This window comes from Trichomycterus rosablanca, chromosome 17 (genome assembly GCF_030014385.1).
Source record: "Trichomycterus rosablanca isolate fTriRos1 chromosome 17, fTriRos1.hap1, whole genome shotgun sequence".
In the NCBI taxonomy this organism is placed as follows: Eukaryota; Metazoa; Chordata; class Actinopteri; order Siluriformes; family Trichomycteridae; genus Trichomycterus; species Trichomycterus rosablanca.
In genome coordinates this window covers 29,488,244-29,554,814 of record NC_086004.1, presented here as the reverse complement: position 1 = coordinate 29,554,814, position 66,571 = coordinate 29,488,244, and the positions used below count along the sequence as shown (strand labels likewise).

At 42.0% G+C, this 66,571-nt stretch overlaps 2 protein-coding genes and 1 long non-coding RNA gene across 4 annotated transcripts; 2 read left to right on the top strand and 1 right to left on the bottom strand.

The window, feature by feature from the left end:
- The first annotated feature begins 10,555 nt into the window (after nucleotides 1–10,555).
- Nucleotides 10,556–16,068, top strand: slc35c1 (solute carrier family 35 member C1). 2 transcript variants are annotated; one of them, XM_063012848.1, is made up of 3 exons: nucleotides 10,556–10,603; nucleotides 12,915–13,426; nucleotides 14,763–16,068. In XM_063012848.1, exons 2-3 carry the CDS (start codon nucleotides 12,946–12,948, stop codon nucleotides 15,329–15,331), a joined length of 1,050 nt encoding a protein of 349 aa, XP_062868918.1. In that variant the 5' UTR covers nucleotides 10,556–10,603; nucleotides 12,915–12,945; the 3' UTR covers nucleotides 15,332–16,068. The 2 variants fall into 2 exon arrangements, with proteins under 2 accessions (XP_062868918.1, XP_062868917.1); XM_063012847.1 differs by lacking the exon at nucleotides 10,556–10,603 and having other exon boundaries at nucleotides 12,637–13,426.
- A 2,600-nt stretch (nucleotides 16,069–18,668) lies between these two features.
- Nucleotides 18,669–30,115, bottom strand: LOC134331958 (uncharacterized). The gene is made up of 6 exons (XR_010015187.1): nucleotides 28,702–30,115; nucleotides 24,974–25,099; nucleotides 24,021–24,084; nucleotides 23,678–23,789; nucleotides 21,670–21,734; nucleotides 18,669–19,268 (listed from the first exon to the last, which is right to left on the bottom strand). It is a non-coding gene; the product is annotated as an uncharacterized LOC134331958 (long non-coding RNA).
- Nucleotides 22,173–39,723, top strand: mapk8ip1b (mitogen-activated protein kinase 8 interacting protein 1b). Its single transcript, XM_063013535.1, has 12 exons — nucleotides 22,173–22,337; nucleotides 25,057–25,168; nucleotides 28,751–29,035; nucleotides 31,580–31,661; nucleotides 32,364–33,242; nucleotides 34,159–34,234; nucleotides 34,877–35,055; nucleotides 35,136–35,239; nucleotides 35,948–36,064; nucleotides 36,947–37,017; nucleotides 37,103–37,201; nucleotides 37,332–39,723. Exons 1-12 carry the CDS (start codon nucleotides 22,279–22,281, stop codon nucleotides 37,402–37,404), a joined length of 2,136 nt encoding a protein of 711 aa, XP_062869605.1. The 5' UTR covers nucleotides 22,173–22,278; the 3' UTR covers nucleotides 37,405–39,723.
- Nucleotides 39,724–66,571: the final 26,848 nt, after the last annotated feature.

The window sequence follows — 66,571 nt, the reverse complement described above, 5'->3', positions numbered from 1 at the left end:
GCGTGGGTTTCCTCTGGGAGCTCCGGTTTAATCCCACAGTCCAAAAACATGCGGTCAGGTTAACTGTAGACACTTTGTGTGTATGTGTGTGTGTGTGTGTGTGTGTGTCTGCCCTGCGATGGACTGGTGAGTGAGTGAGTTTCAAAATAATACAAATTCTAATAATCATCATCATAATACCTATTATTATTATTATTGATATTACAATTATTATTTATTATTATTAGGAAATAATTTCTTTTTCTCTTGTTAATTGTATATAAAATATCTTGTTAAAGCTAAAAAAAAGGCTTTTATTTTCAGGCTGATGATTTCCAAATTTACATCCACAAAGTAAAATCATGTCCATTAGTTTGTTTGTTTTATTGTTTTTATAAACCTTTTATAAACCTTTTTTGTGCACCAAGCTGAACTATTAATCTCACACTGCAGAGCTCACGTGAGCACCGTGAACTTGTGGAATCAGAAGGTGTATAATAAAAACTATTCACTGTCGTTCACCGTGGGTATTTCTGTGTTCCACCCTCAGCTGGTATGTATGAAACAAAGCTTTCAATAAAAGTGTTTTTATACAGCTAACAATAACAGCAGGAGAGTTTCCCGTAACACGCTCACGTGTTTTCTTTATTTGTGATCACTTTTATTGTTTGAATTTTTTTGTAATAGGGTTTGTTTTTATAATGCTTTAGTATTTTTTTCTATGCCACTGTCACCACAGGTGAAAAATAATAGATGTTTATAATAGACGTTGACATGTTATGAAATGGCTGGAGATCATTTTTAGAGCATTTTCAATATTCTAGCTGTTCAGAGACTTGGACCCATAAAATTTCATCAGCATCAGTGATTTATTTCATTTTCATCCAAAGTGATTATGGACACCTGAGCTTGACCTTTTAGGAAATCCCATATCAACACCGTGGACAATAATATGTACTCAGCTCCACTTTCATGGCTGTTGAAGCCTCTACTTTTCTGGGAAAGCTTGAAGTGTGTCTCTGGGAATTTGTACTGATGTTGGGTAAGAAGGTCTGTCTTGAAATTGGTCTTCCAATTCGTCCCAGTAATGATCAGTTGGGAATCGGTGGGATTGAGGTGCAGGCCAGTGAAATTTCTCCACACCAGACTAATCAAATCATTAGCACAGTCCTGCTGAAACACATACGAGCCTTCCCTAAACTGTTACTACAAAGTTATCATTGATTTTAAACACCTCAACAGCGGGTGTGACTAAAACACCTGATTTACAGAATCAAGATTTAAAGGATGGCTCAATATTTTTAGTCATTTAGTGTAAGAGGGTTTTGTTACAGTGTGAATGAGGCTTTAAATTCCCAAAATTTATTCCTACCTTTATTTTAAATCTTGCAATAAATGTAGAACAGATAAAGATAAAGAAGCAACGTTAATTTGAGCTCATCGTCTTAAATTTAAGAGTAAACGCTGTAATAAAGATGCATTTCCGTCACAGTGACAGTTTCATCTGTCTCCAAAATTAGTGATCAATTATCTAGAACCAGAACCCAAATTCCAGTCGGCTGTTTGAACCCGAAACAGTTTCATACATGTGGAATAAAAAAGCTCTCTGTTTTGATTGTTAAGTTTCAGTTTAGTTTCCTGGGTACTGGGTGCCCCGTGCAGAAAAACAGGCTCCAAACTGAGATTGCTCAAGCACTATTAAAACACACACACACACACACACACACGTGTGCACCAAGTTATGTACAGGTACTATAGGGTAGGTTTTTTTTATAGGGCAACTTATTTTCAAGCGACCCACATTTTGTCCATGATTTCGTTGTGAAGTTCACACTATACGACTTTTAAGGTGTTCAGATCACTAGAGTTCACACTACACGACTTTTAAGGTGTTCAGATCACTAGAGTTCACACTATTCGACTTTTAAGGTGTTCAGATCACTAGAGTTCACACTACACGACTTTTAAGGTGTTCAGATCACTAGAGTTCACACTATACGACTTTTAAGGTGTTCAGATCACTAGAGTTCACACTACACGACTTTTAAGGTGTTCAGATCACTAGAGTTCACACTATACGACTTTTAAGGTGTTCAGATCACTAGAGTTCACACTATACGACTTTTAAGGTGTTAAGATCACTAGAGTTCACACTACACGACTTTTAAGGTGTTCAGATCACTAGAGTTCACACTACACGACTTTTAAGGTGTTCAGATCACTGTACAGTTCACACTATTTTTTTTTTCGAAATTATGGGCAAAATGTGGGTCGCTTGAAAAAAGAAAAGCCCTATAAAAGCCCTACCCTATAGTACTTGTACATAACTTTTATTGGTGTGTGTGTGTGTGTGTGTGTGTGTGTGTGTGTGTGTGTGTGTGTTTAATAGTGCTTGAGCAATCTCAGTTTGGAGCCTGTTTTTCTGCACGGGGCACCCAGTACCCAGGAAACTAAACTGAAACCTAACAATCAAAACAGAGAGCTTTTTTATTCCACATGTATGAAACTGTTTCGGGTTCAAACAGCCGACTGGAATTTGGGTTCTGGTTCTAGATAATTAATCAGTAATTTTGGAGACAGATGAAACTGTCACTGTGACAGAAAAGCATCTTTATTACAGCGTTTACTCTTAAATTTAAGACGATGAGCTCAAATTAACGTTGCTTCTTTATCTTTATCTGTTCTACATTTATTGCAAGATTTAAAATAAAGGTAGGAATAAATTTTGAGGATTTAAAGCCTCATTCACACTGTAACAAAACCCTCTTACACTAAATGACTAAAAATATTGAGGCATCCTTTAAATCTTGATTCTGTAAATCAGGTGTTTCAGTCACACTGAGGTGTTTAAAATCAATGATAACTTTGTAGTAACAGTTTAGGGAAGGCTCGTATGTGTTTCAGCAGGACTGTGCTCATCCCACTGATTCCCAACTTTTTACTGCTGGGATGAATTGGAAGACCAATTTTAGAGACCCATTTTTTTCGGCTGGCATCCAACTATAGCTATAGGGTACTACCCAAAAACGGCATGTTTGAACCAGTCAGTGCTTTTGAATACAAGACATTTTGATTTTAAAAAAAACACCACGCCAGCTACCCAGTCCACCGGTGTGTGACCAACTAAGGTTCTCAGAAAAACAGAATAAATTAGAGACGCACTCTGTAAAAACCTGAGTGCAGCCATAAAAGCAGCAGCCACTTTATTAACTGACCCATCCCTCGTCCACTTTGGATCCATCAGTGTGGGTCAAAAAGTTCCTTTGGAAAGAAGATCAAAGAAAGCTGGCACATGAGCCGGCAAAAACAAAAACGCAGTGCGTCAGAAAAGGTGTCATGAAAGCATGAACACCGTACATCACATAACAGCATGGCAAGTGGGCATAATTCTGTAACCCACATCTCCTGCCGATATCTAAAATTACACTTACAAAGTCTTTTGTATGAAACGGAAACTTAAACTGGTGGTACATTTACACAGGAGTACCGGCCTGCACACATTTCTCCAGGGCCTTAGCGACAACTCATCCAGGAAATTACTTCTTATTGTTTTAGTAAAACAAAAATAACAAATAACAGTGGGCTTGGTAGAATCTTATGTAACACTGTAATATATCAGCTAAATTAAAGTGAACGTGCCAACTTGGCTTTAGCGGTATGGAGGAACCTGCTTTAATTTTGGCACCCATTCAGACAGATCTGAGCGTACGCGGTACCTGCGCTGCGAGCGTCTACAGTCGTGTAGTTCATCCAGTTTTTCCTGCACGGTGCACGAAGCTCATGAAATAAAAGCCACAATAGAAAACTAATAACAGAGTGCATTCAAAACAGAAACTCAACCACAGCGACGTTCCAAAACATTGAGTTTTATTTACGCCACTCGCTTGGCACGGTGGTTTATTACGCTAGCCCACCATCGCTGAGATTCGAACCCTCAGTTACCCACACAGGACGTCCCCATGAAACACACCGCAATCCAGACCAGGATAAAGTGCATGATGAAAATAACCCAAAATATGTATTATTTACCAGTGTGGGTGCATTAAAATCTTCCTACTAGTACAACTGAGGTTGAAATATCACGAGAACACAATAAAGCAGTTTTTACTGCTCACAAATAAAAACATGCCAGACTCCCATGCTAAGTTGCTGCAGCGGGAAAAAACTAAGCCAAAACATAGAGCTTAGCATCATTAGCATCATTACCGCGCTCATTAATATATTAATTTATAAAAGAAAAGCTCCGATTATTTTTTTAATAGCTCGATGAAACTAATAATTAAATTATTATAAAATAAATAAATAAAATAAAAATGAAGTAAAATAATATAAATAATATTATATTATTATATAAATAATATTATAATATATTTAATATGTTATATATAATATTATTTTATATTATATTATTATCATTTAAAATAATAATACTACAATAATTAAATGGTTCTAATAATACAATTTTTATTTCAACCAAATGATAAAAGTCTACAAATAAAGCACTTAATTATTTTTACAATTGTAAATAAATACAATCCAGGGTTAGGGGCCTTGCTCAGTAGCAATTTGACAGTGGTGGGGCTTGAACTGGCAACCTTCTCATTATTTACATTTACAGCATCTAGTGGACGCTTTTATCCAAAGTGATTTACAGCACTGTGACAGTATTTTGTCTAAGCAATTCAGGGTTAAGGGCCTTGCTCAGGGGCCCAACAGTGGCAAACTGGCAGTGGTGGGGCTTGAACCAGCGACTTTTGATTACTAGTCCTGTACCTTAACCGCTAGACTACAACTGCCATTATTAACTTAACCACTGACCCAAATCATGAGCTTTTGGGACACCCATTCCAAGATTTGTGGCTATAAAAGCTGCTGCTTTTCTAGAAGTTTCCAGAAGTTTTCCAGAAGATTTGAAAGCCGCCGCTCGAAAGAACGTCGCGCCACCCGAACGCTGCATTCTGTTAATGCTAACATGTTGTTGACATGTTGATCTTTCTGCTATGTGATCACTTTCAATGTGACTCACAAATTTAATTATAGTTATAAGAAGCTGTTTATAGTATCAGGATTGTTTCTGTAAAGAGTTTGGACAGTGTTCTATTTTTATAAAGAATTTGGACGGTACATGTTCTATTTTTATAAAGAATTTGGACGGTACATGTACTACCTTTATAAAGAGTTTGGACGGTACATGTTCTATTTTTATAAAGAGTTTGGACGGTACATGTTCTATTTTTATAAAGAGTTTGGACGGTACATGTTCTACCTTTATAAAGAGTTTGGACGGTACATGTTCAACCTTTATAAAGAGTTTGGACAGCCTATACGGTACATTAAGTTCTGTTCATGAAATGTTTGGACAGTACGTCCAGTACACGTGGTTCTGTTCATAAAAACTACATGTGATGGTTTTAATGAAGTAAAAATTATGAATTTAAACACACTCACACAGAGACGATCATGTCTGTATGTAGATACCTGACCGGCCAACAGCACCTCTGGAAATTCGAACCCTGGGTGCCAGCGGTGGCGAGCTGGCACGACTTACTGCTGCGCCATCCGAGCGCCCCTAGTAGGGGTAATATTAATAATGACTTTTTTAATCAATTATTAAAAGTAATAAACTGCAAGACCATTTACATTTTCTGTCTAAGCAATTTAGGGGCACGGTGGCCCGGTGGGTAGCACAGTCGCCTCACAGCAAGAAGGTCCTGGGTTCGATCCCCAGGCGGGGCAGTCCGGGTCCTTTCTGTGTGGAGTTTGCATGTTCTCCCCGTGGCTCTGGTTTCCTTCCACAGTCCAAAAACATGCAGTCAGGTTAATTAGAGACACTGAATTGCCCTGTAGGTGAATGTGTGGGTGGGTGTGCCCTGCGATGGACTGGCGCCCTGTCCAGGGTGTTACTGTGTGCCTTGCGCCCATTGAAAAGCTGGGATAGGCTCCAGCACCCCCCCCCCCCCCCTGCCCCCCGCCACCCTAATTGGATAAGCGGTTAAGAAAGTGAGCGAAACTATCAGAATGCAAGTAGATTACCTGAATATTAAATAAAAAAAATACATTACATAAAATACAACACCCTCACACACAAAACAACCTGAACCTGACACCTAGTTTCAGATAAAAAAAACGTGGTCACATGATGTTAAAGCAATCCATGAAAGCAAGTGTGTAAATGTGTGGGTGTGGGTGTGGTGAGATTAGATGTGTAGGTGTGATTGTATCAGCGCCGCAGGTAAAGGAGGCACCACCTGGCATTTAACAGCTTTCACACAAACACATACATGTACGGTTTCTTCACACGTGACGCTTCCACACACAAATGCCACCGTGTGTTATTTACAGAATCTGTCGCGCTCACGCCCTGTTTAATCAGATTTAAAGCAATTCTTACCTGAAGCTTGTAATCCTGATTCATACTGAGTACAATCGCACTACAAAGGTTTATTGTGTTCATCGTGCTCGGAAACGTCACGTTTTCATCCTGATGATGATAGCATGTGATGCACACTGTATAACGTGCAATAATGCGTGTTTTAATAATAGAAAAACAGAAAGAAAAGAAAGATAAAGAAAAAGTTTAAAAAATCTGACGTGTTCAGACAGGCTTTGGGGTGACCGAGGGTGAGTTCGCATCAAATAAACAATAACATATTGTTACTAGGCCTTTTCAATAGGTTACGTGTTTATTTTTACCTCATGGAACACAGTTCTGGCTGTACACAGTCAAGCAAGCTTTAGGCTAAAGGGAACATTCACATGATACACAGCAAAAAAAGATTTTTTAAGTTCATTCTGATTGGGGGTGGCACGGTGGCTCGGTGGGTAGCACTGTCGCCTCAAGGCAAGAAGGTCCTGGGTTCGATCCCCAGGTGAGGCGGTTCGGGTCCTTTCTGTGTGAAGTTTGCATGTTCTCCTGTGCTGATAAATCTTGTGGTATGAGTAACTACTGTTTCTGTCATGAATGTAACCACAGTGTGTAAAACATGACGTTAAAATCCTAATAAATAAAATAAAAATAAACATTCTGTTTGAAGTTTGACCCGGTGTGCCTCTGAACCTTTTAAAGCTCATCCAATGATACAAACTGTTTCATGTGAGGTGGTAAAAGCGACTCCGGATGTACAAACATGGAGGAGACGTTAATTCTCACAGTTGCTCAGCACCCGGGGCTATAACACTTATTCGCCCGTACTTCGGTGGATCGGTGCGTGAGGCGGAGAGTCGCGCACTGATCTCCACGTTTCTCCACTTCTATACAGGCGCCTCGGGCTACTAACCAGTGTCCTTACACGGCGCGGAAGACCCCGCCCACTTTTTAATCCTGTCTTTTTCCACCCAGCAGACTAGTGGATGATTTTGTCTGCTGCAGGCACTGTCGAACCGTGCCCGCTGGTGGCGCCCAGCCAACCGGTAGCAGAGCTGCGATTCGAACCTGGAAAGTTCAAAATCCAAGCACTGATGTGCTGGCAGAATATCCTGCTGCTTATCTGGACGAGGCTTAGAGACTGAAATAACCTTGACTGTAGTTCATAACTGATTGCCTCAGTTCTGTGGTCGGACGTGTGTTTGAAGTAGAGAAGCTGAAGCATTCAAATAGCTTTGAGGCTCTATGTTCGCCCCTGAGTACAAAGCGAGCTCTGTGAAGAGCTCCAGATACCTACACAAAACCCTGGTGAACACTCAACCCAACTCAACACTACTGTGAAACGGCCTTCTCTTCTCATATCACTGCTGGACCTCACTGACTCTGCTGACGGAACAAACACAAATTCCCACAGATACTCTTCCAGAAGAGTGAATGATATTGATATTAAGCTGCATTTAGTTTAAGTGCAAATGGTTTTGAAATGGGACTTCCATCACGCTCATTGGCAGGTGTCCCAATACTTTTGTCAATTTTTTATGAAAATATGGCAAAAAAAATCTAAAGCCAGATTGAAAGCGAGTGGGTTTGAAAAAAAAAAACGTCCAGTTCTTTAGTGTCCACAAACTTTTGCTCATATTCTGCCACTCTCAGACACCTGCTGTATTGTCCCAGTCTGCAGTGAAGATGAAATTACAATTATAAGCTATAGTGCCAGTATGACCAGTTTAGTGGGTGTGGAGTTGGTATAACACGAGTAATCCTCGGTATAAACTCTCATTGTGTTGATAGATTTTTATTTTATTTTTATTTTTTTTACCATACTGTTCATACCATGTACGTGACACATCCGTGTTTGGTTCCTCACGTGTAAACGTGTCGGTTACGTATGCTGATTCTAATCCCTATTAGACTGCCTAAATTATGCACATTTCTACATTGTTTCTACACTCACTGTCCATTTTATCAGCTCCACTTACCATATAGAAGCACTTTGTACTTCTACAATTACTGACTGTAGTCCATCTGTATCTCTGCATGCTTTGTTACCTCCTTTCATGCTGTTCTTCAATGGTTAGGACTCCTATATATATATATAATAGATATAGATATACAGTATATAGATATATAAAATATATATCCAGCCGACAGCGCCCCGTGGGCAGCATTCTGTGCCCACTAATGAAGGTCTAGAAGATGACCGACTCAAACAGCAGCAACAGATGAGCGATCGTCTCTGACTTTACATCTACAAGGTGGACCGATTAGGTAAGAGTGTCTAATAGAGTGGACAGTGAGTGGACACGGTGTTTAAAAACACAACAGCACAACAACACACACTAACACACTATCTGGAGTCAGAAAAAGCAAACAATAACAACAAAGTGAAACAGGCTGCTGTCAGATCACGTGACAATAATACCATTGCATGATTAATTTTCTTACTGGTAAGGCTGTGGGCGTGATTAGTTACTGTATTGGTTAAAATTCTTAATTGTTATTTTATTTTATTTCTTCCTGATTGATTCCTGGAAATAACAGTTACACCTTAATTCAGGTATGATCTCAATCCTGAACTACTGCATACTGTAGTATTGCACCTGAGGAAGGCCGATAGCTCACCATCTGGAGCTCCTGTGCACACAATGAGTCAAACCACGTCTTCACAGAGCTAGCTTTGTACTCAGGGGCGAACATAGAGCCTCAAAGCATGATACTACCGCCACTGTGCTTTACAGCTGGTACAGTGTTTTTGGTTTTGAATGCTTCAGCTTCTCTACTTCAAACACACGTCCGACCACAGAACTGAGGCGATCAGCAAGTTTAATATCAAACACACACCGTTCTGGACAATTTAGTATCTCCAGTTCACCTCACTTGCATGTTTTTGGACTTTGGGAGGAAACCGGAGCACCCGGAGGAAACCCACAAACACGGAGAGAACATGCAAACTCCACACAGGAAGGACCCGGACCGCCCCACCTGGGGATCGAACCCAGTACCTTCTTGCTGTGAGGCGACAGTGCTACCCACCTAGCCACCGTGTCACCCTATCAACCATCTGACGCAACTGGATGTGTCTGAGGGAGGGAGGGATGGAGGCTCGCTGTTGAAAGAGGCAACTGGCAACTAAGGTCATGTATGAGGGGGTGAGATAGTCTGTTGCTGTCCTCCATCAGATTAGGGGTGGCACAATCAAGCAGGCTAGACTGCGCATTGTTTAAAAGTCTTTTCATGATGATTCTAAAACAGTGTGAACATTTTTACACACACGTACTAACACAGGAATCTTGTCAACAACATGATGGTGCTGCATTCAGTCGAAATTGCTTGGCAAAGTCTAGAAGATACGCCTTACTGTGGGGTTTCTACTGAAGGAAGCAATTAAATGACAGTAAATTAAATGATAGATTGACAGATATATATCAAACTAAAAAAATAAGAGAATTTTGGTAGGTAGGTTTGGAAATGACACACCTGAATCTAGATGTCCCCACAAATTACTGAACGCTAAATTAAAAGTAATGAAATTATCTGACCATGACTGTATTTGTTAGTTGTCTTGTTAAAAAGTAGCTGCTTATTTATTTACATTTTTGGCATTTAGCGGACACTTCTATCCAAAGCAACTTGCAGTATACAGTCTAAGCAATTCAGGGTTAAGTGCTTTGCTCAGGGGCCCAACAGTGGCCACCTGTCAGGGGTGGGGTTTGAACGATCTATCTATCTATCTATCTATCTATCTATCTATCTATCTATCTATCTATCTATCTATCTATCTATCTATCTATAATAATCTGCCTGTCTGTCTGTCTGTCTGTCTATTTATGTCTGTCTGTCTAGCTAGTATCTCTATATGAATACATTTTCTACACCTCACCATGCTTCTTTACTTATCTTACATGACAGTACAATACAATAATCTATATAAATTGTTGTTCTATTTATGCATTTTCACCCGTTTCTTCCTATTCATGTCTAGCAGTATCTTTTCTACTGCTGCAGACCTCGACCCTGATCAAGAAGCTCTTTCTTCTTATTTTGTTGTGGGGTTTTCAGTGCAGGACATACAGTGCAGCTACAATACACTAAAGCTGAGTCTTTTCAGTACAGGTGTGAATTGTGCACAGGTAAATCCACCTGTTCTGCACCACGTGTACACCTGTTGCTGTCTGGAGGAGGAGTTTCAGGATTTACTTCCCTGTTTTATGGTGCAGAAAATCCGGACACACACCTTGACCAACTATAGTATCTGGAGAGGTAATATGATCCTAAACCATTACTAATGTCTCATATTTACTGTATTTTATTTTAGATTTAGAACATAGAATTGAATTGAATACATTGGATGCCACGATAGCTTATTTTTGTGTTATTTGTGCGTTTGTTATTTTGTCACATGTTTAAATCATTGTTACTGGGTTACTTATATAATAATAAGCCTAATATATTAAGTTTAAATGTAAAAAAGTGTAACTAATGAGTAATAATACGGTAGGTATGCTTCAAACGCTCTGGATATGTAATGCGCATGCGCCGTAGGTCCAGTTCACTAACTTACATACATTTATATGCAACATTTTCACGTTTTTTGATTAAAAAAATTAAACTCCCATATTAATCTGTACATAATTACAGCAGCTTATTGCATTACAGAATCGCGTGTTGTGTGTAAACTGCACTGATTTGCAACCTAACGGAGGTTTTGTTTTTTTAATCAGTGAATGACGTTTGGATCCGGGTCGTGTCTTAAATCGAACCATGTCAACTATTCCTTATATCTTAGTTTAATTTAAGCACATTCTAGATCTCATGAATCTCGACATATCTACTGCAGAGAATAGTAAGACATTATTACTGCAGCAGATCTTCAATTTTACGTGATTTAGGAAAAAATAAACAAGTACACCTAGTACACTATGTAGGGTTTGTGATGCGGATTGGGACACATGCGGAAAGAATGTGACGTAGCTTCCACGTAGAGGACTACTTTAAATCCGAACTTTATTATTTTATTTGGTCAGACTGGCCTGTGCTGGCACTTGTTCTAAATGTAAACAATACAGTATATCAAGTTAGTGCTAAACTTAAAAAGTAAGTTATTTTAATGACATTAAATGACATGCATTGGAAAGACGCGTTTTCTATATTAACAAAATGAATTATTTTATGTATTAGTAATAATCTACTACGGGTCACTTGCAAAATTTTAATTTAATATCAGTTTCACAATTTAACAGTGTTTCAATAACAGTTTATCACGTTTTTAACAGCGAACTGTGCCGCTTCCCTAGTAGCTGGCTGCAGCTATCAGGGTTGCCAGATACTATGAAACCCCCCAACCTTGCTCAATAAGTCACTTTGTGTACTACTGACTGTTTAAAGTGGGTTCAGAGGTTGTTTTCACCATTTTCTGTGACTTTTCTAAACACGACCATGTGGAGAAATCAGCAATACAAACGAATTGGATCTTTAAATGCACACTGATTTATACATTCATGCATTTATTTAAGATTTATAGATTAGGTTTGACAATTACATTTTCCTATTTCCTAATTATTTATGCTTTACAGGTGGATGTATGTAGGACGTCTTTAACAATTAAGTCTGCTTTGATGCTACAGTAATTTAAACAAAGGTATTAAACATAAGATAAGATAGCCTTTTACTATTCCACCAGAGGAAATTGGTATTGTTACGGTAGCAATGAATAAAATAATGGTCCATTTTACATGCAGGTATCTCCACCCTGGATGCTGCTTTCGAAAATAGGCTTAAGTTTAAAGAAACTGCCTGACTACATCAGTGTGGCTGTAGTTTCATAGTTTACCCACTTATCTTTTATGGGACGATGGGTTTGAACCCAGCCTCCAGCTTAGCCTGTGTTCACTCTCTATGGAGAGTTTGTCATGTTCTCTTTAAGTTTTTTTCCTTCTGGTACTTGGGTTTACTGATAAACTGAACCTAGGTGTTGGTGAATTGACAAGTTCTGAGTGTGTGCCAGGACTCCGAACACACTTCCGAAGTTGTACCATAGGGCACGGTGTGTAGCACTGTTGCCTCAACGCAAGAAGGTCCTGGGTTTGATTCCTAGGTGGAGCGGTCGGGGCGGTAGAGTTTGCATGTTCTCCCCGTGTCTGCGTGTGAGATGAATCTTGTGTAAGCAGTAAAACATGACGGTAAAAGTCCTAATAAGTAAATACGATAGGGAATCAAAATGCGGATCTGGCAACCCTGCAGCCTGTTTCTTTACATAGTCCACCTTTTCCGTTTCGTGGTGCATGATGGGACTGAATGGCTTTCGACTACAAATACAGCTCGTCTTTTCAGTTTTTACTCGACTGTGTTAGTGCAGTATTGGTGATTTAAACATACTCGCGTCCCAGATGTGCAGAAATCACTTTGATCTAAAGATCAAACGTTGAGGGATGACGTCACAAACCGTGGTTACAATGCATTCTGTGGAACCGGCTTTTATGAGTTGATCATTTCTCTGTGTGTGTGTGTGTGTGTGTGTGTGTGTGTGTGTGTGTGTGTGTGTGTTCCTACCCCCCATCGTGATCATGAACAGGGTCCAGCTGAAGCGCTCCAGGATTTTAAGGATGGCTCTGAGCAGCTCAGATGCACTGGAGCATGATGGGAAAGAGGAGCCCTTCATGCTCAAATCCATCAAGATCGCCTTCGTGGTGGCGCTCTACTGGTTCATCTCCATCACCATGGTGTTCCTCAACAACCACCTGCTGGACAGCAAAGAGCTGAACGCGCCGCTCTTCGTCACCTTCTTCCAGTGCGTGGTGAGCGTGTGTCTGTGCTGGGTCCTCAGCCTCGTGTCCTCCTTCTGCCCCGGCTACGTGGACTTCCCGCCCATCAAGGTGGACCTGAAGGTGTCCCGCCAGGTTCTGCCCCTCTCAGTGGTCTTCATCGGCATGATCGCCTTCAACAACCTGTGCCTGAAGTATGTCGGCGTGGCCTTCTACACGGTGGGGCGGTCGCTCAGTACGGTGTTCAACGTCCTCCTCAGTTACATCATCCTCAAACAAACCACCTCCTTCTACGCCCTGTCCTGCTGCGGGATCATCCTGGGTGAGTCCCGCTGACCCCGAGCGCCACCTTAAACCTCTTTTTGTATTTATTTATGCATTTTTAATCTGTCTTCCGCTGCTGGAGGACCCCTGATTGCGTTCGAGGAGGGTATATTGCTGCTCACGCCTGCTCCGACCCGTGCTTTCCGGTCATCCCGCCCTAGCAGACCCAGTGGCCAATTATTGTCCGCTGCAGGCACTGCCAATTGTGCCCACTAGATGGTGCCCAGCCAACCGGTGGCATATTGAAACCAGGCCCGGTCTTTGTGCCACCCCACCAGGGCAATAAGGGTCACAGCTTGTAGACTGGAAAAGGTTCTAAGGACCTGGGTTCAATTCTCACCTGGGTTTTACCTGGGTTCTCTGGTTTCTTGACTTTCCTGCACCTGGTGTTTTCAGGTGCCTTTGGACCCACAGCAACCCTGTCCAGAATGTCAATATTTGTCAATATGGATGAAAAGACTCGAACCGAGGAGGTGAAGGTGTGCTAACAGAATATCCCGCTGCCCCACCTGGGCACCCCTTTAAACCTCTTTTCATCCATGCAAGCACTATGTCAAATATGAACATTCTGGACAAGGTTGCTGTGGGTCCAAAGGTACCTGAAAACACCGGGTGCAGGGAAGTCATGCCCCCTGGACAGCCAGTCCACCACATTGTTTTTAGCTGTGGAAAGAAAACAGAGAACCCAGTCGAAACCCAGGTTAGAACTGAACCCAGGTCCCTTGAACCTTTTGCTGATCATTGAGGACCTGGTTTTAATCCTGGGCATGGGTGATTGTCTCTGAGGAGTTGGCATGTTCTCCTTGAATCTATGTGGGTTTTCTAATCCTGTTTTCTCCCACCTTGCACTAACAAGCAGAGGGTGGATTGGCTGCTCTTTATTGCCCCTAGGTTGAAGTAGAAAAGTGAGTAAATGGGCCTGTTGCCCTAGAACAGATCGGTTCCCTTAAGGCCAGAGTTTGAGGTCTGAGTGAAGAGCCGGACCCACCATGCTGATGACGCATCCTCGGTTCTGATAAAAACCGGTGCAAACACAAACATGGGCCGGTTCTCTGAACAGCACCAAGGTTCTTTGAAGCCGGAACAGAACTGGTACCAAGATGTGCAGTTATTTTGGTCAAAAAGAGCCACTGGCTGGTAAAAAGAAGAGCCTGAGAGGTTCTGGGGTTCAGAGGGGGACGTGTTCTAGTCTGTGGTCTTTTTTGGCCAGCCAGCCAGGGGTTGGGGGAGTTGGACATGTCTAAACATGTGTGAACATTCTGTGTGTAAATGTGACGTGGATATTTGCACGGTGTGTTTGTACATTACGTGTGTTTTGTTTGGTTCTTTCTCAGGAGGTTTCTGGCTGGGCGTGGATCAGGAGGACGCCGCAGGCTCCCTCTCTTGGTTGGGGCTGTTTTTTGGCGTCCTGGCCAGCGCCTTCGTGTCCCTGAACGCCATCTACACCAAGAAAGTGATGCCCGTGGTGGACGGCAGCATCTGGAAACTGTCGTACTACAACAACCTGAACGCCTGCGTGCTCTTCCTGCCCCTGATCATCGCGTTCGGAGAGGTGCAGCGCGTCTTCCAGTTCGGGCGCCTGGCGGACGCTCAGTTCTGGGGCATGATGGTGCTCGGGGGCTTTTTCGGATTCGCCATCGGCTACGTGACCGGACTGCAGATCAAGTTCACCAGCCCTCTGACGCACAACGTGTCGGGCACGGCGAAGGCCTGCGCTCAGACCGTCATCGCCGTGGCCATCGAGCACTCGCACAAGAGCCTGCTGTGGTGGAGCAGCAACATGATGGTACTGGGAGGCTCGTTCGCCTACACCTGGGTCAAAGGGCTGGAGATGAAGAGGGGCAGCGCCAGTCCCGAGACGCCGGCTACAGTGGAGAAGGGTAAAAGTGAATCGGGGGTGTGAGGAACAGGAATTGGGACTAGCTAACTTGACTAACTTTCAAATTTGTACATCAATGAATAATAAAAGCAATAAATTATGTATTTAAATACCTGAGTTAAGGGAGGGGCATAAAGTCTATAGACGTACTATATGGCCAAAAGTATTTGGACACCGGAATGTGACCCATTTAAAAAACAAATGCGTGACGCTGTGTGATAATTTCAGCTAGAACAACAGCCGCTCAGCGGTATGTCTGTGGGAATTTGTACCTGAGGTGAGGGCTCTGAGCAGGATTCTTTAAAATGGGATTTTCTTGCTGAAACAGAACAGGAAAGGGCCTTCCCTAAACCGTTGCTGCTTCATATAACTGATTTATTACACCTGTTAGCGATTGTTGTAACTAAAACACATGAATTCAATAATAAATAAATAAATGAATAATACAAATAAAGAAAGTATCCTTACATAAATACATTTGGCTGGAAAATCCCCTACCTGGCAACTTTGTGAAGCGCCGTCAACCAGGCAAGGTGAATAGCGTTCTCTGCTGTATAAAGTGAATATCGATTCATCTTAAATGAATAACCGATTCGAATCGTGGCACATGTGCACCAATTTTTAAATGTCTTGTGGTGCATCGTTACATCCCTACTAACCACTGAGCTACCACGGCTCACGACTTAAGAAAAGGATTATCAGGTGTCCACAAACTTTTACCATGTAGTTTCCAAAAAACAGGACAGTTTTTGTATCTAAAATGCCCTTTTTTTTTTTTATAAGGGGGGGGGGGGGGGGGGTTGTATTGTCCTTTATACACTTACTGTTTGAACTTTGCGATATTTGGAGCTTTGTTTCAATTTTATATGTTTTTTTTATTGGGGTTTTGGGTCGATGTGAAGATTTAAAGATGTGAACCTGTTCTGAAGGTCAATCTCAGATTCTGAATCATCTTCCACGTGCTGTCTTACTGAGCGCTGGACCATGAGGCAGGATTAGAGGGTTACGAGTGAACCAGAACTTACTCTCCACGATTAAACTACACTGGAAAGAAAAGAGGTCAGAACAGGGTCGTCCGTGTCAGCCCATCCCGGCTCTGCCATGCAGCCTCTCTTGGGCCCTTGAGCGAGGCTCTTAACTCTCTCGGCTCCAGGGGTGCTGTAGATGGCTTCACCCTGTACACGTCTAGAACCTAAAAATGAACCCTCCTACTACACACGTTCCCATCAAACAGCAATAAAGCTCATTATTACAGACTTAATTATTTAATCCAACGTCACAAAAACTACGAGAAACACTAAATAAAGCTGGTTTATATACATCAAGTCATATATAATCTATAGAACTTGTGATATAACTCGGTTATTATTGAACTGTGCTATAATAATCATTAAAATATCACATGATCACGAGATCTCAAGCTCTTCGGTTTAAATCCCAGATCATGCTGTTGACCTGGCCACCCATCCAAACACATACAGTGGGCTGTGACTGAGGGAGGGCGGTCGGTGGGTGTGACCGGTGTGTCGAAGGGGGCGGGTGATAGTCTCAGGCGGTGCAGTAGGGATATTGGCAAAGATTAGATTGGGGAAAATATGCAGAGACAAAAAATGCATTTTGTCTTTACCGGCTATATTAAAATAATCTTTATAGAAATGAATCATGTGCCTTATTTTTATTAAAGTAAAATTAGCTTTTCTTTATTGATGACGTCCGTTTATATCAGGTTCAATAAAACTGAATCGTTTGTCTCATGAAACCTGGGTTCACTTACTTATTCCTACCTGCCTTTGTGGTTCAGTGTTTGGTTTTGTGAAACTAGAGACTATACGATCAAAAGTGTGTGAACACGTGACCACGGGCTTGTTACACACTCTTTTCCAAACACAATGGCGTTAATCTGTGTTCTGTAGAGTCTGTGTGTGTCTGTGGAAGTTTTTAAGGTCACAGCAGGGCCTGGGTTACAGTCGCTGTTCCGGTTCATCTAAATGTGTTCGGTGAGGTTGAGGTCAGACCTCAGGTCCACTGGTGCTCCTCCACACCCACTCATTACCCCCGTGTCTTTATGGACTTCGCTTTGTGCATAAATAAATGATTTAAAGATGAATGATTGATTTTATTGTATTTTATTGATTGTATTTTAACCAGAGCTGGTTTAGTGCTCAGATAAAGTGAGAGGAACGTTTGTAGTTTACATGCTTTTATAGACGTGCGGTGACGTTGTTGTTCGATGTTGCAGTACATGAGTTTAGTTTCTTTTTATTCTTTTATTATTACAAATCATTTTAATGTGATGAAGTACTGAATCTTACTGATGGAATGAATCATTTTTAAATTGATGAATTGATTTGTTTTTTACCTTAATAAAGCAATTATAAAAGTAAAACACCACCGTTATCATTGTTCATTCTTTTTTATTAATCACTTTGTCCTGTTCAGGGTCACGGTGGGCCTGGGCCTAAGTGGAACACTGCACCCAGGGCAGGAAAACACACTTGGGAGAAGCTTCCTCATCAATTCACTCATTCATGCAATTTATAGAAATCCATACAGACATGGTGAGAACATGCAAAACTCTTTGCGTACAAGGGAACCAATACAGTTCCTCAGGACCTGTGCTGTTAGCATCACACACTCTGCCAGCTGTGCCAACACACAGGGTGTAAAATCAAATGTAAAAACACAGAACAAAGAAATTATTTTATACAGAATTATTCAACTTCATTACAATGCACCATGTGGCCAAAAGTATGTGGACACTCAAGCAGTAAGTGTTCTGTGTTATGCTGTTAGTATAGTAGTATAGTATAGTATAGTATAGTATAATATACTTTTTTTTTCATTCTAAGCATAACAATGTAGGACAAGAAACCCATATTATACTATATTTATTACAACAGTACATTACAAAACCTTAAAATCTAGGAATTTCATCAGTACAAATCTATACAGTTTTAAATAAATAACATTTATAATAAATAACATTAAATAAAAAAAATTGTAAGTACTAAAACCCCATATTATTATTATTATTATTATTACACTTATTAAAACAGTATATAAAAAACTAAAATCTAGGAATTTTATCTGTGCAAATGTATACAATTTTAAACTTCAGATATTATTATAAAATATATATCATTTTAAACCACAAAAATATAAAATAAATGTTTTTATGTCTCAGAAATGTTCACAAATAATTACTTTAAAATATTAAAACAGAAAGAATTAAAATATTTTAACTCCTAAAAAATCCTAGTAAATATTACAAATATATATATATATAATAATAATAATAATAATAATAATACATTTAATTTGTAATGCACTTTACATTTGAGTACAAATCTCAAAGTGCCAAATATATATATATTTAAGTACTAGAAATATTAGTGTGAATATTACAATAAAATAATTAGTACAAATTCTAGTAAGAATGACAGATTAGAATTAATATAACGAATATTTTCCATTCTCTTGTTCTCAAGCTGAAATCTAAAGGTGTGGCACTGATGCCACACCATCAGCTGGCGTTGGTATAAAGCAGTCAGTACCCAGCTGTACGTGGGTATTTTTTGGTTTCGTGAACGTAATTGTGGATCTGAGCATCATCAGCACCACCACATACACCTCCATCACCTCCTCCACCTCCATCAGCACCACCTCCTCCATCAGCACCACCTTCTCCTCCCTGTTCCTGCTCCGGTGCTGCTCCTCAACCTGCTGATGAAGGGAAACAGGAGGGAGGAGAAGGAGACATGGCGGAGAGAGAGAAGAGGAAAGGCTCGAACCCAGCCCACTCTGCCCAGTGTTCCCAGTCTGGCCATTTCAGGTAGGAATTGAACTTTCATGCTGAGATTGTGCTGATGAAGAAAGCGGATCAGTTTGCGGCTTTGCGGTGAGACGTGCGGCTTTTCTTTCTGCTCTTAGAAATCAGGATTCTGTCTTCATGTTGATGAAACTGCACACATTTATTCAGAATGATTTACTCTTATTTACTCACTGTAACATTAATGTGAGTTTAAATGCGGAATTAAAGGTGTTTGGAGGATTTTGGGAGGATTTTTGCGCCTGAATGTGCTGCGCGTTTTGATACCGAACAGATTTACCAGCGTAAGTTTGAAACTCTTTATTCTGCTTTTATTTATTCAGCGTGCTTTTATTTCATGGCTGTAAAATACTACAGTAAAGCAGTGATGAGGTGTGTGGGGGGATTAAAATAGTAAATATTTGATGTAATAAAGCAGGTTTGTTTTTTATATACAAGCGCTCGGTGTTATTCGAGTGCAGCCAACACACCCACCCAGAAGCAACCATGTCTCAGTCATCACATACACGATTACACGGTGCATCGCGGTATTCAGCTCAATATATATGGACACTATATGGACAAAAGTATTGGGACACCTGATCATGAGCTTTTTGGGCATCCCATTACAAAACCATGTGCGTTTACAGTATACTGAATCGTTTCCTCTTTCCTTTGTAGCTTTAATATCATCCACTCTTCTAAAAAAGCCTTTGTACTAGACTTTGAAGGAAATGTGTCTGTGGGAATTTGTGCCCATTTAGTCAATAGAGTCCATGAAGTCATAAGTTAGAGTTAATAAGATGATTTTATCCCAAAATGTTGGGTTGAGTGTTCACCAGAGCTTTGTGTAGAGCAACTGGAGCTCCTTTGCACACAACTAGTCGAGCCACATCTTTATAGAGCTCGCTTTGTGCTTGGGGTGTAATCATGCCTAAAAAGAAAGAAATGGGACTTCCCTAAATTGTTACCACAATGTTAAAAGTGCATAATTTACCTTAAAGCATTAAAGCATTTTCAAACGATGAGCTCGGCATTATATTAATCCCTCTTACAGCACAGTTTGGTCAGACATTGCTCACAAAAATGCCTCTACAAAGTGAAACGCTGCACTATGGCATCAGATCCCGCGGTTCTGCAGCGCTGCTGTAATAATAATCCGTTTTATGTGTCTGTTTTCGGGGATGGACTCCCTGACCTTGGCTTGCACCCAAACACCGGGCATCTGCTCAGCTTTTGGCTTTGAGATTCTCTCTGCAGCGTCAGCAACATTACGTGTACTGATTTATGGGGAGTGTAGATACCTCTCCACAGTCACTGCTAACAGGGGTATAAAATCTGTCAGAAATTATTTAGAAATTATTTATCTTTTCCAGAAGACTTTACCCATGTTCCAGGAGAGGAAAGGTTTGATTTTAAGGAACTGCAGCGTTTAGTAAAGAGCCCTGATCGACAATTACATCAGGAGTGGTAATTCGCTAATTCGGTAATTTTTTCTATTCATCACGGTTTCTCTCTCTGATGACAAACCTTCTATTTCTCTAAAGCTGTGACACCAATCTGCTCGATCTCAGTCAAATCTACAAACTCTATACACTGATCAGCCATAACATTAAAACCACCTCCTTGTTTCTACACACCAGCTCCACTTACCATATAGAAGCACTTTGTAGTTCTACAATTACTGACTGTAGTCCATCTGTTTCTCTGCATGCTTTGTTACCCCCCCCCCCCTTTTACTCTGTTCTTCAATGGTCAGGACCCCCACAGGACCCCCACAGAGCAGGTATTATTTAGGTGGTGGATCATTCTCAGCACTGCAGTGACACTGACACGGTGGTGGTGTGTTAGTGTGTGTTGTGCTGGTATGAGTGGATCAGACACAGCAGCGCTGCTGGAGTTTTTAAATACCGTGTCCACTCACTGTCCACTCTATTAGACACTCCTACCTAGTCGGTCCACCTTGTAGATGTAAAGTCAGAGACGATCGCTCATTTATTGCTGCTGTTTGAGTCGGTCATCTTCTAGACCTTCATCAGTGGTCACAGGACGCTGCCCACGGGGCGCTGTTGGCTGGATATTTTTGGTTGGTGGACTATTGCAGTGACATTTAGGTGTTGTGTCTGATCCACTCATACCAGCACAACACACACTAACACACCACCACCATGTCAGTGTCACTGCAGTGCTGAGAATGATCCACCACCTAAATAATACCTGCTCTGTGGGGGTCCTGTGGGGGGTCCTGACCATTGAAGAACAGGGTGAAAGGGGGCTAACAAGGCATGCAGAGAAATGTGTGTACAGTGTGTAGGTGTACAGTCAGTCATGTGACCTGGAAGAGCACAGGAGAATGATCGATAAGTGATCAATAATGAATTGCATTCTTGATTAATGATCGTTCTACCTGCTGAATTATTGATAAGGGTGTCATGTGGGATTTATCAGTTCTGCTTTATATACTCGGTCTCGCTGACTCTTAGTTTGTCCTTCACATGGGGGAATAAATAAAAGGAATAGAAACACACACACACACACACACACACACACACACAGTCATTATCTTGTCTGCTGGCTCTGGCCGTCCTGAGTTATTGCACTGTACAGCATCCTCAGCGACTTTAAAGCAGAAACAGACAGAGAAAAGAGAAATAATGATTAAAAACAGAGATTTACAGCTCAAACGTGTACATACACTTTTTAAAGACACAGTACACAGTGTTTAGTTGGATTAGAAGCCTATAATTCAATCATTCATTAGCAGAAAAAAGCACCATTACACTGTTGTAAATGTATGTAAACTTTTGACCTGTATAGAGAAATAAAAACACAGAGGAAGGAGAGAAAGCACTCAAGAAAAGACAGTGAGAGAGCAGGAGAGAGCAAGAAAGAGAGAGAATGGAAAGGTGACCGTAGCCGGATCATTAATCCCAAGCACTTTCATGACGAATGGAGAGCAGCGGGCGAGAGACATGGGGTAATAGCAAGAGAGAGAGGGCGAGAGAGAGAGGATGAGAGAGAGAGAGGGAGCGTTATATAAGAGTTAAAGGACACAACTGTGTTTCTGGTGGTCGCTGGTGGATTAGCGCTACTGGGATGTTAGCTTTAGCATTACTCTGATCTCTGGTACTAATCCCACGCTGCACTGCTGCTGCTGCACGACATGAACGATCATGGGGGCGATGCAGAGGAGGGATGGATGGAGGATCAGTGGGAGAAATGGTACACATGAGCATCAGTGATCTGTTTACCTGTGTGTGCCGGTGTGTGTATGCCGGTGTCAGTGTGTGTATGTGTGTGTGATGGCTTGTGTGGGTGTCCGATGCTGCTATTCTGTTGGCAACACACTGTTTTTTTTTTTGGCATCACTCAGGGACTCAGGGCTGCCCTTGACCGACAGTAACCTTGTGCTGACATGTGCATGTCCGTGTCAGTGTGTGTGTGCGTGTGTGTGTGTGTTGGTTTGTGGGATTTTGTGCTGTGTTGTAAGTGTGTTTGATGTAAGTGTATGCATATATGCACTGATGTCTTGATCTGTGTGATAAATGTATGTATTAGTTGGTGTGTGTTGATGTGTGTGTGTGTTGGTTTGTGGGATTTTGTGTTGTGTGTGTGTGTGTGTGTGCATTTGCATTGCTGTCTTGGTGTGATGTTTATATGTGTGATAAGTTTATGCATTAGTTGGTGTGTGTGTATGTGTGTGTTGATTTGTGGGACTTTGTGCTGTGTTGTTAGTGTGTGAGTATGTTTTGGTTTGTGGGATTTTGTCGTTGTAGGTGTGTGTGTGTGTTGTGTGTGTATGCATATGCATTGCTGTCTTGGTGTGTTGTTGATTTGTGTGATAAGTGTATGCATTGGTGTGTGTGTGTGTGGGTTTGTGAGACTTTGTGCTGTGTGTGTGTTGTGTGTGTGTGTATGTATGCATATGCATTGCTGTCTTGGTGTGATGTTGATCTGTGTGATAAGTGTATGCATTAGTTGGTGTGTTAATGTGTGAGATGTGCTGTGTTGTTAGTGTGTGTGTGTGTGTGTGTGTGTGTGTGTGTGTGTATGGCTATGCTTTGCTGTCTTGGTGTGTGTTGATTTGTGTGGTGAGTGTATACATTAGTTGGTGTGAATGTGTGTGTGTGTGTTGGATGTGTATTGTGTATTGTACAGTAACTGAGCACTTCATTAGGTACACCTACCATATTCACTATATGGACAGTGTTATATAAAGTATTGGGACACACCCTGCTAATTTATCTGCCATAACATTTGCCAACAGGTGTAATAAATCAATGATATAAAGCTTAGGCCTGTGTCTGAGCATCAGAGCTCCAGTTCATATTACATGCAGTTCATGATTAAAGAAGATTCGGCTACGTCGCTGTTTCCTGTCCTAGAGCCCCCCCGCCCTGCCCCGCCCCGCCCTGTGTTCCTACTTCCCAAAACTGATTTAACCCTTTAGCTCATTAACAATCCTAATGAGTGTGGGATAGAGCAAGAAAAACACCAAACTCTACAGCTTAACTCCAGAATATTAGTGCACTGCTCATCCAAACTGTAAGTGCAGCACGTACCACGTTTACTGTTCCTGTAGCGCCGGTTCCACATCTAGGTCGTCGTGTATTGGGGTGAATTTCATTACGCTGTATGTGACTCTGTGCCTCCGGGTACGTGTACCATCTGATACTGTTATTATTAGCACTCACACACACACACACACACACACACACACACACACACACACACTAATTCAGGCCTTCATCATGGGGACTTCAACCAGTTAACCTCCAAAAAACCTCCAACGTTCGTACTTGTTTAATTTACAACCACAAAAAGATTTATGACAGCTTTATCCTGGTCAGGGATACAGTAGGTCCAGGTTCTCTGGAATCACTGGTAACCAGTATAGTAACTCACCCCGGACAAGACGCCAATCCATCGACTTCTTATCCAATGTCAGAGCCTAACGTCACAAATGATCCTTTTAACCAAAAGAGCACAAATTCCCACAGTTCACACATACACTTCAGAATCTTGTGAAAAGACTTCTTAAAAGAGTGAAGGCTGTTATAGCTGCAATTAAGGGGTAATAACTACGTAATAGTGTCATATATGTGTTAGTGTTATATGTGTTAGTGTTATATAGGTTAGATTATATATTATTATACAGTAGCATTATATATAATTATACAGTAGAATTATATATTGTTATACAGTAGAATTATATATTGTTATACAATTATTGTTATACAGTAGAATTATATATTATACATATATTGTTATACAGTAGGATTATAGATTGTTATACAGTAGGATTATAGATTGTTATACAGTAGGATTATATAATATTATACACTAGGATTATTGATTATTATACAGTAGGTTTATATATTGTTATACAGAAGGGTTATATATTGTTATACAGTAGGGTTATATATTATTATACAGTAGAATTATATATTGTTATACAGTAGGATTATAGATTGTTATACAGTAGGATTATATAATATTATACACTAGGATTATTGATTATTATAAAGTAGGGTTATACTGTATATTGTTATACAGTAGGGTTATATTTTGTTATACAGTAGGGTTATATTTTGTTATACAGTAGGGTTATATGTTATTAGACAGTAGAATTATAGATTGTAATACAGTAGGATTATAGATTATTATGTAGTGTTGTATATTGTTATACATTAGGATGATATATTGTTATACAGTAGGATTATACATTATTATACAGTAATAATTTAGCTGCTATAAAATCAAATGAAAAATGATGTGTAATTAAATTTGTATCTGTTAAAGCGGCGTCACTCATAACTGCTGAATTATTTTCATTATTACTGTTTTTACTCACAGACCTGAGAACGTCGGTGCTTTACTGGTTTCCCGTTATAAACCAGTACAACAGGAGTTTAGCTGACAGTGTTTCTGTATTTTTTAGGCTGACCCATGACATCAGTCTGGATGAGTTTGAGGATGAGGACCTATCAGAAATCACAGAGATCAAGGACGAGCGAGGACTCAGTCTCAACTGCAACGGTCTCGACATCAAGGTACAAACACTGAGCACAGACCCCATAACCATCATCAGAATATATAATAATAATGTGTTTATTTACCTGCCCCGGGGGGTAAATTAGGTTACAGGTGACCTGGTGTTTATGGATTATATATTATACAGTATGGTTATACACTGATCAGCCATAATATTAAAACCACCTCCTTGTTTCTACACTCACTGTCCATTTTATCAGCTCCACTTACCATATAGAAGCACTTTGTAGTTCTTCAATTACTGACTGTAGTCCATCTGTTTTTCTACATGCTTTGGGTCTGTGCTCAGTGTTTGTACCCCCCTTTCACCCTGTTCTTCAATGGTCAGGACCCCCACAGGACCACCACAGAGCAGGTATTATTTAGGTGGTGGATGATTCTCAGCACTGCAGTGACACTGACATGGTGGTGTTGTGTTAGTGTGTGTTGTGCTGGTATGAGTGAATCAGACACAGCAGCGCTGCTGGAGTTTTTAAACACCTCACTGTCACTGCTGGACTGAGAATAGTCCACCAACCAAAAATATCCAGCCAACAGTGCCCCGTGGGCAGCGTCCTGTGACCACTGATGAAGGTCTAGAAGATGACCGACTCAAACAGCAGCAATAGATGAGCGATCGTCTCTGACTTTACATCTACAAAGTGGACCGACTAGGTAGGAGTGTCTATTAGAGTGGACAGTGAGTGGACACGGTATTTAAAAACTCCAGCAGCGCTGCTGTGTCTGATTCACTCATACCAGCACAACGCACACTAACACACCACCACCATGTCAGTGTCACTGCAGTGCTGAGAATCATCCACCACCTAAATAATACCTCCTCTGTGGTGGTCCTGTGGGGGTCCTGACCATTGAAGAACAGCATGAAAGGGGGCTAACAAAGCATGCACAGAAACAGATGGACTACAGTCAGTAATTGTAGAACTACAAAGTGCTTCTATACGGTAAGTGGAGCTGATAAAATGGACAGTGAGTGTAGAAACAAGGAGGTGGTTTTAATGTTATGGCTGATCAAAGGATATTATTATACAGTGAGATTATATATTAATATAGACTAGGATTATATAACATTAATAGGATTAATTTAGATTAGATCAGGTGATTATTGTATTGATCTGTATTTGATTGTTCGGCGCTCGCTGTAGTTCAGCTTTAATCATCGTTAATGTCGCTGATAGTGATGTTACCCTCCATACCGCAGAGCTGTAATTTGATGCTCTGTGTGTGTGTGTGTGTGTGTGTGTGTGTGTGTTGAGGTCACACTGTGACACTCTGCTCCATCGTCAGCCAGTTGCCTAGCAACAAAAGCAGCTCACTTAAAGGGATAGGAGGTGAATATAAAGTGTAAGGGAGGAACACACACACACACACACGTGCTGAACCTGTTTGCATAGAAAATACAGAAAATAGTGTAACAGAGAATAAAATATTAAATAAATAAACTACAAATATGTGAGAGAATGAGACAGAAACACACACACACACACACACACACACACACACACACAGAGATATCCAAACATCATTTATCTGCTGTTATTATTGCTACTTTGATGATTAACTCTTAAATTTAGTTTGATAGAAATCAATAAAGCTTTTACATCGAGTGTTTAAATCATCAATCACAACTCAGATTCAGATTATCTGTGGAAATTTAGGATCTCGGGAGGGATTTCTGTGACTTACTGATGAATAGTGTATTATTTATTTTCTTTCTTTATTTAATATTAATCAAGCATGTCTATTTGTTTGTGGGGTTTTTTCCCCTTTTTATTGGTTTATTTGAGTTGTTGTGTTTGTGCCAGTTCTGTCCTGTAGCACTTTGAACTGCTGTTGTATAAAAGGTGCTTTATAAGTAAAGATTATTATTATATTATTATTATTAATTAATACATTCACAGTTGTGAATGTACCAAACTGTATTGAATAGTTGATCAGATTAGTGCACTACGGATACGGTGAACTGATTCACCATGTAGCTCTCGTTATGCGTTTAATCACCTTTTAGCTTTAGCAGATTAGCATGCTGGCTAGATTAAGGTCACGTCTGCAGGTAACCTGTCTGAGGCTCTACAATTCAATCAATAATAGTAAAACATTTGAGAGTAAACAAATAATTATTTTAAGGATTGTATCTTTAACTACTGAGCTTTGTTTTTAGATCATAAGGAATACACCCTTAACTATTCAGCTCTGTTTATCTACTTAGCTTTTTAGCTACTTAGCAGAACTATTTAGTTCTGTTTTCAGATTATGAGGAATGCACCTTTAACTACCCAACTCCGTTTTTAACTACCCACCTCTGTTTTATTACTATCCAGCTCGGTTTTTAACTACCCATCTCTGTTTTTTTAACTACCCACCTCTGTTTTATTACTATCCAGCTCTGTTTTTAACTACCCATCTCTGTTTTTAACTACCCAGCTCTAACAACCCACCTCTATTTTTAGATTTTGAGGATTGCACCTTTAAATGTCCAGCTCTGTTTTAACCACCCAGCTGTTTTTTAGAATTTAAAGATTGTACCCTTAACTACCCATTTTTGTTTCTAAATTTTAAGGAAAGCACCTTTACCTACCCAGCTCTTTTTTTAACTACCCAGATGTTTCCAACTTCTCAGTTGTTTCTAACTACCCAGCTCTGTTTTTAAACTACCCAGTTCTTTTGTAACTACCCAGCTCTGTTCTAACTACCCAGCTCTGTTTTTAACTACCCAGTTCTTTTTAGATTATGAGGAATTCATCTTTAACTACCCAGCTCTGTTTGAACTACCCAGCTCTGTTTTTAACTACCCAACTCTGTTTTTAACTACCCAGTTCTTTTTAGATTATGAGGAATTCACCTTTAACTACCCAGCTCTGTTTGAACTACCCAGCTCTGTTTTTAACTACCCAACTCTGTTTTTAACTACCCAGTTCTTTTTAGATTATGAGGAATTCACCTTTAACTACCCAGCTCTGTTTGAACTACCCAGCTCTGTTTGAACTACCCAGCTCTGTTTTTAACTACCCAACTTTGTTTTTAACTACCCAATTCTTTTTAGATTATGAGGAATTCACCTTTAACTACTCAGCTCTGTTTTAACTACCCAGATGTTTTTAACTACCCACTGCATGTTTTTAACTACCCAGCTCTGTTATATTACTATCCAGCTCTGTTTTAACAACCCAGCTTTATTTTTAGATTTTGAGCATTGCACCTTTAACCTTTCACCTCTGTTGTCGGTTTGTTTTCTGTCTGAGATGTGTGTGTGTGTGTGTGTGTGTGTGTGTGTGTGTGTGTGTCTCTATAAGCGTCTGCTATGTAAATATGATGTAAATATATTTGATGATGTCAGAATTAAAGGGCACGGCTGCGTGGATGTATGTGACTCACGATCAGGAAAACATCCGTGGGAATCCCACTCTAAATAAAGCCTGTATCTGCAGCGTTGCATTATGGGATAGATCTTCCACCCACCTCGACCACACACACACACACACACACACACACAGTAATCCCTCTCTGATATGTGTGTGTGATGTATAATTACTGTACGCCTGCGCTGACTCTGCCTCTGTCTTCTCCTCCAATAACGGCAGGGTCACGTGACACGGCCGTCCAACAGAATGGCTCGGAGTGTGGAGCTGGGAGCTGTGGGGCGTGTCCGCTCGGAGATGCTTCACTTGGAGCTGATTGACGAAGCAGAGGGAGCTCACACCGGTGATACACAATCCGCCGCAACACACTCCAGGGATACGCACAACACAGATACTCGTACCAAGGATACACGCAACAGGGATAAACACACCACACACACCATGGACACGTACCGGCCCAAACGGCCCACCACCCTCAACCTGTTTCCACAGGTGCCACGCACACAGGTAGGCCTGCTCTGTGTGTGTGTGTGTGTGTGTCACTATATACAGCTGTATTGTTATGTACAGGTGTGTGTGTGTGTGTATGGGGGGGGAGTTCAGATATGATATGATTGGTTACCAGCTGATTTAAGATGTATCAAAGAGTGTGTGTGAGAACAAGTGTTTTAGTGTGTGTGTGTGTGTGTGCCACTTGCGGTGGTGATGGAGGAGATTTCACTCCTCGTGACCGTACTGTGACACACACACACACACACACACACATTCGCACAATGGATCTTGTTGTTGAATGTGGGGTGTTGTGTTGTGATGCCACTTTGAGGGACGAGGTGGGGGGGCACAGTGGCAAGGCAGTGTTGGCACACAGCGACAGGATCCTATGGATCGTCTCTAAATACACTCCTGCCCTGGCCACCCCCTTCAGACACAGCCAATCAGACGCCCGACTGGTTGATAGCAGCCATGGGGATTCGAACCCTGCTAGTGGTGTGCGTCATTTACCGCTACACCACCCAACACCCAGATCTGTTCTGGTGTTTATGTTCAGAGTTCGTCATATCCAGATCCCCAGTAACCCAAATAATCCAGTATTAACATGCATCCCTCACAAACACACTTACTGACCGGCCACTCTTATCTTATCCGGCTTCACCCGCTATACTCTATCTGGTGTTGTGTCCTCGCTTTCTTTATATGGGCAGCATTTCCTGTTATAATGGCTTGTTATTAATCGCTAATACAGGTTTACGTGCATGAAAAGGACTCGATTGGTTTGATTAGATATGAAAAATATGGGCAGCACAAACAGGAAGCAATGACCATATAAGGAAATGCAGGATCCAAACAGAAAGGCAGCGTATATGGTACGATGGGTGAACAAAATAATGAGAGTATTTATAATCAGTGTGTGTGTGTGTGTATGTGTGTGTGTGTGTGTGTGTGTGCCACTAGCTTACTTTCTTAAACGCACATCACACCTACACAAGTTGCTAAGCAACTTCAGAGATGAAGTTGCCATGGTTACACACCACAGTTTCCATCAGCATTCGCATGAATGAAAGTCAGCTCAGACCAAACCAGTTTAAAAAAAAGTTGTGACAGTCTGTAAAATGTGATTAAAAACAGAAAAATACTGACTTGCAAACTGTCCCTTACAGGCATTTGATTGAAAACAGGACAATGATAAGATTTATGGGGTGATTGTGGGTATTTAGGTTGTGTTTGTTGTATGTCAGGGGTGATTGTGGGTATTTAGGTTGTGTTTGTGTCATCTTTGGGGTGATTGTGGGTATTTAGGTTGTGTTTGTTGTATGTCAGGGGTGATTGTGGGTATTTAGGTTGTGTTTGTGTCATCTTTGGGGTGATTGTGGGTATTTAGGTTGTGTTTGTGTCATTTTAGGGGTAATTGTTGATATTTAGGTTGTGTTTGTGTCATTTTAGGGGTAATTGTGGGTATCTAGATTGTGTTTTGGGGTATGTCAGGGGTGATTGTGGGTATCTAGATTGTGTTTGTGTCATTTAAGGGGTAATTGTTGATATTTAGGTTGTGTTTGTGTCATTTAAGGGGTGATTGTTGGTATTTAGGTTGTGTTTGTGTCATTTAAGGGGTGATTGTTGGTATTTAGGTTGTGTTTGTGTCATTTAAGGGGTGATTGTTGGTATTTAGATTGTGTTAATGTAATTCTAGGGGTGATTGAGGGTATCTAGGTTGTGTATGTGGTATGTTAGCGGTGATTGTAGGTATTTAGGTTGTGTTTGTGGTATGTTAGGGGTGATCTAGATTATGTTTGTGTAATTATAGGGGTGGTTGTGGGTATCTAGATTGTGTTTGTGGTATGTTAGGGGTGGTTGTGGGTATTTAGGTTGTGTTTGTGGTATGTTAGGGGTGATCTAGATTGTGTTTGTGTAATTGTAGGGGTAATTGTGGTTATTTAGGTTGTGTTTGTTTCATTTATGGGGTGATTGTGGGTATTTAGGTTGTGTTTGTGCCATTTAGGGGTAATTATGGGTATTTAGGTTGAGCTTGTGTGATTTTACTGGTGGTGGATGATTTGGGTGTGTTTGGGGTGCGTAATTAGGGTGTTTGTGTGCATTTAAGTTGCATTTGTGTCATTTTCGCTGTTTAGGTGGATATTTAGGATGTGTTTGTATTTTGGGAATATTTTCAGAATTCTTGTGTTTGTAGGTGTTTGTTTGGGTGGTTTAGGGTGTATTTGGGGGGTTTGGTGGTTGTTTTTTATGTATGATTTTAATCATGTATGTGGTGGCTAATGGAAAATTAGGGCTGATTTATTCTTTAGAGGGCAGCAACAGCCTGTGTAAGCAAACCGACAACAACTGGTCCTCTGTAGTGGGCACAGAGAGAGGGACAACTGAATTGTGGCTATAGAGAGAGAGAGAGAGAGACAGAGAGAGAGAGACAGAGAGAGAGAGAGAGAGAGAGAGAGAGAGAGAGGTGTTTAGTTCTTTTTAAATGCTATACACGTAACAAAAGCTCCCCTGCCGGGACAGACGGTGCCCCTCATGATCCCCTCTGTCTCTTTTCGGCAGGACTCACTGAACAACAACTCGTCTGGAAAGAAGTACAGCTGGCAGGAGAAAGTTTCCCACTCGTCCTCGCCGCAGAAAACAGGTCAGTTATTCATCTTATTGATTATTTTTACTATTTGAAAAGCACGATTGATATAAATAAACTGTGTAAACGACTCAGCTGGAGCTTTCTGAAATTACCCGCCAATCCCATTTTAAAAAACAAACGCTATTAAAATAGAGCGACGGCCGTGTCGTCTTTTCTGCTAGAATAACTGATGAGGCTTCTCCTCAAAGCTCTACCCACTAGGCTACCAGTGTCCCAAGCTAGGCTTTATCTCCCAACAGTTCCTGATCTGATCAAGGAGAGCCGAATCAGTGCACACCACTTTGGGATCCACTTTGGGGTATGTGTTGGGATCCCGCACAGAGCCGTATCGCGTACGGGGAGCCACGCTAAGCTCTGTGCGACTCCCAGACCAGTCCTGGAGGTAGCGTATCACAGCAGCTGTGTGAAGAGACGCCGTCCTACCTTCTCTTCTTCAAACACGGACAGTTGTGTTTGTTTGGACGCCCATTCAAATCGGCGGCTCTGCTGAGGTTCAGACTCATGAGTTCCAACACTGTGTTGGCAGCGCTGTTGAAGGGAGTTCTTTGTCTCCAGACATGCAGCTTTTTTTGCCGGGTTCCACTTTTAGACCCATTAACAAGTGTTTTGTGTGCTCAGTCAGAGTTATAACATTATATATTATTATCTAATATTATACTTCTAATACTTTTTCATTAAGATGCTTTTTTTTTCCAGGTGACCTCACGCCACCTCGTGAGCACATCTGCCTGAGCGACGAGGATAAAATCAAAACACACACGAAAGACTGCGGCACGTCGACGGACGCGCCCACCAAACGTCCCGCCCCTTCCAAAGCAGTCCCGCCCGCCGCTCAATGTTCAGCCCCGCCCAACAAATCCAGCACATGCGAGCAGGCGGGGCATCGTGACCGCGTCCACTATCACACCAATGTGTGCGTGGAGGCCACCGAGGAGATCTACCTGACCCCTGACAGACCGGGCTGCACGGCGACCGCCAACGACTGCGAGGCTCCGCCCCCTTACCATCCTCCGCTTTACGGTATGGAAAAGACGTCTGCACCGATCATGGAGGACGAGAAGGAGGAGCCGCCGCCGTCCTACGCTTCCTGTATCGCCGCGTCCGCGTCACTCGACCTGAGGAGCAGAAGGAAAAAACACAGCAAAGCAAGAAGCGAGTCCAGAAGGGGAGGACGCAAAGACGAGGCAGCGCACGAGGAAGAAGAGGAAGAATGTCGGATTTCCTGTAACGGCCTCTCGTACGATTCGGTGAAATACACCCTGGTGGTGGACGAGGACGCACAGCTGGAGCTGGTCAGTCTGAAAGAGTGTTTCCGCAGCTACAGCGACGACAGCGACACGGCCACCGTCTACGATAACTGCGTCTCATCACCGTACGGGGAGGAATACGAGGACGAGGACGAGGAAGAAGTGGGTGGAGCCAGAGGAAAGAGAGTGGGCGGGGCGAGGCGAGAGGCCACCGCCTGTCTGTCGGAGGACTCCGCCTGTCTGTCGGAGGACTCCACACCGGAAGCGGATATTCCGTTCTCTAGAAAGTTCCTCAACGTCTTCCTGAACGGACACTCCCGATCCTCCAGTGAGTGTTAAAGCTCAAAAGTTTACACACGTGCTGTAGGATTTTCTATAACGTCACTTAACCTTCTAACACACCCTTCTAATAATATAATATTGTTATGATTGTCTACAGCTGTGCTTTGGTAAGTAAGGCTAGTTTGGCTGCACCTTTCAGAGTCCAAAAAGCTCTTCACAGATCTTTAAAAGTCCAGAAGGTCACCATGAACCATTTCTGAGCAAATTCAGGTTGTATTTGGTTTTCTTTCAGCTGTGTGTTTATATTAGACTTTATACAGTTTTTATGCTGGATGCCCTTCCTAATGCGACCCTACTATTTGTATCCGGGCTTGGGATCGGCACTTAGAGCGCACAAGGCTTTTTCAGCCACCCATGTCCATGCAGATGCTCGACCGGCTGATAGCACAGCTTATTATTTGTATTATGTTGTACTATTATCAAAGTACACAGAGCAGTGGTACAAACCACAAACTACAGGCATGCTGGAACACGGGGGCTTTGTTTACAGTCAAGTGAGCTTTATATCGTCATGGGCTTGGAGACAACCGGGCAAAAAAGCCCTGCTGTTAAAACTGATAATAGCTGCAAAAAGCACAACTAAAGTTTGTTGCTGATCACTTCTGGAGGAAGGTGTACTCTCTCTCTCTCACCACCCAGGAACAGTGGACACAAGGTCAAAATTCGGTTTAAACCAGGCATGGATCTATCAAAAACAACAAATTATTACCTATACTTTATTACGGCTGAGGACAGACGGTTTAAATTCCACATATTCAGACAGGGAGGGAGGAAACCCACATGAACAAAAGGAGAACATTCCACACAGACAGTGACCTGAGGCGAGAATCAAACCCTGGTCATCAGGACTGCGCTGATGGGCGGAACTCAGACTTACATGAGCTCATTTTGCTCGTTTGCAGGTGCCGAGTCGTTCGGTTTGTTTTCGTGTCTTGTTAACGGAGAGGAACGAGATCAGAGTCACCGAGCCGTCTACAGGTCAGAGCCACACCACATACAGTAGGTTTAATGGGACAGTGCGTTAGGTTAGGAGGTAAAAGGGGAAAATGCAAAAGTAGAATAAAATATATGACACCAACTGGGTTATATGGCCAAAAGTATGTGAACACTTGACCTTAAGCTTGCTGGAGATGTCAGCCCTGTCTTTGTAGCTGTCAGGGTGCTTTGCAGGTCACTGGAGTTCATTTACACCAAACTGGTCAAACCAGGTCTTTATGAACCCTTTATGAATAATTTATTGTGTAAACCTGTTGGCTAAAACCCTTGAACATGAATTTCTTGCTGATTATTTTCCTATCTATCTTAATAACGTTTGTATTTCCAATATTATGCTGTTCATCACTGATGTGCTTTAAAGATAACTTATCCATTAGTAAGAGGAGCGCTGCAGACTAGCACTCGCCTCTTATAACACATCTGAATGGACTGGTGACGTCCACAGTGTTCCCAGGTCTTTTGCCCAGTGAATCAGACCCAGCGCAAACATGAATCAGATAAAATGGTGATAAAACAGACAACAAATAAATGAATGAATTCAGTGTGAATAAGAGAGAAACCAGTATAAGAATGTATTGATGCTGTTAATGCCGAATTAAACTGTGTTTCGTGTTTTATAATCAGGTTCATCCCTCGTCATGAGGACGAGTTGGAGCTGGAGGTGGACGATCCGATATTGGTGGAGGTTCAGGCGGAGGATTTTTGGTATGAAGGGTTCAACATGCGCACCGGAGCCAGAGGGATCTTCCCGGCTTACTACGCCGTCGAAGTGACCAAGTGTGAGACTGAGCAAGTTAAAAGAGGTAAGAATCATAATACATAAAGTATAAACCAGAGTGTGTTGTGTGACTGATTATAATTCTCCTTTTTTTTGTTCCTGCAGTGAGGAGCGCAGACTGGGTGGAGATGTTCAGATTAAAATTCCTCGGGTCTGTTCAGGTGCCCTATCATAAAGGAAACGAGGTCCTGTGTGCCGCCATGCAGAAGGTTTGTATTATAACCTCTATACAGGTGAATCTGAAAATAATAATAAGAATAAGAATAATAATAACCTAATTTCCTCAAAAAAGAAGAATCTGTGATATCTTAGTTTTCTTAAATCCTCTCTTGAATTTTGTAAATAGAAGCTTATTTAAAATTTGATGCCTGTGACACACTCCAAAAAAGTTGGGACGGAGGCAATACAGAAGGGAAAGGTTTATAGAATGTTCAAGTTACAGCTCAAGTAAATTCAAAATTGCAAATAATTTAATCGTTCACCATCTACTGTACATAATATTGCAGAATGATTCAGGGAATATGTAGAGAGCTCAGTCTGTTTAGGGCAAAGCCAAAAACCATTACTGAATGTGTGTGATTTTGAGCTCTAAGATGGCATTGCATGAGAAACCATCATGCTACTGTAATACATATAGCCACATGGGCTTGGGAGTACTTCAGAAATGCATTGTCACTTAACACAGTCCACCGCAGCATCAAGAAATACAAGCTGAAACTCAAAGAGCGGAAAAACTCTGTGCAGGTCACTGGAGTTCCTTTAAATCGAGCTTTTCTTCATATCTTTATTGAGTTGTGCTTGTGCACAGAGGAAGGAGCTTCCCTAAACTATTGCTGCAAAGTTAAAAGCATATCATTTCACTTTACATAATTAATTTAATACAAATATTAGCAATTGTTGTGTGTTTCTGTGCCCAGGTTGCCAATAACAGGAGGATGACTTTGCATTATAACCCTCCTTCATCTTGTACCCTGGAAATCAACGTGAAAGGAGTGAAACTGGTCGTGCAGGATGAATACGGAGCCTTTGATCTGGTAAGTTCGAGTGCGTTTATATTGTAGTTCTCATGCATCTCTTGCGCCCTCTAGTGACTTTATCCAGGTACTACAGTGTAAAATTGTACGATCTTTTTAGTGCTGCTATCAAATCATTATCTGTCTCACTGTATGAAATATCGTGTCCAATTTTTTATGACAAACTGTACAAAATCATGTGAATACAGGATCAGATTATTTAATGACAGACCTGCTAATATACCGTCCAGTCCTGTCAGCAATTACAAAAACACATGGGCATAAAGGTGGCAGCACCACGCCCAAATAAAACACGATCTAAAACAGGAGATGAAGTGTTTTGTCTATTTGTGGCAACATGGAATCTCAAAGCTTTAAGCCAAACATGAGATAAAATGATATTTTCCTATCTGTTAGCATCTATGCTAACTGCTATGCTATTGTAAATAGCTAACAGCAGGCTAACCTGTGTTTACTGATATGAATGAAGGAGAAATTGGGAAATTTAAACGATCACTTCTTCAATAAGTACTATTTATTATAAAAAATATATAAGTATAGTTTATATAGAATGTAATATAAATATAATCTGTTATATAATTATATTTTGTGCACGGTTCTAGTTTGGTGAGAAGGTCAGTCTTTAGTTTTCATTTAAATAGAGCACCCAAACAGTACAAATGCTTCTTAATGCTTGTCTTCCTTAAGTCTTGAGTGATGGGTCAAGTGGCTATAAGTGATGGATTCATGGTAAAAGTTGACCGTGTCTGAGGGAGGGAAGGCTAATCAGCTCCTTACATACAATTTAGCTTGTATAATTTATTTTATACACCTAACACACCATACTTCTGGCTATACAGTGTATATCCCCACAATTATGTATTATTTGTATGTATTTTACAGAGTGATCAATGCAGCCACTTCTTCCAGCTGAAGAACATCTCGTTTTGTGGGTACCATCCCAAAAACAACAAGTACGTACTAATGCCCCATGCTTTACCAAATTTCAACCCTTGTGCGTAAACGAGTGAGTACTTTCAATTATTAATTCCTCTGCAGATACTTTGGCTTCATCACGAAACATCCAGCCGATCAGAGATTCGCCTGCCACGTGTTTGTGTCCGAAAATTCCACGAAACCCCTGGCAGAAGCAATAGGGTGAGTGATCTATCACGTCTCACTTCTTCTATATATTAATTATGTTACTTCTTATTCTAAACTGTTTTATTATTTGGGGAGGCTGGAAATCAATAGTGACGATTAAAATGTTCATACTGTTTCCTCACAGCAACGCGTTCCAGCTGTATTATAAACAATTCGTGGAGTTCTCATGCCCAACAGAGGACATCTATCTGGAATAAACACTCCCCTCCAGATGTGTGTACAGCTGTACAGAAGTGTATATTAGAACTGCAGTAACATAATGACGAAACTAACGCAACCAACTGATCATAGCGATGCACAGGGCTCATCACGCTGCTCATCACGCTGCCTCATTTCTAAAGTTCATACCGGGACAGAAGAGATGGAAGCGAGGTCGAGGACAGTACTGGATTTCTCTCATTCACTCACTCATATGGGACTGTATCTTCACTCCCCCTGTAACTCCTGAGATTTGGAATTAAATGCTCCACATGGTCACGTCAGGCTCATTTTGAAATGTGGAAACAATCTTGCACATCATTGTTTGCAAAAATGAAAAGCAGAATCCAACATGAAATTAGCCGCATTTTTCAGACCGTCGGGAACATTATGTCGTCATGCAGTGTTTACGGTAGTCGTCCTACTTCAGCGGTTACGGTAAGGTCATTGAACGCTGCTAGCTTGCTGTTAGCACAACATTAAAAATCTCAAAGCTGCACCAGCAATAATAAGTATTAAACGAACAGCAAAGATGGGCTGGATTTTTATAGGAATAAAACTTCTTGGAACTTATACATGGAATTACTGCAACTATGGTGTAAAGAACCCAAACCCTGGACCCCTATGCAATCTGAAAATCTGAATTTAGTTTTCCGCAGATTTCAGAATCTATGTTTAAAAAAAAGCCAAACGATAATTTCCATTCATTATTTTTAAGTATGTTGGAGGATCAATAATGGTATAAGCCATAACTCAGAATAAGGGGAACCTTTAAGTCCTATCGTTGGTCTTGCTAACAAATTTAAGGTCAGATGGGAAAAGGCGCCCAGTGTGAACCCTAAATCAGCCCTAATGGGACAAACAGTCAGTTCATCTTCACCAGCAGGGGGGGGGTTGTAGTTCCAGGAGTCCTGGGTTGTTTCCGTTGCTTCTTTGTCTTGTTAAGCACTGTTATTATTTATTTATTTTATTTATTTATTTATTTATCTGCAGCAGATCTTGTTTATCCCGACAAGAATAGTAAACAACACAACCATGTGGACGCCCCTCCAGATTTTTAAGTTTAGGTGTTTCAGTCACACCCATTGCTAACAGGTGTATCAAATCAGTTGTATATAATACAGTAGATGCGTTACACTTTGTGGAACAGTTTAGGGAAGGTCCTTTCCAGTTCCAGCATGCCTCTGCTCTTGTGCGCAAAACTAAGTTCGCAATAACATGGTTTCATGAACGAGCCCTGACTACGATTACACCGAACACCTTTGGGATGAATTAGAATGTCAATGGCGAGCCGGTTCTTTTCATGTACCATCAGTGCATGAGCCTTTTTGACTTAATAGGCACAAATTCCCACTCACTGTCCCAATTCCCAAGCTTTTCATGGAGAGTGGAGGCTGTTAATATGGAACTAACTTTATTTTAACGCCCATGGTTCTGGAATGAGGGTTCGACATACGGGTATGACTGACTGAATGTCTGATCATCGTGCCCAGTGATCCCGGGGAAAGCGGACCCGCCACGACCCTGACCAGGATAATGCACTGGTGAAACATGAAAGCTCAAATCACAATATTCATTCAGTCATTGTTTATTTCCTGTGGTGCCTTTTTTAGCGCTCTTTGTGTGGGTATCATTTGTGGAAGTTCTCGATAGTTTGGATGCAGATATGAAACCAGCCGCTGATTTTATCGGTGTGGACATTTCAGGGGCCCGAGGGAGACTCACAGGGCCGGCTTCGTCTCATTATATACTGATGAAGCAAAACATGAAAGCACAGCAACGTGAGCCATGAAAAAGTCCATCGGTGCATGAAAACCTGTTTATTAATCATTATTTAAACAGTTTAGGGAATGGTTGAATGATATTGTCTGTGAGTTGTAACCATGCTTGTTTTCCTTGCCAAACGTTTGCACAGACTTTCCGTACCGTGATTATCGAGCCAAGCAGGCTCGCCGTGACCAGGGCTGAGAGGGTGTGTGATGTACCCTGATCTTTACATGATGCTGATCTGTAAAACAGTGTAATGTTCTATGAACTGTGAACTGAAACAGAAATTCTCTGAATGTTTATTGATGTGTTACGATTTGATTTATGAACACACATCACGTCATCTGTGCATTTTATTTTCATGTTTTTTTTACTTTATTATTGTTATTATTTTTTAATCGTCTCCCAAAAAGCATCCAAACCAGCAGAACGTAAGAAGGACGAGTGGATTTGACAGCCGGGCTGAATTTATTTTCATTTTGTAAAATGTGAAGATAATTTCTGAAATGTAAATTTTATTCCGTAATTAAATAATTCTAAGTCACGTCTCATTTGTTGTCGTCTTCTTTTTCTGTTCTGATCCAAACCTCAGTAGCAGTACTAGTCATTATTAATAACTGGGGACTTGTAATGGTGTTCTATAAAATCTAAGCTCACAGGGACTCTTTTATTAAAAATAAAGCTGAGTTTGTCTTCAGAAGTATTCGACCTCTAGGCTGGGCTGATAGGATCTGTGATTCTTCAGAAGATATGATGGTACATGAGGTGGAACTGGTCTCACTCCATAATCTAAAACATAAAATAGACATCAATTATTATGAATGTTAAACTAATTACTGCAGAAAACGTCTCCTGAGATCTGTGGAGAAGCTGGGAGCGATACCGACTGGAGCTGTGCTCCTGGCAGGGTCACCCTTGTGGGTTCCAGACAAAGAGCAATCACAGCCATGCCCATGGGGAACTAGAACTGAGGGTTGTGGTGCAGTTCTGAACTTCTGGTGTGAGTTTTCACGACAAGGCGTGATGACGGCGTAGTGACGTGATATGACGTGAGTGCAGAAAAATGTTCATGTCAAATTTTCTCTCTTTTCTTCCCAGTTTAGTCATTTCCAATTCTCTGATTTATAGATGACCATCCTGCTTGAGGTGAGCGGTAGACTTTCACATGCCCTTTCCATTTACGCTTACGTTTACGTCACTTAGCAGACTTACACTTGTGAATTGTGTCAATACAATCCGAGCAATTGAGGGTTAAGATTCTTGTGGAGGTGGTGGGGCTTGAACCAGTGAGCTTCTGATCACCAGTAGAGCTACCACTGCCCTTCCAACAGGCACACAGTCACTGCCTGCTTCTTTTTATTTGCCAAAAGTGGAAGCTTACAGAGAGCTGTAACACGGCTGCTCCATGAGCCATCCCAGCCAGCAGAGGTCGCAGTTGCAGCAGCAATGAGAAACCCATTTGACACCCCTTCTACAAGCACAGCTAATTGGGACTGTTGGACACCCGACCAGGTCGATAGCACAGCTAAGATTCAAACTTGAAAGCTTAGGCTCTTAGAATGCCCTCAATCACTGTTCTTTATTTAAATAGAGTGGTCACGAGTGGTCATAATAATGTGACTGGACCATGTTCCTCCTCTTCTCCTTCATCAGTCACATGTTAGAATCTTCTGCTATTCCAGATTTGTGATAAAAGTGCTTTTATTTTTTTCATTTAAAACAATAACACATTTTATTTCCTTCAAACTTAAAAGCTCAAGCTCTTAGAATGCCCTCAATCGCTGTTCTTTATTTAAATAGAGGTGACTGAGGTCAAACTGTTGACTTTAATCATTATGAATGCAGCAGACTCCAATATTTGTTTAACAGTAAACACACAAATGTAATTAAAAATAGAAATACTAAAACGTGCCCAATGATTTATGAAACGAGTTCACACAGCCAATTTCATACACCATTGCTTCATGTACCACAGTTTAAGCTAAAACAAACTATAAAATTATTAATTACTTACCATCGATCAAAGTGAGATGATCTTTTACAGGTTCTGGATCAAACAGCAGCTCCATCTGAGCCGGTTCCTCATCCATCTCACTACAGAGAACACGGAACAGATCAGGATTCACTTCTGTTATAATATTATAGCACGATGTAAACACGTGTGCATCAAATACCCCAAACACCCCAAATACCCCGAACCTTCAAAATCTGTAAAATCCAGTTCTGTCACAGAGTGATCATGATCAGTAAGTCATGATAGATAGACAGACTTACAGACAGGCACAGGTAGATAGAAAGACGGACAGATAGATTGACAGACACATATAGACAGATAAACAAAGAGAAAAAGAGACAGGTTGACAGATAGAAAGACACAAAGAGGTAGACAGACAGACAGACAGACATACGAAAAGACACAGACAGACAGAAAATTGAGAGATAGACAGTCAGACAGACATAGACAGGCAAAGAAGTAGACAGATAGACATACACAGACAGACAGATAAACAAAGACAGACACTGATAGACACAGACAGAAAGACAGACAGATAGACAAAAACAGACAGAGAAATAGAGAGACAGACAGATAGACACACATATAGACAGATAGTCAAATAGACACAGGTAGACAGAAATGGATAGACACAGACAGATAGACACAGACAGATAGACACAGACAGATAGACAGATAGTCAAATAGACACAAACACAGATAGACAGAGACACGTAGTCACAGACAGACACAGACAGATAAACAGACAGATAGACAGAGACAGACAGACAGATAGACACACACATATAGACAGATAGTCAAATAGACACAAACACAGATAGACAGAGATGGATAGATACAGACAGATAAACAAAGACAGATAGACACAGACAGATAGACACAGACAAACACAGATAGACAGAGACGCGTAGTCACAGACAGACACAGACAGACAGATAAACAGACAGATAGACAGAGACAGACAGACAGATAGACACACACATATAGACAGATAGTCAAATAGACACAGATAGACAAACAAAGACAGAAACAGACAGATTTACACAGACAGATAGACACAGACAGATAGACACAGACAGATAGACACACAGACAGACAGACAGACACAGACAGAGTCACAGACAGACAGATAAACACAAACAGATAGTCACAGACACAGATAGATAGAGAAAGACAGACACAGACAGACAGACACAGACATACACAGACATATAGACACACACACAATACTTATAAAATACAAGCTTTTATTACTTGTACCTTCATTTATTGAATGTTTTCTTTCTAATCTGTATAAAAAGCCGATGCACATCTTTTATATTGTAAACTTGTTTCTACATTATTATTAAATGCTCATCACGTTCACTTTTTCCGTTCCATTTGCAGTAAAACTCGCTCTAAATGAACGATGTGTCGTGTGTTTCTGCCTGAGTGTCCACATATTTATTTCCCTGACACTTTTATTATCCGGTTTCTGGGTCAGTACAAGGTGCTGCAGCATCAGCAGCTCAAGCATCCTTCAGTAAAAGTGATTGTGAGGGTGTTACATTCATACCTGTGTGTTAAAGGTGCGGTGAGAACTCCTCCAATCAGGAAACAGAGTCCACAATAAAGAACCAGTCCATTTAAAGGGTTGATTTTGAGGAACATGGTGCACTGCTGTCCCAAAAACGTTAGATAAACAAAGACAGTTTGTAATACGCAGAGAAATGCTTCACTGGAATTTTCCTTTAAAAAGATCCTGTCATTCAAAAATAAATAGATGCTTGTGTTTACATTTAAAACTTGATCCACAACATTCTGTTTGTTTCTTCATTTGTCTTCATTAATGTGTTCTTAATCCAAATCTTTGCACCCTATGGTCTTCTAGACCCTGTAATAAATCTTCTTGGTTTAATTGACTTGTTTTAATTTAAAGTCATGATTATATTTAGCTCTGCCCTCAGAGATCAATCACTGAGGCCTTGTTTAGACTTTTACTCTGATTTTAAGCACAACATGGGCACAGTTGAGATTCCTTCCTCAAGCAAAGCCACACAGGTCTGTTGGACGCCTGACCAGGTCGACAGCACAAGCATTTTGCACTCCTCTCCCAATAGAAATTTCACCCCTCTTCTGCACATGCTTACTAAACTAAACTGACAACATCACTGTCTGTATTAAGCAAGCACAGAAAGCCCAGGCCGGCTTTCACTAATACATAATGTACCTTCTAGTTCATACCACCACTTTATGTTATGCTTGACCCAGGCACAGTGTCATTGGTCCTTGTGTATAAATTTTTTCCTCATACGTGTTTGTAAAAGCTCTGGCATTTTACATTAGATGCTGATGAGGTCTGACTCCACCAGATGTCGCTGTGGTGCAGTGCAATAATTCAGTGTACCAAGTACACCGATCAACCATAACATTAAAACCACCTCCTTGTTTCTACAGTACAATCACTGTCCATTTTATCAGCTCCACTTACCATATAGAAGCACTTTGTAGTTCTACAATTACTGACTGTAGTCCATCTGTTTCTCTGCATGCTTTGTTACCCCCCTTTCACCCTGTTCTTCAATGGTCAGGACCCCCACAGGACCACCACAGAGCAGGTATAGAAACTACAAAGTGCTTCTATATGGTAAGTGGAGCTGATAAAATGGACAGTGAGTGTAGAAACAAGGAGGTGGTTTTAATGTTATGGCTAATCAGTGTATTCCTTTGCATCGCTTTTTCGCAATGGTGCCACTTGTCCACTCAGGATACACTTTCACCACAGCAGCACACAAACTGTTCACAAACTGAGCAGTCTCAGAAATACTGCCACCCTTGGCCCGAGAGCCAATAATCATCCCTGACAATTCGCCCCTTTTACCTGTGACAGCAACAGGGGATACGTGTGCAGAGAGTCTATCACACACCTTACATACCCACCAACGAGCCACACGCCTCCATCGATGTGTTCTTCCTCTTCTCCTTCATCAGTCACATGTTAGAATCTTCTGCTTTTCCAGATTTGTGATAAAAGTGCTTTTATTTAAAACAATAACACGTTTTATTTCTCCATCACGTGGTTATGAGGTGCTGGTGATGGGAATCTGCAGTCTGGAATCGTGTCTCCATCTATAAACAATTATAATAATACACTACATGGCCCAAAGTATACGTACCTCACTGACTAGGTGGACTGAATGGGCACAAATTCCCATAGGATTCCCAGATATTGGATGATATAAAAGCTACAAAGATATGTTTTGGTACGGGATGTCCAACAAGCTCATGGTCAGGTGTCCCAATGTTTTTGTCCATATAATGTTGGGCGTTTAGTGTAAGTGCTGCACAGCAACATGGATCCGAGCCTCCGGGTTCAATGTTCACCACCAATCACTGTCTGTGAGAAGTTCGGTATGTTTTTCCTGAATTAAATTCTGTTTATTTTGTTTATTTATTTATTTATTTTTTGACATGGCGACTAAGCTTTGAACTGGACAGTTTGGCTTCTGCTAGGTAGTCCAGTCCTCTCTTCCTTACCTTAAGTCTAAATTTACAGACTCACCATCGAAAACCTAAAGAAATTAAAATAGTTATGAATCATTAAATAGATTTTATGACTTAAATGTGTTTGATAAATGTGAGTAAATGAATAAAACATAAAATGTTTATGTTTTTGGATTAAATAAATAAAGTACCTTCATTCGACATGGGTGCTTAGGTGGTGCAGTGGCTCTGTTAGTGGGTTCGAATCTCAGTGTTGCTACACAGACATGATTGGCGACGGATTGGCGCCCCGTCCAGGGAAACTGGACCCACATTGTGTGTTTTTATTGCTATGGAATCTGTAATGAAGTAGCCGTCCTCATTACAGAACATTCAGGACAGTTTGTTTATTTCTTACTCTTAGTAAAAATGTCATTTAAGGAACGTGACTGTGACAGTAATGTTACTATAATGATAATAAGCTCTGGAAGTAAGTGTGAAATTAAAAGCATGCGTTAAGAAGAAGCCATTTCTACTTGATTACAGAGGCGTCTTTAAGAGCAGTAGTCGTTAAAAAGCAACTACGTTCACTCAATCACAGACATTTTCAAAAAGACACAAGAACGTTGGATTAACGGCGACCTGCCGCTAGAAAATGGTTTTCACCTTCCAAATAAATGTTAAAAAGTGATGAAAAATAATCGGGTGAAATATTTCAGTAGCTCGTCCTCAATCCGCCACAAATTCCTGCCTGATGGCTCAAACAAAAGCTCTTTGTAGCTTCAGAAATATCAGAGCACATTTTCCTGTCCTGGCCGGACGCCAAGCCAATATCATAGCTCAGCTTCTTTATGAGCATAAAGGCTTTATATCTGCTCATAAAACACTCGACTAACACGCCGTCGGTGGGAAAAAAAAGCGAGCCAGCGTCACACAAAAGACGCCGAGAACTTCAAAGCCTGGTCTCAGGGCCTGGCTGTGGGATAGAGCTCATGTACAGCAGGTGTGTTTATTTTGATTTCTCTTCAGCACTAACCGCTTCACCGATGGAACCGTACTGAACTCTCGCTTAACCCAGGTGAACATATTTAGCTTACATAGAGGCCTTTTAATGGAGCATCAAATCCTCAACGGTCCCACACCTGAAGGACAGAGGACACGCCACGCCGTGCCGCCGTGGACAAAAATATCCATGTTCTAGACAAATGAGACAGAAATAGGAGTAAATTAGGCTGCATTTGTAAATCTGGAGCTAATTAGTTCTAAACAGTCGGGGGAGAAACTGATGAACCTCTTTATTATTTATTAGAAGTGCTTTTTTTCTGGACATTGTGGAGGCCGGGGGGAAATTTAAGACCTATCTGCACCAGAACCGATTACCTCCGTGTGTTTCCTATCACATAACACACCTTGTTAAATTGGAACGCTTCTCTGGAGGTTGTGTGGTGATAAAGTTCTGGTAGTTTTCTCATGAGATTGTAGAACCGGACCCACAAAGACCAAAAAATGCAAATGAAACACTGGGTGCAGGGCAGGAATACCCTGGCCAGGGTTTGCGAGCATAATAGACCTACTAACCGAGCACCTCGTGTGGAAACACCTGTTAGTGGGGGGGTATATCAGGCAGTGAGTGAACATTTTATCCTCACAGTTGATGTTAGAAGCAGGAAAAATGGGCGAGCGTGAGGATCTGAGGGCCAAATTGTGATGGCTAGACGACTGGGTCAGAGCATCTCCAAAACTGCAGCTCTTGTGGGGTGTGTCCCGATGTGCAGTGGTCAGTATCTATCAAAAGTGGTATAGGAACAGGAAGGAACAAAAGGAAGGAACAGTGGTAAACCAGCGACAGGGTCATGGCGGCCAAGGCTCATTGAAGCACGTGGGGAGCGAAGGCTGACAGACGAGCTCCTGTAGCTCAAACTGCTGAAGACGTGAATGCTGGTTCTGACAGAAAGGTGTCAGACTCCACGCCTCGACGGGTCAGGGCTGTTTTGGCAGCAAAAGGGGGACCAACACAATATCAGGAAGGTGGTCATAATGTTATTCCTAATCGGTATACGGTTAGACTTTGTTCTGACTTAGCTTTAGATTTTGCTGGGCTTGGACCCTCTGGGACTGCTGCAATTACATGTTTTAGGGCGCCGCTCCCCAACCTTTTTTGCACCACAGACCGGTTTCATATAAGATATAATTTCATGAACCAGCGGGGACGGGAGGATTTAAAATAAAACGATACGACGAGCAAAATACACAACACAAAGTGCATAACAATACTACTCACCAATGATGGAAAATCAGGGGAAACCCTGAGCTCCCACCTAGGGGTGAGAGGAGACAATAACACTCGAAGAGTGTTCCTTATGTTCAGTCTACTCTGTAGCTTAATTTTTTGGTATCACATAACTGAAATAGGTGTAAAACCCTGTTCTAGGGTATCTTTCTCTTCACTGACGTCAATAATGCTACTGTTCTTATTATTTTGTCTAGCAGTAAAAATACTACAGCTTTAAACGCGTGATGATCTTTCGATTTCAACATGACGGGAGGATTATCAGGAGGACGTGTGATCAGAACATGGTGAGAAAACACTGGAGATTTTCTTCTCATTCATGTTCAGCTAGCATAAAATTGTGTGTGTGTGTGTGTGTGTGTGTGCATGTGTTTGAAGCTTTGAAAGAAAGCAGGCTCTTGTGAACAAGTCTCGTCCTGTTGTTTGCTTTTGTGCATCGTTTTATTCCTGTATTCACCCCGTCCCACATTTTCTCTTTTAGAAACCTGCTGTAGGGGCTGCACAGGTGTGTGTGTGTGTGTGTGTGTTGGATGGATCATGCAGGTAGTGTAGTAAAAACAACATGGCAGGTAAATTTAACAATTGCGGGACCCACCGCAACCCTGAATAGCATGACAGTGAATGAATTAATGGCACTAAACCCCTATTAAACCCTGAGGTCGGCGATATTTCGCCTCCAGATGTGTTTCCCTGAGTTTTTTCACTTTTCGGATTTCCATCTAATGCTGGAGAGAGGAACATCTGCCCCCACACGCACATCCAGTTTAAACACAGATGGGTTCACCATCGTTAGCTCTTTTATTCTCGTCAGGTCAGTAGGAACCGCTATAAACTGAAGCTCGCGTCCACGCTCGGGTCCCGAAACATCATCTGCACATCTGTATCTCTCATGTTCTGGCTTTATTTGATTCAGACCTCAAGCAGTTATCATAAATGTGCGAGGTCGACCGCTAATGCTGTGAGCGGCGCTGAAATGGAGTGTGGTTTCACCCACAGTTCTCCTAAAACGCTGCACCTCAAACCTGACGAGTGCTTGTAGTCGGAATAGGGAACGTGCGCTTGTCCAAGAGAGAAAAGACGGTCGGGCCACCGGATATGCATCCAGTTTAGAAAATGTAGGTGGACATGCACAGGAACCCTCAGTGATATTCACAACCACACTGGAAAGAAGATGAACATGAGAAATGAATTGCCACCACGCCAGCTACTTCATCCACCAGTGTGTAACAACCTAAGTTTATGGAATAAAAGAATAAAGACAAAATACCTCAGAAAAAATTGGGAGCGGCTATAAAGAGAGAGTCACGTAACAATCCCAGTTACCTTCATACTGTGTGCGGCGCCCTCAAACAGCCAGCAGAGGTCGCAATTGCAGCAGTCATGAAGAATCCCCTCCGGCATTCCCACCCTTGGACGAGCCAGTCACCGTCTGTACTGTATAGGCGCCCGGCTGGCCAGTAGCAGAGCTGGGATTTGAGCCCAGCAGGAGGTTAAAGGTGAGATTTATGTGTGTTTAGGAATAAAGTTCTGCACATTTCTGGAGTGAATGGAGGCGGTTTGTCCTCATTTGCATGAGAAAGGTTAATCAAACAGCCAGCGCTAAACACCACACAAAGGGACAGAGATAGCGCTAACGTTAGCCTCCAAACTGCTGCAGGATTCGATAGCTTGATCGGCGGCTATTGATTAGCTTTGTTTGTTCACTAGGCTGTAACTGAGCTTCACTCGCCAGAACCGACGGTCAATAGCATGAGGGGGGGTCTTTTGTTTCGGATCAGATTATTGTTCAATTCTTGGTTTATCTAAGGACATATTTAAAATAAAATAAAATAAGTAATCAGAAGGTTGTCAGTTCAAGCCCAACCCTACCAAGCTGCCACTGGTCGGCCCCTCAGCAAGGCCCTTAACTATCAATTGCTCCGATTGTATTCTGTAACAATTGTAGGTCTTCTGCTTGGGCAGTTGTAGCCTAGTGGTTCAGATACTGGACTAGTAATCGAAAGGTCGCTGGTTCAAGCCCCACCGCTGCCAGGTTGCCACTGTTGGGCCCCTCAGCAAGGCCCTTAACCATCAATTGCTCCAGTTGTATTTAGTAATAATTGTAGGTCTGCTGCTTGGGCAGTTGTAGCCAAGTGGTTTAGGTACTGGACTAGTAATCGAAAGGTCGCTGGTTCAAGCCCCGCCACTGTTGGGCCCCTTTAAGCAAGGCCTTTAACCCTCCATTGCTTGGACAATTTTCTGTCACAGTTCTGTAAGTGATCCCACAAGCTGCCTCTCGTCAGGATCTAAGCCCTGATTGGTCTTGGTCCTGATGACCAGCTTGGGCACCTTGACCAGTTCACGCTGGACTGGTAGATGTGAAGTGATGGAGTGGGAATCGGCAACGTCTGATTTGGAGTTAAAAAGCTCGATAGGTGCAGGAACTCAACTACTGATTGGAAGGTTGGGTTGTTAGAAGGTTCAAGTCCCAGAATCACTACACTGCTGTCGTTGGGCCCTTGAGCCAGGCCCTTAACTTCCATTTGATGAAGATGCGTCCTGTATTAAGTCTGCAGTGTTATATGTGAATAGTATGTGTGTCTGTGAGAATTTGTGCCTATTTAGTCAGAAGAACAATTGTGAGGTCTGGGCTGAAGTTCCTCCACAAACTTAACTGAATGGCCGAAAGTATTTGGACACCTGACCATGAGCTTGTTGGACGTCCCATATCAGCAACAAGAGGTATTAAAAATACATAGAATGATGTCTATGTGATCTTTTGAGCTAGAACAACGACAGAGAGGGATTCTTACAAGGCTTTGAAGTGTGTCTGAGGGAATTTGAGGCCAATCACTCAATAGATTGGAACAATGGGAAGAAAAAAAAAACAGTCCCAGTCTCAATTTTAGGTTTCTCTATCCTGACCACGATGCTACTTCTGCAGAACTACCAGAACTACCAGATCTACCAGCATCTGACAGTAAAGCGATTCGGACAGCGAGACGTGAGAAAGCAGCTCAGTGTAAACACACTTCAGTACGAATCAAAAAATCTGAAAAGCTATTTCGGGAGAATCAGAGCAGATGAAGGAGGGAAGTTTCATCTCCTGAGGGATAAACACGAGGAGCAGAGGAAGGTTAAATACAGAGGGATGAGCTGGAGGCCGGGTGTAAACGTACCTGCTGAATATACGACAAAAAGATGTTTCTCGCTGCCCGTCAGCTTTTATCACTGATGTGTGGGAGGAGAGACGAGGCATTTGTGCAACACACACACACACACACACACACACACAAATACCTGCACACATGCAGTGTGTGAATAATCGGCTGTTAAAGGTTTAGGGGTAAACGGGGTGAAAAGAGAAAGACAAGCCTCCGTTTCTGCTGAGTGAAACACTGATGTGTCCAAAACACTAAGATTGTCGGTTCAAATCCAGGATCTGCAATGCAGCCACTGTTGGGCCCTTGAGCAAGGCCTTTAACTGTCTGCTCCATGGGCGCCATCTGATCCCAGCTTCCAAACATAGCATTGACACTGACATGGTGGTGGTGTGTTAGTGTGTGTTGTGCTGGTATGAGTGGATCAGACACAGCAGCGCTGCTGCAGTTTTTAAACACCTCACTGTCACTGCTGGACTGAGAATAGTCCACCAACCAAAAACATTAAGCCAACAGCACCCCGTGGGCAACGTCCTGTGACCATTGATGAAGATGACCGACTCAAACAGCAGCGATAGATGAGCGATCGTCTCTGACTTTACATCTACAAGGTGGACCGACTAGGCAGGAGCGTCTAATAGAGTGGACAGTGAGTGGACACAGTGTTTAAAAACTCCAGCAGCGCTGCTGTGTCTGATCCACTCATACCAGCACAACACACACTAACACACCACCACCATGTCAGTGTCACTGCAGTGCTGAGAATGATCCACCACCTAAATAATACCTGCTCTGTGGTGGTCCTGTGGGTCTTGACTATTGAAGAACAGGGTGAAAGCAGGTTAAAAAAGTATGCAGAGAAACAAATGGACTACAGTCAGTAATTGTAGCGCATTCGTTGTACAAACTGTGTCAAAACAGGTATGCAAACCCAAATGATCCAGCCCCTAAAAGTCCCTAAAACAGGTAAAAATAGGGGAGACCCCTAATATACTAACATCCTAGTTGTGTCAGCAGAACTGAGACCACCGAAACCAGCACAGTTTTAGATTTGTGTGTAGAAAGAACAAAGTTCAAAGAGAGACACGCTGACCTATAACCAGATGAATAAAAGCTGCAGTGTTTAAATGTGTGTGTGTATGTGTGTGTGTGTGTGTGTGTGTGTGTGTTGACATTGAAAGTAGATTGTCTGTTCTGGTGTTCAGAACAAAAGGCCTGTGTTTGCGGTGGCTCTTTACAGTCGCTATAAATCTTTGGTGTAATCGTTCTATTAAAAGCAGAACAATAGAAGCGTTTCTAATAAAATCTCGTTCTGCACTAAAGCTTAATTACACTCGATCTGTTCCCTCGTCCTGGCAACGTTACTGAAATAAGGTTAGGGCCAAGCACCAGAATTAAAACAACACGGGTTCTGCCAGGGTTCTTCATTTAATTCTTTCTAAAAATGACCGTTTAAATGAAGAGAAAACATGGAACTAAAAGCAAACTGGAAATATTCTTTCCAGATGTTCAGATGCTCAGTTATCAATCTGACAGTCTGTTTTTTTCTGCTTTGGGTTCTGGTTGGTCTGCAGGCTTCAGAAATGACCAAATCAGTCACAGTTATGAAGGATGAGAATAGAAAAGGAGGTAAAGCATCTGATGCAGCCAGATTTTTACTTATTATTCAGTATTAACTGTGTTGAAACATGTTGGGGAAGGCCTTTTCCTGTTCAGCATTGCACAATAAACCATATCTACAAAGACCTGGATTGATGAGGCTGATAAGGAGGAACTTCAGTGAGCTGCACAGTCCTGAACACCTTTGGGATGAATCGAAAAGCCGACTGTGAGCCAGGCCTTCTCGTGCAACATCAGAGCCGTACTTTACAAATACTGTTCGGACTGAACGGGTACAAATGTATTCCAAATAAACGTTTCAGCATGATATCCTTAGTGCACAATGCAAGGTCTATAAAAACCTGGTTTGATGAGGCTGATAGGGAGGAACTTCAGTGACCTGCACAGACCTGAACACTTTTGGGATGAATCGGAAAGGCAACTGTGAGCCAGGCCTTCTTGTGCAACATCAGAGGCATACTTTACAAATGCTGTTCGGACTGAACGGGCACAAATTCATTCCAAAAAGACAGAATCTTGGAGGCTGATAGTGCACCCGGTTTTGGGATGGCATGTCTGGCGTCCACTTGCTTTTGGCTGATTCGGAATCCAGGGTAGAAGACGTCCAGGGTACGAGCGAGTCTGGTGTTTATTTCAGTGGGTTGATGTGGCAGTATTTATGTCCCAAAAATTAGGAACAGTGGGCAGTCTGATGGTGGGCGTCCACATGAGACGTACCTTACTGGCCTCCATGGAGTGAAATGTTAGGGATTTTGGCTTGTGGGTTCAGATCTGCAACAGCAGAGTCAACAACAAGAGTGTGTGTGTGTGTGTGTGTGTGTGTGTGTCATAGCAATGTGGTGAAAGTAGGAGTTTGGATCATGGCCCTCACAAGAATCTCAGAGCTCGAATGCTGGTCTGATGGGCTGCGGTGAGGCGAGGGGCCCAATGCATGACAGACCTCAGACTTCCCAAAATTCCTTTTCGGTGCCCCAAAATATTACAGTAACTCCAGAGTTCTGTTTTCTTTGTTGATTATGGGCGTCTGGCACGTACAGCGCCCATTAAAGCTCTGCTGGTACACTCAGTAGTGTCACACACACACACACACACACACTCAAACGCTCACCACAAGTCGTCCAAATAATTCCGTTACCATTGTTGTCAGTGTTGCAGTTGGACGGAGATGAAGAGCCGCCTGCCAAAATCAGCTTGTGCTGAAATCCTTCTAAAGCCCGACACTGATTCATCATACCAACCCAGCGTCCAAATAGATCTGGCACATTAGCTTTAGCATTAATCTCATTCTGTCTCTCTGTTATCTGTACAGGATTACTAAACCTCCTGCCTCACCACACACACACACACACGCACGGTACGTTCCCATCGTTCCTCGCTGATATAAATCGGTGCAGAAACCACAGGCTGAAGACGTCTCGAGTCTCCGGGCTCTAGTTTCTTGTAGAATCCAGAAAATCAGCTCCATGTTTGATTGTGTGGTTTTGGCTGGATGAAGTTGGAAGCTGGATGTAGATTCGATTACGGCAGATTGGTTCTGTTTCAGAGGTGTAAAACAGAGGTTAGATAATGACGCACATCTGCACTTTCCAATGTTTAAATGTTTATACACAAAAATATACACCGATCAGCCATAACATTAAAACCACCTCCTTGTTTCTACACTCACTGTCCAGTTTATCGGCTTCACTTACCATATAGAAGCACTATGTAGTTCTACAATTACTAACTGTAGTCCATCTGTTTCTCTGCATGCTTTGTTAGCCCCCTTTCACTCTTGACGTTCTTCAATGGTCAGGACCACCACAGGACCACCACAGAGCAGGTATTATTTAGGTGGTGGATGATTCTCAGCACTGCAGTGACACTGACATGGTGGTGGTGTGTTAGTGTGTGTTGTGCTGGTATGAGTGGATCAGACACAGCAGTGCTGCTGGAGTTTTTAAACACCTCACTGTCCCTGCTGGACTGAGAATCGTCCACCAACCGAAAATATCCAGCCAACAGCGCTTCGTGGGCAGCGTCCTGTGACCACTGATGAAGGTCTAGAAGATGAGCGATTCAAACAGCAGCAATAGATGAGCGATCATCTCTGACTTTACATCTACAAGGTGGACCAGCTAAGTAGGAGTGTCTAATAGAGTGGACAGTGAGTGGACACGGTATTTAAAAACTCCAGCATTGCTGTGTCTGATCCACTCATACCAGCACAACACACACTAACACACCACCACCATGTCAGTGGGTACGACAATTGGGTCAGGTTAATTGGAGACACTGATCTGCCCTATAGGTAAATGTGTGTGTGTGTGTGTGTGTGTGTGTGTGTGTGTGCCCTGCAATGGACTGGCGCCCCGTCCAGGGTGTTACTGTGTGCCTTGCACCCATTGAGAGGCTGGGATAGGCTCCAGCACACAGTCTAACGGTGACAGCATTAGCTAATGTTCCGGTTCATTCCAGAGCTGTTTAGTGGGGCTGAGGTCAGGAAAGGGCCTTCCCTAAACTGTTGCTGCAAGTTAGAAGCTTATTATTTCCTTTACATCATAGATTTATTACACCTGTTTGCAATAGTTAATTAGAAGGGGCGTCCCAATACTTATAGTCTTATAATCTTATAACGTATCAGGTGGGTGGTCATAATGTTTTGGCTTATCCGTGACTATGAGAGGTGTTGTTATTATTAAAGCGGCTCATCATCGCGCCCCGCTGACACACACGAGCCCGTGAGAAATACGAGCCGCTGAGTTCTGGACCCGAGCGTGTGTACCAGCGCATGAGGGGAAACTATTCCTGGATTTTGCTGACTGTCCATAAATTAGCTTGTGTATCTATATATCACCGTCACACAAGAGCCACAAAAATAATGAGACGCCCCTCAGACGCCCGTCTCTCCGTCTCTGCCTCCGTAGCTTCCACATTCCCATAAAGAGCACGATCGTGATTGAAGCCACGCAGGAGCACCAATTAAAAAGTGCCCTCCGGCAACGAGAGACAAGAGTGCAGTCGAATCTGTCACTACCCTGATGTTCGGCGCCTACTTTTCCATCCATATGTCACATTTTAATTGGGTCCTGTCACACACACACATTTATAAACGTACACAATATGGACTAAAGTATTGGGACACCCCCTTGTAATTTCTGAATTCAGGTGTTGCAGTCATGACAAGTGCTAACAGGTCTAATAAATCAATTATATATAAAAGAAAATAATGCTTCCAACTTTGCAGCAACAGTTTAGGGAAGGACCCATTCCTGGTCTGTTTCAGTATGACTGTGTTGCTGTGCATGAAGAAAAGCTCCAGTGTCCTGCACAGAGCCCTGACCTCAGCCCCACTTAACAGCTCTGGGATGAATTAGAACACCAACATCAGCGCCCAGCCATACAAATGCTGTCTTCTTTTGATTGATGGGCACAAATTCCCACAGACATACTCCAAACTCTTGTAAGAAGCCTTATCAGAAGAGCGGCTGTTGTTCAACAAGCTCACGGTCAGGTGTCCAGATACTTTTGACCGTAAATATATTTATATGTATAACACTCACTAGCCACTTACCAATAATGTTCTCAATTCTGAGCTTGTGGGAGAAGACCGGAGCACCCGGAGGAAACCCACACAGACACGGAGAGAACATGCAAACTCCACACAGAAAGGACCTTGGCTGCCCGCCCGGGGGAATCGAACCCAAGCTCTTCTTGCTTACATTTACATTTGGCGGACGCTTTTATCCAAAGCGACTTACAGTACTTTGACAGTATTCAATCTACGCAATTGAGGGTTAGGGGCCTTGCTGAAGGGCCCAACAGTGGCAACCTGGCAGTGGTGGGGCTTGAACCAGCGACCTTCTGGTTACTAGTCCAGTACAATAACCTCTTGCTGTGAGGTGACAGTGCTACCCACTGCACCAACAGAATGTACATATTTCAGTTTCATTTTTATTATCCAGTTTATTCTGGTCAGGGTCGTGGTGGGTCCGGTTTCAACCAGAAACACTGAACATAAGGCAGAAATACCCTCAGGTCCTCAGTCACTGAGATTCGAACCTGGGCTGCACCACCGAGTGTAGGCAGCAACACATATTGTGTGTGTGTGTGTGTGTGTGTGTGTGTGTGTGTGGAGGATGGAGTCTCCAGTTGATTATTTTGGTGACGGGTGCAAATAATTATGTGCACTTTGCAGTTTTCATTTTAACGAGCGCTCACTCTCGACAGGCATATAGAATATTGTTATTTTTACTCTATAATGAGCCTTTCCACATGTTCCACTGAGACCCTTCCACTGTGTGTGTGTGTGTGTGTGTGTGTGTGTGTGTGTGTGTGCAGTACTGCGTGTATTAGGGATTTTCTTCATCTAAACCCACATTAATGCTCTGCTGGGTGTAATTATCTCCGAATATTCCTGACTTCGGATCGTCCACCTGACAGAAACGCTGCTGAAGCAAAACATTTTAATTACGCACACGCGTGACCCAGACTTCAGATCTCCTGCTAATCCCGAAAAACTCCAACCGTCCGGAGCTGAAATAAATTACACTTCACAAAGCCGTATCATATCGTATTACATCATATCGCGTGCACAAGGCACTATTATACAGAGAAAGATTCACTACGTGCTCAAAAGTACTGGGACACTTGACTATGAACTATGGTCAGACATCCTGTTTCAAAAGCATCTGCATTGATACTATTCTAATTCAATCATTAGAAGGCGCGTCCACATACTTTTGGCCAGCTATGACGTTCTAGTCACTCTGATTTTGCCATAAATGATGGAACCATGTTTTTATTTTGACTCCTTCAGGTTTGTTGACGGTGTAGAAGCTGGTGTGTGAATAAAGGGCTCGGTCGAGATTCAGAAGTGGGATTACTCTACAGCTCGAGACTTGTTATTCATCCCGAGCGGGATTAGCGTAATCGCTTTCTTAGTCTGTACGCCGGCTTAACGAGCATTAGCGGCTTTTATTTTTCAGTGAAAGTCAGACCCAAAGTCTGAAAGCTAATTGTGGAAGATTGGCCAGTCTCGGATCAGTCGGTGACTGGCAGTGTCGTGGCAAAGGTGTTCGTTCTAATGGTGGGTTAGGATTAATCCCGCCATTACGACACATCTCAACCGCCGAGATTATCTACGGTTAGATTTAACCCAGCAGGAATTAACGTCGGCGGTTACGACTGTGTCCCGTCGTGCAGTGCTGCGGGGGAAACAGGAGCTCATACAGGCGATAGTGATTCACCTCGGGATGTGTTCAAATAAACGTCTGAAAAAATCATTTGTCCAAGTCGAGCTTTGTTTATGCCGGTGCTACAGTAGGCCAAAAGTATTTGGACACCCAAACATTAAGCTTGTTGGACATTCCATTCCAAACCAAAGAGCCAAAAAGAGAAATAAAGCATTTATATTCATAATCCCCCTTTTTATGGATGGAAAACATTCAATTTGTGAACTTCAGAGAAAAGGAAAGATCAGAAATATTCAATAAATAACATTAGTCTTCATGTCCGTGTTGGAGAGACGTGATAATTAACGTTTTCCGTCTCGTTAATGAGATGAAACGTGATCATGCACGTCTCATTATTCATCGAAATCATAAATTTCCAGCAGCTCTGGAGGACGAGGCACGGCTCCATCTCCACCGTGTTATTAAAGTTATGTATAGACTCGTAACATGCCATTACACCAAGGCTCCTCACTAACGTCACATTATTTTATGAAAAACTGCAGCTTTCGGGCTTGTTTCCATCCACAGGCTTCACCGAACTGCTCCACGAGCCAACATGAACATTACAGACCGGCTGCACCGGAGGAAAAAGAAGCCGAATTATAGGCTGCGGTTTGTACGTGCCTGGGTACTGACCCTGAAAAATCAGGACTGCCGTGTGGTCCGATTCTTAATGTTTCATATCCACAAACTTCACTTTATACTGACGCTTAGAGCAGCGTAAGGCAGGATTCTGAAAAGAGCTTATAAATAACTATGAATAATTTCCTGTTTGATGATCCGACGTTGACCTGTAAAATTCTACTATTATTTTTCCTTCTTCTGAAGTAACAAAGTCAGACGTCGAGTACAGAAAGCTAAACTATCTTTACTTTTAGCTTTTTGTACTTAACTTTGAGCCGAAGCTGAGTCACGGTGTCCCCGTGTCTCCTTCGCCGTGTTTAACTTTGCGTCCCTTCGTACAGCAGATCAGAATAATGAGGACGCAGGAAACAGATCAGCGGACTGAGAAAAGTCGCAGCGGGAATCATGAATATTCATGCGCGCATATGGCTCAGATCGGCCGGCGCTTACTTATGAGAAGCCGCTAATTGGAGACGCCTAATTTGACAGGAGGCGGCTGTTGTTGTCAAACGCAACCTTCAGCGAATCGTCTGTGATCTTAAGCACGGGGCGACCTGGACATATGGTCTCGAAATCCTGTAAAGTGAGGACAGAAATCAGTCGCTAATGAGAAGAAAGTGGGGACGAGGAGCAGGAAGATGAGACGGACGAAACTAATCTGAGTTAACCACATCACAGAGCAGACGTACTGTTGCATCATGGGAATAAAAGCCTGTGGATCATATTCTCAATAAGAAACATCTGACATTAATTATGTTAATAAAAGTCAGTGGTTCGAGGATCTTTTTAACTAAAGGATCTACTTTAAACTGTCTTACTTCCCTGCTGAAAGACCAGCCTGTACCAACAGATTCTAACTGGGAGGTCAGCTGAACAAGAGGTTAGACCTGCATAACACCAGTGTAACCAGTCCATTTTAACCTGGGTTGAGCTTGTTCTATAAAAAGAGAAAAGACGCACAATGGGAGAAAAGTGATGTTGAGTAGTTATGTCATAAAATTTGTTTTTGCCACCAAATGCATATGAAATGGTGGTCTGTCACCAGCAAAAGCCAACAAAACCAGCATGAAAATACAATAAATGCTCGTTAGTGACCATTAAAAACCAAGAAATCCAACCAAAGCTGGTCAGTGACTATCAAAAACCAACCAGCATGGAAACACAAATAATGCTGGTTACTGACCAGTATGAAAACACAACGAATAGTCTTTGGTGGGCAGCAAACAAACCATAACAGGCTTTGAAAAAAAAGCAACTATAGGTGCTCAGTGACCACCAAAAACCAGCACAACCAGCACAAAAACACAACAAATGCTGGCCAATTAGAGTAGTAAGCATACAGACACAACTAATAGTGATCAGTGGCCATGAAAAATAAACATAAAACATGACCAGCTACATCACATCCAACACTGCCCAGTTTAAACCAGCATTCAGCTTTTTTCCAAACTGATAATGTTAGAATACTGAAACTATTAAGGCCAGACAAACACTTTCCTCTTACAGCAGACTTTTAAATCCCAGGCGAGACGCAACTATGACAGAATACATCAGATAAATTGAGATTAAGGACCTTGCTCGGGGGCCCAACAGTACCATTGCTTTTTAATCCACCCACGACGGAGCAGGAAGATTGGAGGTTTTTATACTCAGAGGGGTTTATAATCTTCAGAAGGTAACAACAACACTTTAGCCACACTGGATGGATATGAAAAAATGTGCAGAGTTTATTAACATTCAGCTAATTAATATTGTACAAAATCATTAAAAGCATTTGCTAAAGCACTGATGTATCAGGACTGGGTTTTTAAGGCTAAACTTTATTATATTTACAATATTAAATTTAATAATTAGCACTAAACCACAGCAGTAAACTTCAATCATACACTTGGTGGCTTCAGGTCAGCACTTTCTGTCACTAATTTTACCAAAAGTGCATTTTAAAGAATAAATATGGATAAAATAAGTTAGAATCGATTTAACTGTGGAATTTTTTTTTTTTCCTCTTTGTATTCTGATCTTTCCCACTTGCTGATCTGATTAAGGAGAGCCATCATTGAGCCGTGTTATGTACCGAGAGCCGTGCTAAGCTTTATGCGCTAATCACAGCGGCAGCAGGAAGAGACGCCGTCCGACCTTCCATCTATCAATCGCGGCCAGGTGTGTCAGTGGCTCTGCTGAAATACCTTGGGTCGTCATCAATACCGCAGTCCACCTGCTACATAGTGCGTACTTTTACTATGAGTAGTGCACTAACGAGTACACACTATTTGGCAGGTAAAGTGCAAATTTGGGACACCGCATCTACTAGTGCAAGCAAACTTTACGTTCTCATTACTGTAAAAAAGCGAAATGTTTTTTTAATAATGAATGTGTTTGGGGGGGGGGAGTGAAAGCATATTAAATTTGTATTAAAATACAAAAAAGTCTGAATTAAACTTTTAAATTAAAAACAGTTCACTGCCTTTTATAAAGTGTTACTGACAGATTCATTGCTTGATGGCAACATTAGCCATGTAGCTTATGCAAAACAACCATTTGAAGTAGATCCGTGATTTTTTTATTATTATTGCTGTGATGTTCTTTTAACTGAACTGCGTTTTCTCCAAGTTCTGCTGTGAACTGCGGCTGTTATTTTCAGAAATTCCCAAATTAAATGACTTTACAACAAACCGCCTGTGGTTTCACTACATCACAGCAAAACAATGACTGACTGTGCATCAGGGAGCAATTTAGCCTTTTTTTCCCCTCTCTCTCTATTTATAACCTTCTCGTGGTTACAAAACTATAATCATTTCCTCTGTTCCTCGGCGCATCAGTGGGTGAAAAATTATTGACAGAAACTATAAACGATGAAACGACTTTCCGTTCAGAACTGTGAGCGATTGGGTGACTGTTCCCGTGTGTGTGTTAGCATGTAGTTAATAACATTATCAGATATAATATCCCAGCACTGATAGCATTTCGTTCATGAATCCGAGTGTCTGTGCCACCAGACTGAACCGGATTTTATCATTAAACCGAGCCGAGCGAAATGCCAGCGCATTAAGCAGCTAATTAAGTTTTGAATGGCAGAAATAGAAGTCGTGCCTGGTGTTTGTTCAGAATTAAGAGATCATCTGGCTGTTTAATCAGACGATAACGAGCGTGACTCAGACGTCCACGCGTCCAATCCGAGTGTATATACGAGAGGAGGGAGAGAAAAATCTCTTTCCACGGCGCTGATGGAAGAAACTTAAATATTTACTTTATTTTAAACACACAGACTGTGCGGCGAGTCCCCGGCAAAATCTTCTTTACCTTACACTCCATGTGGCCCTGATTTCAAGCGAATCTGCTGCTTTGTTAGCATTTTACAGAGATCAAGAGGCTAACGTCAACACGGATGATATTTCACGGGTCAAAGGTCACGGTGGAGTACGTCAGCTGTTCCACAAAACAATGTGATATATCCTAAATGTTTGCTCCCCTGTCAAGCTAGAATTCCACCTACTAGTGTATCATTCATGTTGTACATACTCTGACATTTCAGAATTTGTGCCTCATGATGGATTGGCACCCTGTCCAGGGTGTTTCCTGGAAAAAATGACCCACCACGGCCCTGACCAGACCAGGATAAAGCTGTGAAAATGTAACGTGAAATGAAATTAAATTGTTGAATTATTGGTTGAGCCTGAGCTCCAGTTCCCTAATATCGTAGCTTTTTAGGGTCAGTGGTAACTCTGTGGTCAGCACGTTCACTCCACAGGTTTGTGCAATAAATTCCAAATATTTTGGACCACACGTGTGTACATATAACAATAAATGCGTCTGTCATCTTCTTCTTCTTCTTGTATGGGATCAATTTGCTTGATTTTGCAGTGGATCTTTAATTTTTAGTAGTCAGGTGCAGTTCAAAACCCATTAAAAACAGCTCTGCCTGCCATAAAGAACAAGGGACTAGAACATAGACATCACCGGAATCAGCCAAGCAGGCTTTATGTCATCATGAGCTTAGGAGCTGGCACAGAAGAACAAATCTGCTTTAGAATTTGAACCTTAAAGCTTGAGCGAAGTTTGTTGTTGCCATGCCAAACCACAGCTACTGTTGGGCCCTTGAGCAAGGCCCTGAGTTATGAGCAATGTGTTTCAGTGTATATATGACAAATTAAGGTGTTCCACCTGCCCTAGATTATCCTATCCACATGCTTCCAAACTCACGTCCTCACAGAGCAATGCTGTTTTTCTTAGTATTAATGAAGGTTCACTAGATAGCCGAAAATACGTGGATTTCAAATGATTAAGTTCAGTTGTTTTGGCCACAGATGACCCGTTACTGAACTTTAATAGAACTGGCTGTTTCATACGAGAATCACACTTTTATTTTTTGTGTCTCCATCCAAATTGCAGTTCAGGCTCCGTCGCTCGATGTGGTTTGAATTATTATCAATAAGCACAGATTGGTTACAGATGGACCCGGTTCAGCCTCATCAGTAAAGCTGGAGGTGATGTTTACAGAAGTCCTGACTCGACGTCCCTCCGAACATCAGAATCTAAAGCAGATGGATTATTCATATAAATATGAAGGAAAGCTGAGACGGTGTTATACGTGAGCCGGGGTAAACATCCACACATTTCTGCTACAATACTCTGTAAAAAGGTGAAGAGAAATGTGCCTGGAACACACTAAACGTTCTAATGGACGTCCATCACCCTTCATCACCATCATCATCAAGCTGAATTACCCAAACTAAAAGCTTTAACCACTCTGTCAGTGTCTGCAACAGGGGGCGAAAGAAGGTGCCTGTGAAACGTCGTATCCACACTGGGTTTTCTCACTAGATTTTGAGACATGACTGCTGGGATTTACCTCCATTCAGCAGTAAAAGCTTTTGTCAGGTCGGGCTGATCACAGTCACATTCAGTAGTGTTGAGTTCAGGACCAAAAGTCTAACTTAATAAACTGTATAGACGTGCTGAAACAGGAAGCTGTATTCCCCCAAATGAAGTCTGGACAGCGGTCCTATTGTTTACTGGGTGTAGGTGGCCCAAAACGATAAACCCACCATCATTTATTCATTCATAATGTCTAATTCATTCCCTGTTTTATCACCTTTTCAGGGTCCTGATCAGGGTCGCAGTGGGTTTGATTCACTGGGTGAATAGCAGGATAGGTCACCAGTCCATCACAGTGCGCACACACACACACACATGTTCATGATTATGGCCATTTCTAGTAGCTCCAGTTAGCCTGATTGCATGTCTTTGGACTTGTGGGAGGAAACCCACATGGACACAGGGAGAACATGCAAACTCCACACAGAAAGAACCCAGGAAATCGAACCCAGGCCCTACTTTCTGCTCTGTTGAAATTAATCTCAGGTAAAAGTCCCGAGCTCATCAGTGTGACACATTCCATTGACGTGCTTTATTTATGGTAATTAAAAGTTGCAAACTTTGATATTATTTTCACCTTTTATAAGCGTCCGCTATCTCACACGTCTGTTTTTTTTTACGTGAACCCGCTGGCCCTGTTTAATCTTCTCTAAAGTGACTCGTTTAAACTTCAGGCTGTTCGATAGCATTTCTGTTTGATGCCTCTGCAGTAAAGGTCACATTAACAACACAATACCGAGACATTTGTGCTTTATTGTTGTTTTTATCTGAGCGGTGTAGATTATTGTTTCATTAAATGAAGGTTAAAGCGACGATAACGACGGAATTAAACGGATTCAGCACGATTGCGTTAAAGGTCATCTCACCAAACCTGAATGTGAGCTCAGTGTGTCCAGCCCCGCAGTTCCATCACAGCAGAATACTGCACTGCATTTAGCTTTCAGGCTCACGTCACGTTAAGCACGCTGTTTTTTGTAAAAAATAAATAAATAATAATAATAATTGGGCTTTTTTAAGCTTTGGTATGTGCTAAAGTATGTGGACACTGGATCACAAGCTTGTCAGACATGCTATTCCAAAACCACAGGCATTAATTTACTTTTTGAGTGTGCCTGTGAGAATTTGTGAGATCACTCTCTAATGTTGGAGGGAAGTCCTGGCTCACATTCTGTATTCTGATTCTTCTCAAAGGTGTTTGAGTCAGTTGAGGTCCGGGCTCCATATAGGCCATTACATTTAAATTTTCAGCATTTAGCAGACGCCTTTTATCCAAAGCGACCTACAGTACAGTATACATTCTGAGCAATTGAAGGTTAAAGGCCTTGCTCAAGGGCCCAACAGCAGCAACCTGGCAGTGGTGGGGCTTGTACCAGTGACCTTCTGATTACTAGTTCAGTACCTTAACCACTAGGCTATGGCTTGCCTGTAGAGCCCATTAGAGGTTCACCACACCGAACTCATCAAACCGCGTCTTCATGGTCTTGATTTTGGCGCTTGGGTGGCACAGTGCTAAATTACTCGGCCCGTCAGGCATCTACATACATACATAATTGGCTGTGTTTGGGGGTGGGGATGGCCGAGGCCCTGTGATGGATTGATGTCCTGCCCGGGGTGTGTCACTGCATTGTGCTAAGTGATTCCAGGGACCCACTGCAACCTTGAACAGAAAGATAAGGTGGTCAGACAGACAATGAATGAATGAATGTGTAAATGATTGTACAGGAAAACATGTTGGCATCATGACTTCGAAATTCATCTCTGGTTCTCTGGTCTGTATGCAGAGTTTGGTATGTTCTCCTGGTGCAGTGTCTATGTGGCTTTCTCCACTTTTCTTTCACCTTCAATAAAGAAAGTGATGGGATGAGTGGGTAAACAATTGTGAACTTCCTTGTGTTGGCTGTTTTCCTACATTTCTTCCATTGTTTACCCACAGGATGGACTATGCACCCACCCTGACCATGACCAGGATGGACCGGGATGAAGTCGTTACTAAAGAAGCTGTTACTGAATTAATAAATAACTGTATGAATGAATAAATGTGCTTTTGCTATTGATTTTATTTTGATTTGTGTTCTCTGTTCTAAATCGCTGCCAATGTTCTGCTGTGTGTGTGTGTGTGTGTGTGTGTGCGTGTGTGTGTGTGTGTGTGTGTGTGTATCCTCAGGCATCGGGTACACACTGACAGGTTGGCAGGTACTGAGTCAGAATTGCTGAATAATCAGCATATGTTCAATATAAACACACACTGACAGCCTGAGGATACAGTGTGTGTGTGCGTGTGTGTGTGTGTGTGTGTGTGTGTGTGTGGGTGCAGTGACCTTCCCCAAAGTTTTCGTGTTTTTGTTGAATTGTTGGAACGTTTAGTTTGAAGAAAAAGTGAGTAAACCCGGGGTGCGGGGACCAGGAGGGAGGTGGTGTGTACAAAATTACTTCTGAGTGTTTACCACATCTACTAAACCCCTGATGACCAAAAATATTTGGACACTCGGTCATGAGCTTGTTGGACGTCCTAACTTATATGACTATTTCAGCTGGAACAACAGCGGCTCTTCTGAGAAGGCTTCTCGTTAGATTTTGAAGTATGTCTGTGGGAATTTGTGCCTATTCTGTTAAAAGATGGGCCCCGATGCTCAGCTGATGTTCCAGTTCATTCCAGAGCTGTTAATTGGGGCTGACAATGCACAAACATTCTGGAACAGGAAAGGTCCTTCCCTAAACTGTTGCTGCAAAGTTGAAAGCCGCTAATTTCCTTTATATAACAGATTTATTACACCTGTTAGCAGCTGTTGTGGCTGAAACACAAACATTTAATAATTAGAAGGGGCGTCCCAATACTTTTGACCATATAGTGTATTTACCTCCCAGTCTTCCATTCTTCCATTGTTTACCCATAGGATGGACTTTTCACCCACGCTGACCATGACCAGGATGAGATTGAGAGCTTCAGCACTTTCAGCTCAGAGGATTGAAGTTAACACAGTTTAGGGAAGGTCCTGTCCTGTTCCAGCATGACAGTGCTCCAGTGTCCTACAGAGCCCTGACCTCAACCCCACTCAACAGCTCTGAATGAGCACAAGTTCCCACAGACATACTTCAAAGTCTTGTGAGCAGCTTTTCTTCCACTTTGACCTGGTGGTTCACTATAATCTCCTCTTATTTATAAAATCCTCTCAGCGGCTTTATAAAGCCTGTTTATTTCCCGGGCGGATGTTATATTAGCGTTCGTAGCTGATGCTAAGTACCGAGCGGCTGTTTTATACAGATACTCCGGGACCGAGGGACAGGATTAAACTTCACAGCAGGACGAGCAGCCGAGCGTGACGCCAAATCAGCATCTCCGTCAGCGCGGCTTAGCATTTTCACATCATTCCAGCGGTCCCAACTATTCTGAGAGGATGTTTAGCGGTGAGGATGTACGGCAGCGGCTATGTCTTTTATTGCATTAGGATTTTATGATCTGGGATCCAGGAACCTTTTCTAGAAGCATTGTCCATAGACGCATCTTTAGGTGTGTTAACAGAGGCCAAAAGTATTTGGACGCTCGATATTGAGTCTGTTAAACAACCCATACAACCCATACCCAGTCTTTTGAAGTGGGTTTCATCAAAAATTTGGACTGGGTTTGTTGGAATTTGTGCCTATTCTGCTACAACAGGATTGTAAGGTCATGCACTGATGTTATACAGCAGAACCTGCGGTGCAATAAACGACTGAATTCGTCCCATACCTGCCAAATAGTGTCTTGATAATTACCGCTACCGATGCTTTTAATTACCGCTTAGAAATGGGTGGAACTGAACCACCTGAGGTCAGTATTTAGGCGGAACGTCCACATACTTTTATACATCAATATGACAACCCGAATTCTTTTACATCCAATCACGATCATGATGAATAAACAAACACAGAAACGATGGTGATGAAGATTTCAGGCCACACCCAGATGAATGAAACATTCTCCAGGATGAACGTCTTTGTCCTGACATCATTTCTGCCTCGGTGCTCCCGCCACCATCAGCCAATCATAATCCTGCGTGTTCCCGTCGCCCCTGGTTTTACCGCAGGGCGCAGAAAGTGGGGGAGAGCTAATGGGCATGCGAGGGAACCCCAAACATGGATTATTGATGATGGTAGGCGCCGGATTTGCCGTGTGCATTATTC

Excerpts from the sequence above, each read along its gene's own strand:
- mapk8ip1b (XM_063013535.1), top strand. The coding sequence starts at position 22,279 with ATGAACGATCATGGGGGCGATGCAGAGGAGGGATGGATGGAGGATCAG. Across the intron at positions 29,036-31,579 it reads CACAGGTGCCACGCACACAG|GACTCACTGAACAACAACTC; the intron begins GTAGGCCTGCTC and ends TCTTTTCGGCAG. Across the intron at positions 37,018-37,102 it reads TACCATCCCAAAAACAACAA|ATACTTTGGCTTCATCACGA; the intron begins GTACGTACTAAT and ends ATTCCTCTGCAG.
- slc35c1 (XM_063012847.1), top strand. The coding sequence starts at position 12,907 with ATGAACAGGGTCCAGCTGAAGCGCTCCAGGATTTTAAGGATGGCTCTG. Across the intron at positions 13,427-14,762 it reads CTGCTGCGGGATCATCCTGG|GAGGTTTCTGGCTGGGCGTG; the intron begins GTGAGTCCCGCT and ends GTTCTTTCTCAG.